Here is a 72,089-nt window from a genome sequence, read left to right as displayed (position 1 = left end):
TTGTGTTGCAGGTGCTGAAAGAAAAGAAGTTGTATGCAAAGTTGTCAAAGTGCGAGTTCTGGTTAAGTGAAGTAAGTTTCCTTGGCCATATTATTTCTGGTAGTGGTATTGCAGTTGACCCGTCGAAAGTAGAAGCGGTATCGCAATGGGAGACTCCTAAGTCAGTTACGGAGATCAGAAGTTTTCTTGGTTTGGCTGGTTATTACAGAAGATTTATCGAAGGATTTTCGAAGTTGGCACTTCCATTGACTCAGTTGACCTGTAAAGGTAAAGCTTTTGTGTGGGATGCTCAGTGTGAGAATAATTTCAATGAGTTGAAGCGAAGATTGACGACGGCTCCAATTTTGATTTTACCAGAGCCGGATAAACCTTTTGTTGTATATTGTGATGCGTCCAAGTTAGGCTTAGGTGGTGTGCTTATGCAAGATGGCAAGGTAGTGGCTTATGCTTCAAGACAATTGAGAATACATGAGAAGAATTATCCTACACATGATTTAGAGTTGGCTGTTGTGGTTTTTGTGTTGAAAATTTGGAGACACTATTTGTACGGTTCCAGATTTGAAGTGTTTAGTGATCATAAGAGTCTGAAATATTTATTTGATCAAAAAGAGTTGAATATGAGGCAGAGAAGGTGGCTTGAGTTGTTAAAAGATTATGATTTTGGCTTGAATTATCATCCGGGTAAAGCCAATGTGGTTGCAGATGCCTTGAGTAGGAAAACATTGCACATGTCGGCTATGATGGTGAAAGAATTTGAATTGCTGGAACAGTTTAGAGACTTAAGCCTTGTTTGTGAATTGGCACCTCAGAGTGTGCAGTTGGGTATGTTGAAAATTAATAATGATTTCTTGAAGAGTATCAAGGAAGCACAGGAAGTTGATGTGAAATTTGTAGACTTGATGGTTGCTAGTAATCAGACTGCAGATGGTGATTTCCAGGTTGATGATCAAGGAGTGTTGAGATTCCGAGGCAGGATTTGTATCCCTGATAACGATGAATTGAAAAAGTTGATTTTAGAAGAGAGTCACAGAAGTAGCTTGAGTATCCATCCGGGAGCTACAAAGATGTATCATGACTTGAAGAAACTGTTTTGGTGGTCTGGATTGAAGCGTGATGTCGCACAATTTGTTTATGCATGTTTGACTTGTCAGAAATCGAAAGTTGAACATCAGAAGCCTGCTGGTTTGTTGACACCATTAGATGTGCCGGAATGGAAATGGGATAGCATCTCCATGGACTTTGTGACGAGTTTACCAAACACGCAAAGAGGGCATGATGCCATTTGGGTTATTGTCGATAGATTGACGAAGTCGGCACACTTCATTCCGATTAATATCACCTATTCAGTAACTCAGTTGGCGGAGATCTATATTCATAATATTGTGAAGTTGCATGGTGTTCCATCGAGTATTGTGTCGGATAGGGATCCGAGGTTCACTTCGAGATTTTGGAAGAGCTTGCAAGAAGCTTTGGGCTCTCAGTTGAAGTTGAGTTCAGCGTATCATCCGCAAACAGATGGTCAGTCAGAAAGAACGATTCAATCATTAGAAGACTTGTTGAGGGTGTGTGTACTTGAGCAAGGTGGAGCTTGGGACAGTCACCTACCATTGATAGAGTTCACGTACAACAATAGTTACCACTCGAGTATTAGTATGGCACCTTTCGAAGCTTTATATGGTCGAAGGTGTAGGACTCCTTTATGTTGGTTTGAGTCAGGTGAAAGTATTGTGTTGGGGCCTGAAATAGTTCAGCAGACTACGGAAAAGTTCAAGATGATAAGAGAGCATATGAAAGCGTCGCAGAGTCGATAGAAGAGTTATCATGACAAGCGTAGAAAAGACCTTGAGTTTCAAGAGGGTGACCATGTGTTCTTGAGAGTCACTCCTATGACCGGTGTGGGTCGTGCATTGAAGTCCAAGAAGTTGACTCCAAAGTTTATTGGTCCTTATCAGATATCTGAGAGAATTGGCACAGTGGCTTATAGAGTTGGTTTGCCACCACATCTTTCGAACTTGCATGATGTGTTTCATGTGTCGCAACTTCGGAAGTATGTAGCGGATCCTTCACATGTCATTCCTAGAGATGATGTGCAAGTTAGAGACAACCTTACGGTAGAAACTTTACCTTTGAGGATTGATGATCGCAAGGTGAAGACGTTGAGAGGCAAGGAGATACCTCTAGTGAGAGTTGTTTGGGGGGGAGCAGCTGGTGAAAGTCTTACTTGGGAGTTGGAGAGTAAGATGCAGGATTCTTATCCTGAGTTGTTTACTTGAGGTAATATTTCGAGGACGAAATTCTATAAGTTGGGGAGAGTTGTAACGCCCCATTTTTATTCTAATATTTTAGTAGATGTGTGAATATTTTATATATGACTTTAATTGCTATATAAATGATTTTATGTGAAATATATGTTTTATATGATTTTTATATGAAATATGTTATGATGCAATTTTATTATATGAATATTGGGGTTGTGTATTATTTAAATGAATGTTGTTATTATTTGATAGAAATAATATGAGAAATAGAAATATTATAGAAATAGTATTTATTTTTGGTTAATGGGAATTAAGTGGAAATTAATAGAAATTAAGGGAGTTGGGTGAGAAAAGAAAAGAGAGATATTTTTGAAGTAAAAAGAAAGAAAAAGGGAGAGAAACATTTTCACGTGAAAACATTAGAAGAAAACCTGCTTTTGGAGAGAAAACCTAGAAGGGGCAAAGAGAGAGCTAGGAAGGAATCGATTGCGGTAGCTTGTCGTTTGGTGTTGCTGAATTAAGGTAAGGGTGGGATTCCTTTCAATAATCTTGATATATAATTTGAAAAATTGATGAAATTGTTGTTCTTGAGTTTAGGGTTTGAGAGGTTATGTTAGATGATAATTTATGATAAAACATGTTGTTTAATTGTATGAATATAGGTTGTTTTACCCCTATGATGTATACTAAATCTGTAAACATTGTTCTAATTCATTTTGGGTGATTGGGGGATCAAAAATTGGGTTTTTGGAGTGAAAACTGGTCTTTCCCGTAAGCTGTGAATGTCCAAAATCGGGCCCCGAACTGCCAAAATCGGGCCCCGAATTCTGAGCTGATTTTTCAGCTTTGGTTCGACAAAAATCGGGCCCCGAACTGCCGAAATCGGGCCCCGATTTCCTGTCAGTCAAAACTGGAAAACACTCACTTTTTTGCCCGTTTCTGTTTTGAATTAGCTTTCGGTGTAAACATAAAAGTTGTAGATAATTGAGTTAGCTTTCTAATGGCCTTGGTTTGGAGTGGAAAAGATTTGTAGATTTTGAGTTATGATAAAAATAGTCCAAGTGGGTCTTTAGCAAAATTTAAGAAAACTTAGCATAACTAATCCCAAGTTAGTCCAAAAACTTATGGTTGGTTTCCCAACTTCAAACTTAAGTGTTAGGGCTTTAGTTGAGGTGTTTTATGGATATTTGACTTATGTTCTATTGATCAAAACTTAATTGCTTTTGGGGGATGTTTTAGACTTGAGCTGAATGTAATTGATTTATAAATATATGTTATGTTGTTGATTCCGTTGTTGACGTTGTTGTATCATCTAATGTCAAAGCTGGGGAGTGTGTCATAATTGTTTTAGGCACATATGTTGTTGTTGTAGTCGCTGTTGAAGTTGTATGTTGATATACACAAGTTGAGTCCATTTGCATACTCACATCTGTTGGGGGCTTATGCCCTGGAATGTTCATCATTCAACCCGTTGGGGGCTTATGCCCTGGAATGTTTATCATTCACCTGTTGGGGGCTTATGCCCTGGGATGCTTTAACCATCCAAATTGTTGGGGGCTTATGCCCTGGAATGCTTAGCATTCAACGCGCGTAGATTGGTACCACCTGCATGATGCATAGTTGTTGTTGTCGTAGCATTGTTGAGCAGTTGTTGTTGTCGTAGCATTGTTGAGTCGTTGTTGTTGTCGTAGCATTGTTGAGTCGTTGTTGTCGTTGTAGCATTGTCGAGTTGTCGGTGTCGTTGTGGATAATGTTGTTGTTGTTGTTGTTGTACCTTGTTGCTAAAATTAATTATGTTGTTGCTTATGTATTTATTTATATACTTTATTAATGATGCATGTTGTGATATGTTGTTGTTTTCATTAATTCGATGAATTATATATTATTATTATTGGATAAGTTTCTCACCCCTTCTGCGTATATGTTGCCTCGACCGTGGGTAATGTGCAGGTAATGATGGCTTGTAGGTTGATTGGCTCAAGTGTCTAGGGCTCTGATACATATTAGGATGGGGATCGTCGCGAGTGTCTTCTCATTTCTTTTATGTATCACATATTTTGGAAAGGACTTGCTATTAGAATAAAGTTGAATTATGTTGTGGCCTTTGTGCCAAGATTTTTATTGATGTTGAATTTGGTTAAATTTATATTTTAAAGAATTATTCCGCTGCAGTTTGTAAGATAATTTAAATGTTGGTATTTAAATAAATAGATATTTCCTATTTATGAATTTTGATTAGCAGTGTGACACTCCGTTGTGTGGTTACTCTGATTAAATTAACTAATATTACGCTGTTGGGAGAACGGGGTGTTACAATTGGTATCAGAGCAGGTCGGTCCGTCCGGCCAATTAGTAGAGTTGTGTCGAGCCTAGTAGTGTTGTGTGACAATTTTGTATTGTCCTTGTTGTCCTGTTTGTTGTTTGTTGTGTAACCCTTTGTATGGACTGGTTGGAGTACAACCATGTCCGTATTAATTGTTTTAGTAAGTCGGTGTATTTTCTTCTGCTGAAGAAGAAAGTGGAGCGGAATTTTTATCTACCAAGTAGCTGAAGCGGTTAGAGCATGATGGAAACTTGATGTTTTCCTTGATGGCGTATTTTTCTGTAGAGAGTCAGTCGATAATTGATAGATTGCCCGTGGTGAATGAATTTCCTGAAGTTTTTCCTGATGAGATTCCAGATGTGCCACCAGAGAGGGAGGTTGAATTTTCGATTGATCTTGTGCCGGGTACGAAGCATGTGTCGATGGCTCCTTACCGTATGTCAGCCTCCGAGTTGGCAGAATTGAAGAAGCAGTTGGAAGAATTGCTTGATAAGAAGTTTATAAGGCCAAGTGTGTCACCTTGGGGAGCGCTTGTGTTGCTAGTTAAGAAGAAGGATGGTAGCATGAGATTGTGCATAGATTACCGTCAGCTGAATAAAGTGACGATAAAGAACAGGTATCCACTTCTGAGAATTGACGACTTGATGGATCAATTAGTTGGTGCACGTGTGTTTAGTAAAATTGATTTGAGGTCAGGTTACCATCAGATTAAGGTGAAGGATGAAGATATGCAGAAGACGGCCTTTAGGACACGGTATGGACACTATGAATATAAAGTGATGCCTTTCGGTGTTACTAATGCACCTGGTGTATTCATGGAGTATATGAACAGAATTTTTCATGCCTTTCTGGATAAATTTGTTGTTGTGTTTATTGATGATATCTTGATTTATTCTAAGACTGAAGAAGAGCATGCAGAACATCTGAAGATTGTGTTGCAGGTGCTGAAAGAAAAGAAGTTGTATGCAAAGTTGTCAAAGTGCGAGTTCTGGTTAAGTGAAGTAAGTTTCCTTGGCCATATTATTTCTGGTAGTGGTATTGCAGTTGACCCGTCGAAAGTAGAAGCGGTATCGCAATGGGAGACTCCTAAGTCAGTTACGGAGATCAGAAGTTTTCTTGGTTTGGCTGGTTATTACAGAAGATTTATCGAAGGATTTTCGAAGTTGGCACTTCCATTGACTCAGTTGACCTGTAAAGGTAAAGCTTTTGTGTGGGATGCTCAGTGTGAGAATAATTTCAATGAGTTGAAGCGAAGATTGACGACGGCTCCAATTTTGATTTTACCAGAGCCGGATAAACCTTTTGTTGTATATTGTGATGCGTCCAAGTTAGGCTTAGGTGGTGTGCTTATGCAAGATGGCAAGGTAGTGGCTTATGCTTCAAGACAATTGAGAATACATGAGAAGAATTATCCTACACATGATTTAGAGTTGGCTGTTGTGGTTTTTGTGTTGAAAATTTTGGAAACACTATTTGTACGGTTCCAGATTTGAAGTGTTTAGTGATCATAAGAGTCTGAAATATTTATTTGATCAAAAAGAGTTGAATATGAGGCAGAGAAGGTGGCTTGAGTTGTTAAAAGATTATGATTTTGGCTTGAATTATCATCCGGGTAAAGCCAATGTGGTTGCAGATGCCTTGAGTAGGAAAACATTGCACATGTCGGCTATGATGGTGAAAGAATTTGAATTGCTGGAACAGTTTAGAGACTTAAGCCTTGTTTGTGAATTGGCACCTCAGAGTGTGCAGTTGGGTATGTTGAAAATTAATAATGATTTCTTGAAGAGTATCAAGGAAGCACAGGAAGTTGATGTGAAATTTGTAGACTTGATGGTTGCTAGTAATCAGACTGCAGATGGTGATTTCCAGGTTGATGATCAAGGAGTGTTGAGATTCCGAGGCAGGATTTGTATCCCTGATAACGATGAATTGAAAAAGTTGATTTTAGAAGAGAGTCACAGAAGTAGCTTGAGTATCCATCCGGGAGCTACAAAGATGTATCATGACTTGAAGAAACTGTTTTGGTGGTCTGGATTGAAGCGTGATGTCGCACAATTTGTTTATGCATGTTTGACTTGTCAGAAATCGAAAGTTGAACATCAGAAGCCTGCTGGTTTGTTGACACCATTAGATGTGCCGGAATGGAAATGGGATAGCATCTCCATGGACTTTGTGACGAGTTTACCAAACACGCAAAGAGGGCATGATGCCATTTGGGTTATTGTCGATAGATTGACGAAGTCGGCACACTTCATTCCGATTAATATCACCTATTCAGTAACTCAGTTGGCGGAGATCTATATTCATAATATTGTGAAGTTGCATGGTGTTCCATCGAGTATTGTGTCGGATAGGGATCCGAGGTTCACTTCGAGATTTTGGAAGAGCTTGCAAGAAGCTTTGGGCTCTCAGTTGAAGTTGAGTTCAGCGTATCATCCGCAAACAGATGGTCAGTCAGAAAGAACGATTCAATCATTAGAAGACTTGTTGAGGGTGTGTGTACTTGAGCAAGGTGGAGCTTGGGACAGTCACCTACCATTGATAGAGTTCACGTACAACAATAGTTACCACTCGAGTATTAGTATGGCACCTTTCGAAGCTTTATATGGTCGAAGGTGTAGGACTCCTTTATGTTGGTTTGAGTCAGGTGAAAGTATTGTGTTGGGGCCTGAAATAGTTCAGCAGACTACGGAAAAGGTCAAGATGATAAGAGAGCATATGAAAGCGTCGCAGAGTCGATAGAAGAGTTATCATGACAAGCGTAGAAAAGACCTTGAGTTTCAAGAGGGTGACCATGTGTTCTTGAGAGTCACTCCTATGACCGGTGTGGGTCGTGCATTGAAGTCCAAGAAGTTGACTCCAAAGTTTATTGGTCCTTATCAGATATCTGAGAGAATTGGCACAGTGGCTTATAGAGTTGGTTTGCCACCACATCTTTCGAACTTGCATGATGTGTTTCATGTGTCGCAACTTCGGAAGTATGTAGCGGATCCTTCACATGTCATTCCTAGAGATGATGTGCAAGTTAGAGACAACCTTACGGTAGAAACTTTACCTTTGAGGATTGATGATCGCAAGGTGAAGACGTTGAGAGGCAAGGAGATACCTCTAGTGAGAGTTGTTTGGGGGGGAGCAGCTGGTGAAAGTCTTACTTGGGAGTTGGAGAGTAAGATGCAGGAGTCTTATCCTGAGTTGTTTACTTGAGGTAATATTTCGAGGACGAAATTCTATAAGTTGGGGAGAGTTGTAACGCCCCATTTTTATTCTAATATTTTAGTAGATGTGTGAATATTTTATATATGACTTTAATTGCTATATAAATGATTTTATGTGAAATATATGTTTTATATGATTTTTATATGAAATATGTTATGATGCAATTTTATTATATGAATATTGGGGTTGTGTATTATTTAAATGAATGTTGTTATTATTTGATAGAAATAATATGAGAAATAGAAATATTATAGAAATAGTATTTATTTTTGGTTAATGGGAATTAAGTGGAAATTAATAGAAATTAAGGGAGTTGGGTGAGAAAAGAAAAGAGAGATATTTTTGAAGTAAAAAGAAAGAAAAAGGGAGAGAAACATTTTCACGTGAAAACATTAGAAGAAAACCTGCTTTTGGAGAGAAAACCTAGAAGGGGCAAAGAGAGAGCTAGGAAGGAATCGATTGCGGTAGCTTGTCGTTTGGTGTTGCTGAATTAAGGTAAGGGTGGGATTCCTTTCAATAATCTTGATATATAATTTGAAAATTGATGAAATTGTTGTTCTTGAGTTTAGGGTTTGAGAGGTTATGTTAGATGATAATTTATGATAAAACATGTTGTTTAATTGTATGAATATAGGTTGTTTTACCCCTATGATGTATACTAAATCTGTAAACATTGTTCTAATTCATTTTGGGTGATTGGGGGATCAAAAATTGGGTTTTTGGAGTGAAAACTGGTCTTTCCCGTAAGCTGTGAATGTCCAAAATCGGGCCCCGAACTGCCAAAATCGGGCCCCGAATTCTGAGCTGATTTTTCAGCTTTGGTTCGACAAAAATCGGGCCCCGAACTGCCGAAATCGGGCCCCGATTTCCTGTCAGTCAAAACTGGAAAACACTCACTTTTTTGCCCGTTTCTGTTTTGAATTAGCTTTCGGTGTAAACATAAAAGTTGTAGATAATTGAGTTAGCTTTCTAATGGCCTTGGTTTGGAGTGGAAAAGATTTGTAGATTTTGAGTTATGATAAAAATAGTCCAAGTGGGTCTTTAGCAAAATTTAAGAAAACTTAGCATAACTAATCCCAAGTTAGTCCAAAAACTTATGGTTGGTTTCCCAACTTCAAACTTAAGTGTTAGGGCTTTAGTTGAGGTGTTTTATGGATATTTGACTTATGTTCTATTGATCAAAACTTAATTGCTTTTGGGGGATGTTTTAGACTTGAGCTGAATGTAATTGATTTATAAATATATGTTATGTTGTTGATTCCGTTGTTGACGTTGTTGTATCATCTAATGTCAAAGCTGGGGAGTGTGTCATAATTGTTTTAGGCACATATGTTGTTGTTGTAGTCGCTGTTGAAGTTGTATGTTGATATACACAAGTTGAGTCCATTTGCATACTCACATCTGTTGGGGGCTTATGCCCTGGAATGTTCATCATTCAACCCGTTGGGGGCTTATGCCCTGGAATGTTTATCATTCACCTGTTGGGGGCTTATGCCCTGGGATGCTTTAACCATCCAAATTGTTGGGGGCTTATGCCCTGGAATGCTTAGCATTCAACGCGCGTAGATTGGTACCACCTGCATGATGCATAGTTGTTGTTGTCGTAGCATTGTTGAGCAGTTGTTGTTGTCGTAGCATTGTTGAGTCGTTGTTGTTGTCGTAGCATTGTTGAGTCGTTGTTGTCGTTGTAGCATTGTCGAGTTGTCGGTGTCGTTGTGGATAATGTTGTTGTTGTTGTTGTTGTACCTTGTTGCTAAAATTAATTATGTTGTTGCTTATGTATTTATTTATATACTTTATTAATGATGCATGTTGTGATATGTTGTTGTTTTCATTAATTCGATGAATTATATATTATTATTATTGGATAAGTTTCTCACCCCTTCTGCGTATATGTTGCCTCGACCGTGGGTAATGTGCAGGTAATGATGTCTTGTAGGTTGATTGGCTCAAGTGTCTAGGGCTCTGATACATATTAGGATGGGGATCGTCGCGAGTGTCTTCTCATTTCTTTTATGTATCACATATTTTGGAAAGGACTTGCTATTAGAATAAAGTTGAATTATGTTGTGGCCTTTGTGCCAAGATTTTTATTGATGTTGAATTTGGTTAAATTTATATTTTAAAGAATTATTCCGCTGCAGTTTGTAAGATAATTTAAATGTTGGTATTTAAATAAATAGATATTTCCTATTTATGAATTTTGATTAGCAGTGTGACACTCCGTTGTGTGGTTACTCTGATTAAATTAACTAATATTACGCTGTTGGGAGAACGGGGTGTTACAATTGGTATCAGAGCAGGTCGGTCCGTCCGGCCAATTAGTAGAGTTGTGTCGAGCCTAGTAGTGTTGTGTGACAATTTTGTATTGTCCTTGTTGTCCTGTTTGTTGTTTGTTGTGTAACCCTTTGTATGGACTGGTTGGAGTACAACCATGTCCGTATTAATTGTTTTAGTAAGTCGGTGTATTTTCTTCTGCTGAAGAAGAAAGTGGAGCGGAATTTTTATCTACCAAGTAGCTGAAGCGGTTAGAGCATGATGGAAACTTGATGTTTTCCTTGATGGCGTATTTTTCTGTAGAGAGTCAGTCGATAATTGATAGATTGCCCGTGGTGAATGAATTTCCTGAAGTTTTTCCTGATGAGATTCCAGATGTGCCACCAGAGAGGGAGGTTGAATTTTCGATTGATCTTGTGCCGGGTACGAAGCATGTGTCGATGGCTCCTTACCGTATGTCAGCCTCCGAGTTGGCAGAATTGAAGAAGCAGTTGGAAGAATTGCTTGATAAGAAGTTTATAAGGCCAAGTGTGTCACCTTGGGGAGCGCTTGTGTTGCTAGTTAAGAAGAAGGATGGTAGCATGAGATTGTGCATAGATTACCGTCAGCTGAATAAAGTGACGATAAAGAACAGGTATCCACTTCTGAGAATTGACGACTTGATGGATCAATTAGTTGGTGCACGTGTGTTTAGTAAAATTGATTTGAGGTCAGGTTACCATCAGATTAAGGTGAAGGATGAAGATATGCAGAAGACGGCCTTTAGGACACGGTATGGACACTATGAATATAAAGTGATGCCTTTCGGTGTTACTAATGCACCTGGTGTATTCATGGAGTATATGAACAGAATTTTTCATGCCTTTCTGGATAAATTTGTTGTTGTGTTTATTGATGATATCTTGATTTATTCTAAGACTGAAGAAGAGCATGCAGAACATCTGAAGATTGTGTTGCAGGTGCTGAAAGAAAAGAAGTTGTATGCAAAGTTGTCAAAGTGCGAGTTCTGGTTAAGTGAAGTAAGTTTCCTTGGCCATATTATTTCTGGTAGTGGTATTGCAGTTGACCCGTCGAAAGTAGAAGCGGTATCGCAATGGGAGACTCCTAAGTCAGTTACGGAGATCAGAAGTTTTCTTGGTTTGGCTGGTTATTACAGAAGATTTATCGAAGGATTTTCGAAGTTGGCACTTCCATTGACTCAGTTGACCTGTAAAGGTAAAGCTTTTGTGTGGGATGCTCAGTGTGAGAATAATTTCAATGAGTTGAAGCGAAGATTGACGACGGCTCCAATTTTGATTTTACCAGAGCCGGATAAACCTTTTGTTGTATATTGTGATGCGTCCAAGTTAGGCTTAGGTGGTGTGCTTATGCAAGATGGCAAGGTAGTGGCTTATGCTTCAAGACAATTGAGAATACATGAGAAGAATTATCCTACACATGATTTAGAGTTGGCTGCTGTGGTTTTTGTGTTGAAAATTTGGAGACACTATTTGTACGGTTCCAGATTTGAAGTGTTTAGTGATCATAAGAGTCTGAAATATTTATTTGATCAAAAAGAGTTGAATATGAGGCAGAGAAGGTGGCTTGAGTTGTTAAAAGATTATGATTTTGGCTTGAATTATCATCCGGGTAAAGCCAATGTGGTTGCAGATGCCTTGAGTAGGAAAACATTGCACATGTCGGCTATGATGGTGAAAGAATTTGAATTGCTGGAACAGTTTAGAGACTTAAGCCTTGTTTGTGAATTGGCACCTCAGAGTGTGCAGTTGGGTATGTTGAAAATTAATAATGATTTCTTGAAGAGTATCAAGGAAGCACAGGAAGTTGATGTGAAATTTGTAGACTTGATGGTTGCTAGTAATCAGACTGCAGATGGTGATTTCCAGGTTGATGATCAAGGAGTGTTGAGATTCCGAGGCAGGATTTGTATCCCTGATAACGATGAATTGAAAAAGTTGATTTTAGAAGAGAGTCACAGAAGTAGCTTGAGTATCCATCCGGGAGCTACAAAGATGTATCATGACTTGAAGAAACTGTTTTGGTGGTCTGGATTGAAGCGTGATGTCGCACAATTTGTTTATGCATGTTTGACTTGTCAGAAATCGAAAGTTGAACATCAGAAGCCTGCTGGTTTGTTGACACCATTAGATGTGCCGGAATGGAAATGGGATAGCATCTCCATGGACTTTGTGACGAGTTTACCAAACACGCAAAGAGGGCATGATGCCATTTGGGTTATTGTCGATAGATTGACGAAGTCGGCACACTTCATTCCGATTAATATCACCTATTCAGTAACTCAGTTGGCGGAGATCTATATTCATAATATTGTGAAGTTGCATGGTGTTCCATCGAGTATTGTGTCGGATAGGGATCCGAGGTTCACTTCGAGATTTTGGAAGAGCTTGCAAGAAGCTTTGGGCTCTCAGTTGAAGTTGAGTTCAGCGTATCATCCGCAAACAGATGGTCAGTCAGAAAGAACGATTCAATCATTAGAAGACTTGTTGAGGGTGTGTGTACTTGAGCAAGGTGGAGCTTGGGACAGTCACCTACCATTGATAGAGTTCACGTACAACAATAGTTACCACTCGAGTATTAGTATGGCACCTTTCGAAGCTTTATATGGTCGAAGGTGTAGGACTCCTTTATGTTGGTTTGAGTCAGGTGAAAGTATTGTGTTGGGGCCTGAAATAGTTCAGCAGACTACGGAAAAGTTCAAGATGATAAGAGAGCATATGAAAGCGTCGCAGAGTCGATAGAAGAGTTATCATGACAAGCGTAGAAAAGACCTTGAGTTTCAAGAGGGTGACCATGTGTTCTTGAGAGTCACTCCTATGACCGGTGTGGGTCGTGCATTGAAGTCCAAGAAGTTGACTCCAAAGTTTATTGGTCCTTATCAGATATCTGAGAGAATTGGCACAGTGGCTTATAGAGTTGGTTTGCCACCACATCTTTCGAACTTGCATGATGTGTTTCATGTGTCGCAACTTCGGAAGTATGTAGCGGATCCTTCACATGTCATTCCTAGAGATGATGTGCAAGTTAGAGACAACCTTACGGTAGAAACTTTACCTTTGAGGATTGATGATCGCAAGGTGAAGACGTTGAGAGGCAAGGAGATACCTCTAGTGAGAGTTGTTTGGGGGGGAGCAGCTGGTGAAAGTCTTACTTGGGAGTTGGAGAGTAAGATGCAGGAGTCTTATCCTGAGTTGTTTACTTGAGGTAATATTTCGAGGACGAAATTCTATAAGTTGGGGAGAGTTGTAACGCCCCATTTTTATTCTAATATTTTAGTAGATGTGTGAATATTTTATATATGACTTTAATTGCTATATAAATGATTTTATGTGAAATATATGTTTTATATGATTTTTATATGAAATATGTTATGATGCAATTTTATTATATGAATATTGGGGTTGTGTATTATTTAAATGAATGTTGTTATTATTTGATAGAAATAATATGAGAAATAGAAATATTATAGAAATAGTATTTATTTTTGGTTAATGGGAATTAAGTGGAAATTAATAGAAATTAAGGGAGTTGGGTGAGAAAAGAAAAGAGAGATATTTTTGAAGTAAAAAGAAAGAAAAAGGGAGAGAAACATTTTCACGTGAAAACATTAGAAGAAAACCTGCTTTTGGAGAGAAAACCTAGAAGGGGCAAAGAGAGAGCTAGGAAGGAATCGATTGCGGTAGCTTGTCGTTTGGTGTTGCTGAATTAAGGTAAGGGTGGGATTCCTTTCAATAATCTTGATATATAATTTGAAAAATTGATGAAATTGTTGTTCTTGAGTTTAGGGTTTGAGAGGTTATGTTAGATGATAATTTATGATAAAACATGTTGTTTAATTGTATGAATATAGGTTGTTTTACCCCTATGATGTATACTAAACCTGTAAACATTGTTCTAATTCATTTTGGGTGATTGGGGGATCAAAAATTGGGTTTTTGGAGTGAAAACTGGTCTTTCCCGTAAGCTGTGAATGTCCAAAATCGGGCCCCGAACTGCCAAAATCGGGCCCCGAATTCTGAGCTGATTTTTCAGCTTTGGTTCGACAAAAATCGGGCCCCGAACTGCCGAAATCGGGCCCCGATTTCCTGTCAGTCAAAACTGGAAAACACTCACTTTTTCGCCCGTTTCTGTTTTGAATTAGCTTTCGGTGTAAACATAAAAGTTGTAGATAATTGAGTTAGCTTTCTAATGGCCTTGGTTTGGAGTGGAAAAGATTTGTAGATTTTGAGTTATGATAAAAATAGTCCAAGTGGGTCTTTAGCAAAATTTAAGAAAACTTAGCATAACTAATCCCAAGTTAGTCCAAAAACTTATGGTTGGTTTCCCAACTTCAAACTTAAGTGTTAGGGCTTTAGTTGAGGTGTTTTATGGATATTTGACTTATGTTCTATTGATCAAAACTTAATTGCTTTTGGGGGATGTTTTAGACTTGAGCTGAATGTAATTGATTTATAAATATATGTTATGTTGTTGATTCCGTTGTTGACGTTGTTGTATCATCTAATGTCAAAGGTGGGGAGTGTGTCATAATTGTTTTAGGCACATATGTTGTTGTTGTAGTCGCTGTTGAAGTTGTATGTTGATATACACAAGTTGAGTCCATTTGCATACTCACATCTGTTGGGGGCTTATGCCCTGGAATGTTCATCATTCAACCCGTTGGGGGCTTATGCCCTGGAATGTTTATCATTCACCTGTTGGGGGCTTATGCCCTGGGATGCTTTAACCATCCAAATTGTTGGGGGCTTATGCCCTGGAATGCTTAGCATTCAACGCGCGTAGATTGGTACCACCTGCATAAGGATGGCAATGGGTACCCATTGGGCAGGGTACCATAGTGCCCATTCCCATACCCGCGTTTTAAAAAAATCCCCATACCCGGGCCCATACCCTCATGGGCAACAAGTTTGGTGCCCGTCCCCATACCCTATGAGTATCTAAGTGCCCGTACACGCACCCATTACCCGCACTTTCACAACAAAAAGATAATAAATAGCAAAAAATATCACAACATAATTAAAATATGATATGAAATCTTCTAAATCAACATATAAAATATTACGCATCATATTATTTGGCCAAATAAAAAGCATCTAAAATATAAAAAACAAGTGCATATTTCAATAAATATCAAAGACTTAGGATTAATTAACTAACTTTAATATAAATAAAATTATTCGCATGGTCTATATAATACGTGGGCATGGGGCAGGGTGGGTACTAGAGTGCCCGTACCCGCACCCATACCCGTTCAAATTTGTGGGTAATTACCCGTGCCCAGACCCATACCCAATAATGTGGGTATTTACCTGCCCATCGTGGGTATTTTTTGCGGGTACCCAGTGGGCTTGGGTCCAATTGCCATCCCTACACCTGCATGATGCATAGTTGTTGTTGTCGTAGCATTGTTGAGTAGTTGTTGTTGTCGTAGCATTGTTGAGTCGTCGTTGTTGTCGTAGCATTGTTGAGTCGTTGTTGTCGCTGTAGCATTGTCGAGTTGTCGGTGTCGTTGTGGATAATGTTGTTGTTGTTGTTGTACCTTGTTGCTGAAATTAATTATGTTGTTGCTTATGTATTTATTTATATACTTTATTAATGATGCATGTTGTGATATGTTGTTGTTTTCATTAATTCGATGAATTATATATTATTATTATTGGATAAGTTTCTCACCCCTTCTGCGTATATGTTGCCTCGACCGTGGGTAATGTGCAGGTAATGATGGCTTGTAGGTTGATTGGCTCAAGTGTCTAGGGCTCTGATACATATTAGGATGGGGATCGTCGCGAGTGTCTTCTCATTTCTTTTATGTATCACATATTTTGGAAAGGACTTGCTATTAGAATAAAGTTGAATTATGTTGTGGCCTTTGTGCCAAGATTTTTATTGATGTTGAATTTGGTTAAATTTATATTTTAAAGAATTATTCCGCTGCAGTTTGTAAGATAATTTAAATGTTGGTATTTAAATAAATAGATATTTCCTATTTATGAATTTTGATTAGCAGTGTGACACTCCGTTGTGTGGTTACTCTGATTAAATTAACTAATATTACGCTGTTGGGAGAACGGGGTGTTACACACTCAAACTTCAATCTACCACTAGACAAAAGAAATAAATAGAGTGAAGTGATAAATATGATAAGTTGGTGATGTGATCGGAAAGAGAAAAATGATGTATAGAATGAGTATAGAAAATCAAGGGTGTCACGACCCAAAAACACTTATCGTGACCGGCGCACAAACTAGAACAACCTAGTCCGGCAAGCCTATTGACAACACTTGACAAACTATAGTTTAAACAATTCTCAAATTGACTTTCACTTCAAAATAATAGCCACTGAAATTTCGACAGAGTATCCTCTGTAATTTTAACATTTCCAAGATTTTAATCCTGTTTAAGAACATGTATTCTCATTCAGAGTTTCAAATGACATATTTACATCTTTATACATCTCAGAATAAAACATTCCTAAACTCCATATAGCTGCAGATACTCTGATTCAACATATACATAAACAAAAGAGACATTCATCAAGGAAACCTACCACCAAGAGTGACACAGATGAACTTCAAGTCTACTAGCATCTTTCTACTTAGCTGCTTGGAAATCTGAAAAAGAATAAAAAAAATGAAAGAGTAAGCCACAAGGACTTAGTGAGAGACAACAACCACCACCAACTAGAAGGGAAACACACAAGACCACGATTATTTACTTTATCAAATCTATTGTCAATTACAAAAATAGTAACCGTCTAAAATTCTAATAATCCGCAAACCTTTATACGCATGAAAATCCACACATTGTATATACTTCCAATCAAATAGGTATACTTCAACGAAAAGTCCGACATCGTAAAGACATGAAGATAACATTACAAGCCTTTAAAATAAATTGCCGAAAATTAAAATAAAAGCCATTAAAAATATATTGCCGAAAATCATAATAAAAACCTTTAAAAATATATTGTCGAAAATCTTGATAAAAGTATTTAAAGAAAATATAGAAAACTCCATTTAGTAAAAATAATCAAAATAGGTGAATCGAGAACTAGCTCCATCTCGTTGATAGCCCTCTCCTCCTAATGGTGGCCTTTCCATAGGGGCGGCTCCATCTAACGGATAGCTCTTTTCTCTCGACTCAAAACAAAGTGTAAAACATTTAGGGAGTTTACCTCTCATTGATAGCCCTCTCCTCCTAATGGTGGCCTTTCCATAGGGGCGGCTCCATCTAATGGAGTAACTCTCCCTAACCGAAATCAATACTAGGTGCACCTAGATCGTCATTATAACCGCAATTTTCAAAAACATACATCGAAAACCATCTTTCACAACAAATCGAAACTTACGCCAAAATATTTACCGTCAAAACTCAATTGAAAATTTAATACTTTATAAATCATAAGCAAATTCAAATTCAAACAGAGTAGATAAATTCAAAAACAATTACTTCAAAACCATGTTCCACAACATAGCAAAATTTTGTACCAAAAACTTCACACAATCAAATTCTCCATTTCAATTCCCCTACTTTATAAATCACAAGTAGACACAAGCCGAGTATAATTAAATTAGGTGACCTTGAACTTATATAACGATGATGAGGAAGATATTAAAAGGTTGTGTTCCCCCATTTTAGTAAATACTGACATAGAAAATAATCAAAATACCAATAATAATAATTAAAATAAGCGGGAATGATCATTATCAACTCAAAGTTAATCAACAAAGTTTGCTCTCTAACCACTCCTGAAGAAGCATGTGAAGCATCCGGCGTCATATCTCTAATGATCATTTTTGGAATCTTTAATCCTCATTGATGCTTCAGCTTAATCCCCGTAATCACTTCTGCATTCGTCTTCGCAAAACAACTCATTCTTCAAAAACTTGCCAAAACCCGTAACCTGTTTTTCAGCAGGATTATCCAACTTCAAACGCACTTTCCGAGTTCATTACTAATCGGAATCACATGAAATCTATATCCGATTTGAAGGGAATTGAATGAGGGATCCAATTTCAATTCCAAACTACACAGCAAAAGATACGAATCAAAATAGCAGAACCTGTGCCTACCACCATTTCATGGAATTCAACCATGATTCCCACAATTCCAAACATACACTTCAGTTATAGCCCCATTCATGAACAGCTTATTAACACACATAGAGTCCATTATTATGTACCCATAGATCAGTTTGTGCTTAACCTCTCTACTTCTTGCTTCTAGCATCCATAACTTCACACAAACTTCTTAATTTCTACACACAACCCTCTTGAAACTTGCTTGACTCAACATCCAAGGGTGATGGTGTGGGTTCGGTTAAAGAGAAGAGGAAGGGAGGAATGGTTATTTCAAGCTGTAGTAAGATACTTGAGGTTACATGGAACCTAGTTCTTGAATTGCATGTTGATTTGGCAAGGTTTAGGGATGATTGATGAGAATGGAGGGAGGCCGTGAGAGAAGAAGAAAGAATGGAGGCGAAAATTCTGGATAGATCAGGAATGAAAAGAATATGAGAGAAAAAGGAGAATTTAACTTTTAAAAAAAATCTCAAAGTCCTAAATGACCAAAATGCCCTTCAAGAGAAAAGACGTGATTATCCTCCGTTAATTCGTAACCTTTTAATTCCTCAAGTTCGTACGATTTTCTCAAAAAATAATTAACCCTTTAGAAATAATTCCGTTTTGACATGTCCAACTGATACGACAATTTATTTAAAATTCAGAGGAATATTACAAAGGGTGTACAAAAATAAGTCCTGTAAAAAATATTACTTCAGTGACATCCTTCTTGATTGCAATCTGTGGCACCATATTATCCGAAGAAGAAGGCCTGCAAAAGCTTGAGTATGTAGTTTCTTTTAGAAAGTACAAACAAAAGAAGCATCATATATATATATATATATATATATATATATATATAGATACACACACACATAGGCAAATTCATCTAGACTCTTCTTCCATTTTTTAGAGCGGAATATTTCTTCCTTGCTTTTTAATTTGTCTGCAACTAATAATTTATCCATCCAAATTATATTACTCCCTTCCTTGGTTTGTATTTACAAAGTTTCCTACCTATATGGGCGATAGTGTTCTATCTTCACCATTAATCTTAACTTCAATAGTTTCTAATTCAGAGACAATACTTAGATAATCATGTATATATTTTAGATCTATGTGGCTTAGGAATTTCTGTTAGTAATTTTGGGAGTAATAAGGGTAGTTAGAATTGGTCAAATTATGTTATGGCTAATAAAATAATTAGTTGTTGCTTAGATGAATGTAACACTTGTATATAAGGATTTACATTGTATATTCTATTCATTTAAATTTGAATAATACACAAATCACATTCCCAATAAACTGTTTCATTGAGACTTCATCTTCAGGAATCAAATTTCTTGCAACACACTTACATATTTTTATCAATGCATAACTTATGAAATTGCTCCTTCAACAATATTGATTTTAGATACCCTTTGTCTAATACACCCCTTCAAGTTTATCCCATACTGAAAACGTGTCAAGCACATTCGCAAGAATATTATTAGCCAAACACATGCAAATTGTACTTGAAACTCTTAAATCTAGTTTCTCACATTTCTTGTTGTCCACTCACTTGTGTGGATACTCTTGGATCAATGTGATGATCTTCAAATCCCACCCAACGGTAGTATAAGAACTGATGGCTTGTACTAACTCCTTGCATCAAAAGTTTTCCTGACAATGGTGGCTAAACGACGTGTCCCGTTGATGGAGCAACAACATGCAAGTTTGTGGATAAAAAAGCTCTTTCTTGATGGGGAACATATCTAGATGAATGGAAGAACACACACTTGAAGAGGATATTTTTTGTGTGTCAAGTGAGTTAGAAGTCCCAAGATAAATAGAAAAATGAATGTTGAACAACATATAAATGAAATGACTCGTAAACCTAATGTTTTCAGGTTTAGGGTTAAGATGTAGTGTTCAACTCACTTGTGTGTTACTTTTAACTCAGTGTGATGACCTCTCAGACCACCTCATGTCCGAACAACGCAAAATATATAAAATAGAATTTTTAAAAAATCGGATATTCTTTTTTCACTAAAACGACAAAATTGAGCTATAGATTGAAGCTTAAGAAAGTAAGTTATTTCAAAGGCTAAATCAACTAATGCAAGGGTTGATTTCATTACAATTTATTGCAAAATTCAAAGTAATGGTTCATTTGATTCCAGAACGTTATTATTCAACAAAGTGTTGATCAAAACACAGTTCAATTTATTTTAGACGACAACTTGTGACATGTAGAGCTTGAATGAGAATGACTAGTCATACATTTCAATCGAATGTCATTTGTTCAGCTTCATGCCTGATGGGCTCAAAAAGTATTGAAGATAAGTAACGCTCTCCAAAACTAGGAAAAACCACCTGCACAACAATTTGGAAATATTCACAGCAAACATTAAGTAGCAGCATTATTTATACAAGTCATAGACTATAATCATTTTATAATTCTGCGTCGAATAAACATACTAAGGCTTGTAAACTTACAACAATGAGCTTTCCTGCATTTTCTTGTCTCTTCCCTAGTTTTATTGCTGCTGCTGCTGCAGCTCCTGATGAAATTCCCATCTGCAAAAGACATTCACATAATCAGCATGAAAATTAATATGCACTGATAATGTAAAATATTTTAGAAAGTAACATAAAGTGACGTTATGGTGAGATATGATTGGATGACAGCGTAAAATTTTTATAGTGCCAATGGCCCCGATGCATATCCATTAAACTCAAATAATATTAAAAAGATGCATATTTGCAGAGTTTTTTAGATAACAAATAACTGAAAGGAAGTTAATGCAAAGCCAATAACAAGAATCACAAGTTATCATATGTCATACCAGTAAACCTTCTTTCAAAGCAAGCAGCTTAGCAGTTTCTATAGCTTCTTCACTCGAAACCTATAGTTCGCAAAACCTTGTTGGTCAAAACAGAATCCCTTGTATTTGTAGCTAGTATTAGAAACACTGTTTATACATTCCATAACTTTTTAAGAATGAAAGATTCAGAATTAATATTCCTCATGTCACTATTGAACTCAACTATTCATATAATATATGTGCGTGACCTGGTGAGACAAAGCTTTGTCAAGATTTGGATATGATTGCGAAAACAACTTTCATGTGTCAAATAGTATGAGAAAGCGATAATAGTGAAGAGCTACATTTAAGCTTGATTTAATTAGATTATGCGCAACCAACTTTCATGCTCAATGTGTCAATGATAAGATAAATATCTTCGGACTATTTTTAGAAAAAAATTGGGGAAGAGAAAATTATTATTAATCAAAATAACAGTAATGACCGTTTTACCATCTTCTTTTAGGAAATTGGAACTTCGTCTCAAGATTACAAGATCAGACTCTTACATTACAATGCCATCTTCTTTTAACAAATTATGAAGGCTTCACTTAGGCCAGAAAAGAAACAAAAACGAGTCTCATTTCAAATGAAGGAAAAGACAAGTTTTAGGATCAAAATTAATGATAATTGAATACAAGTGTATTAGTGTTGCAAACTACCTGAATAACTTCATCTAGGAGATCAAGATCCAGGACAGGGGGAACGACACCAGTACCGATCCCTTGGATTAGGTGCTTGCCTTTGAAATTTGTGCAAATGAAAAATTCAATCAATAAAGGCCTCAAGTTGTTGTCTAAAAACTTGCTTATCAACAGAATAACATGTGACATTTTTTATATGAGATCTAAACAAAAAAAATAATAATTATAACAATTCAGAATAGTAAAATCACCTGGCTTTCCTCCATTCAGAATTGCACTTTCAGTTGGTTCTACACCATACACCTATTCACTCCCAACATAGATAGTATGAACTAAGCATAAATAGATAGTATGAACTAAGAAAACTTGGCATAAATAGATAGTATGAACTAAGAAAACTTGTTCACATATTCACTCCCAACACAAAAAGTATACAAGGTAAACAAATCAACCTTGATATCTAAGTTTCTCTCCTTGAGGAACTTCCCAGCACCTGTTATTGTTCCCCCAGTTCCTATCCCTGCAACCAAAGCATCAATTCTCCCTCCAGTGTCTCTCCAAATTTCAGGGCCAGTGGTCTCATAATGAGTCTAAAAAATTGACAAATTAATCGACTAAACTTTTTTCAACCTATCAACCAAATTAGGCAATATGAACTATGAAAGTACCTTTGGATTGACAGGATTTTCAAATTGATTGAGCATATAGCTATTAGGTGTCTTTGCTAATAGCTCGTCTGCCTTTTCAAAAACTCCATCAACTCCTTTGGCAGGGTCTGTCAGATATACCTCGGCTCCAAAAGCGTGCAGTATAATTTTTCTCTCAAGACTCACAAAAGATGGCATGGTTACTAAAAGTTTATAGCCTCTCAGTGCTGCGATCGATGCCAATCCTATGCCGGTGTTGCCACTAGTAGCCTCAACAAGAACAGACTTTATACAACCATTGTTTAAAAAGATTAAACTTACTTAGATTGTACATTCCACAACATGAACAATACTATATGTCAATATCATATGCCTACCCATTGAGGCTTGAGAAAGAAGGATGGAAAATTCTATCCGATGATTAATTAAGAGAGACATTCAAGAGCATCAAATCAACAATAAGATGTTTTCAAGAGAAGTTCTCTTTTTTTCTCATTATCATTATATACGGTGTCATAAATTTATGCAACTATATACTGTTGGAACATATATAAAGTATGCATGAATTGAAACATGATATATTGTTCCAACGTATACTATGATTACCGTTTTTATCATGATATGCTATAGACATTATATTATAATATGTGACATTAAAATTGCATGACTTTACTATTAGATTAGAGGTCGGAGTAGTGGGAAAAATCCAAGTCTCACATTGAAAACAAATAAAACTTTAAAAGAGTCAATAAAAAGCGGCACCCATCCTCTACTTTATCGGCCGATTTTGTAAGGAAGAATTAAATCAAATATAAAAACTTATATCATAGGCTAAAACTCATCAACTTACAAGTTTTATGAGTCTAGGAAGAAAACCTAGTTATCAAACTTGACTAATCAGTAATTACCTTTCCAGGAGTAATGAAGCCATTATTTTCGGCATCTTCAATCATGCTCAATGCTATCCTGAGTGAGAAAAACAAGATTATCATTACAAATTCTTAATTAGGAATCTTAAAACCTTACAATTCAAAAACAGCTCTAGTTTGTGAAATAGACGAATTCGAATTCCATACCTATCTTTGACACTGCAGCAAGATTGCAAGTATTCAAGCTTAGCAGCAATACGAGCTACACACCCTTCTGTAATGTTGTTTAGATATACCAATGGTGTGTTCCCTGTTAACTTCACAATGAAAAACAACAAAATTATTCTTGTATATAACAACAAAAAATCTCATATTTTTTGTTTTAAGTATATGCAAATATAAACTGCTTTTGATTCTTTTGTTTTCATAAAACAAGTTTCTACAAAGAGCATTTTAGAGAATGCACTATTTTTTTATGAGAGATCAAGAAGATTGATTGTATTCAACTCCTCCATCCGTTGTGGTTTTAACCAATTGCACACAGATTATAAGGAATGAAATAATGTTGTCCAAAGATACGATACTTTTACTAAAATAGTCTCGCTGGTTATTGGTGCATTTGTCATCATTATAAATTAAAGTACAAAATGATACTTTGGAGGTTGTGTGGATAATAATAATTAAGGTACTATTGAAAAAAAGTAATTAATAGTACATTGAAAAGTGAGAATGACATTCATTTTAAAACAAATTATTTTTGCTAAAGTGACACTTATTTTGAAACGGAGGGAGTAGTATTTTTATGAAACTAATTATTTTTATTTTTTTGAAAGGATGAAACTAATTTCTTAATAAGTGTGAAATTTAATTATTTATATTTATAATCAACACCGATAGTATTATTTTACTAAACTAAAACAAAACAAAAAAAAAATACAGGATAAAAACGTGACGATAAAAGGATCCATCACAAAGATAGAAATGAATAAAACATATGATATAGTACATAGATGTAGCTTATTTATAGTGATTTGGATTAACTAACTTCCTAACTAACTTTCTGCTAGAGTTACCACTAAGTAACTCTAGTTTATTCTCACTATACTCTTATAGTCCCCCCTCAAACTCAAAATGGGGAAATTCACCAATTTGAGTTGAAATACAATGAAATTACAAAGATTATTCATACTGAAGCAACTAAGTAAAATTGGGGTAAAACTAGTAAATGGCAAAAAATTCAGCAAAGCTAATGAAGCCCAGTAATTTGGAGGATGCCCAATTGAGAACATGTGAGAAAGCTTGAAACTCTATGCTCAAATCTCTTACATGTTTCTGACTTCTTCTTCCTCTTAACAACCTTACCCATGCTTATTCCAGAAGTGCTTTTGCAAAAAACAGCTTATTTGAAACGAAATTACGAAACACACTTTTGTATTTTGTTGATTTATTCTGAACGGAACCAGAACAGATTATACCAAAATCGTTCTTCCCAAAAGCGCTTTTTCAGAATCTGATTCAAAATAACTTCTTCAAAACGTGCTTATGTAGTATGATTTTGCTAACACATATCGAAACAAAATTGGTGAATCTGTAAGCTCTGAACAGAAAATAAGAAACGCGATTCTGAGTTGCAAACGCGCTTCTGAACCAAAACAACTTATGCAAAATGCGGTTTTGAAAATCAGCTTTTCTAATATGTGGTATTGCAAGGACTTCGAGACTGACTTGTAACAAACACGATTCTGGTAACAAAATTCTGCAAACACGATCCTCCTTTGAAAATTGGAACAAGAATATTTTTCCCAAATGTGCTTCTCCAAAACGAACTTCTACTCAAGTTCTTCTTCTTTTGCTTACACTGATTGCGATTGATTCGAAAAGAAAGAGAAGAAGAATAATCTGAACTGAAAATGTCTCACATGAAAATCGACGAAGAACACAACAAAGAGTTCCATTGAATAACAGATTCTTTCCTCTGCCCATGGTATCCACCACAACCGATCGATATCAAAGCCTGTGCAAACGAAAAACGCAATTGAAAAGAAACTTGACAGCATCGAACCACAGAGATTTCCGTCGGGATCGAAGTCGACGATGTGTTCGTCATGTAGATCGAAGCACCGAAACTGACTGATTCCTGACTGCGATTACAGCTTGTTCCTGTTTTCCGACGAAGACAGAAGCGTCGTAAATAGGTCCAGAGCATGAGAAAACGGTATCGATAATGAGATGCTTTGAATTCTTGATTGCGGCTTCAGAAACTGTGAACTCGGATTCGCGATTGTTCAAATTCGTTGATTTGGCAAAAACGATCAACTCCGAATCAAGAATCGGTGTTTTCTGGTTTTCTTTCGAAGCGCCAATAGAAAAGTTCTGAGTGCTGCAACTTGAATCAACGAGAAAACAAGGAATTTCACCGATCTTGATGGTGAATCCATCAATGACTGGTGTGATCCATGGTGAAGGAGGAGGATTAGAAACTGAATCGCCAAAACTACCGAAAACAACTGAAACTTGCGAAGCGGAAGAACACAAGGTTGCTGATGCGGAAGCTTCAAGATCTTCTTCTTCATCACCATCAGAATCTTCTTCTTCATCAGAAACTGGATCAAAATCGTTATCTCCATAGCGCTCTGATACCATGTTATGAATCAAAGGATTCCATGTTTCTAGATCAAATGCAATGGAAAGGTAGATTGTGTAATTCTCTCTAGGAGTCATCACAAAGATAGAAATGAATAAAAGATATGAAATAGTGCATAGGTGTAGCTTATTTATAGTGATTTGGAGTAATTAACCCCCTAACTAACTTTCTACTATAGTTACCACTAAGTAACTCTAGTTTATTCTCACTATACTCTAATAATAATCAACACTGATAGTATTATTTTACTAAACTAAAACAAAACAAAAAAAAATATATACATGATTTCCTTAAAAAAAAAAATACAGGATAAAAACGTGACGATAAAAGGTAGAAAACAACTAATATTAAAAAGTCATATTTTGTGGCCTTGAATGATTTTTTCTAACGGTAATTTTTTTTATTGAAAGTTGATGTATAAGTGATACTCCTTAAAAAAAAAAATACAAGTGGTACTTCATCTACATGTTAGGATTTAGTATAAGTACTAAGTAGTACCATATTTATGTCCAAAAATTTAGATACTTCTTCAAATTATCTAGAAAACTGCTGTTTTGACATTCAAACCTTCATAATAACACATGGAAAAACCCAAAATACCTCCGGCGGTAGTTAACTACCATTGGGGGCTTTTTTTGAAATTTCCATGTGTTGTTAGGAACTTTTAAGAGTAGTGTTATATTGACATCTAAAAGCCAACAACCATCCCCACACCGTATGGCTCCCACACTGAGCAACCAAGGCTTGCACGGATCCCAAGAAAATAAAAATGATTAAAAAAAATCAATTTGTACACTTTACCATATAAAAATACGGTGTGGACAACTATTGGGTTGTTCATCTATCATTTCCCAACTTTTAATAGTTAGAACAGCAATTTTCAATTATCTATCTGGTTATACAATCTAGCGGATTGACAAAGCACTCATAGAAAAGAGACGATACACCTAATTGTTTTCCCAAGAGACATTGTCAAGAGATTCTCTTGATTGTATCAACAACCTTTGTGACCTTGAATAATCATAACTAATACTCTTAGGATACCAAGTTGCATATTTTTTTTTTTGCTTATATAAAAAATTGGAGTAGTTATTTAAAAAAAATAGCAAAATGATTCCTATACACTCAAACTTCAATCTACCACTAGACATAAATAAATAGAGTGAAGTGATAAATATGATAAGTTTATGATGTGATAGGAAGAGATAAATAGAAAGAAAATAATGTGCAGAACAAGTGCATGAAATAAAGAAAATCAAGTGTGTACAAAAATAAGTGCTCTAAAAAATATTACTTCAGTGACATCCTTCTTGATTGCAAACTGTGGCACCATATTATCCGATGAAGAAAGCCTGCAAAAGCTTGATTATGTAGTTTCTTTTAGAAAGCACAAGCAAAAGAAGCATCATATATATATAGTAACATCTCAATAATAAGAAGATTATGAATTAATGTTGTACTAACAAGACAAACTTCACTTATCACTTGTACGTGTTCAATGACAGTTTCGGATTGTTGCAAAACCAGAACAGTTTCAGCTTAACCGTGTGTGTGTGTGTGTGTGACTGTGTGTATTTGAAGAGTTATTATACTATTCGGCTTCACCTAACATCCGAAAGCTGTCTTTTTTTGACGGAAGATCCAATTACAACTATCATGTTTTTTTTTTTTTTGACGGAAGATCCAATTACCTATCATGTTAGAGTTGTTATTTTTATTAGTAAGAATATATAAACATCCAAAATTTTTAAACATTCATTCAACAACTTTCTTTCTATTTTTTTTTATCACATCATATCAAATCAATTTTTCTATCTCTTTATGTGCATAATAATGAGTGGGTCATCACTTAAGATACCTTGCGAGGGCGGACATATGTATTGGAATGTTGGGGCATATGCTTACACCGTGTTTTGAGAAAGAAAAAAAATTAGTAGCAATTTCTTAGTTTAAGTGTTTTTTTTTCTTGTCAAGTAGGATGATAGTTACAATTTTACCAAGGTAAATAAGTGGAAAATTCATATTCGAACTCCTACTTTTACATATATAATACAATGTCACTTATAAATGTTTTGTTGTAATACTTTTTTATCTTAGTGTTTTGTTGTAATCCAAACCAAATGCAGTTTTTGTAGTTTTCAGTTTGGGTTGGTTCAATTTTAATAAAGTAGCAATTTCTTCCTTACTTTTTACTTTGTCTGCGACTAATAATTTATCCATCCAAATTATATTTTACTCCCTTCCTTGGTTTGTATTGACAAAGTTTCCTACCCGTATATCAAAACATGTTTGGTAAGATGATGGAATGGACCATATGGGTGATAATTTCTATCATCACCATCAATCTTAACTTCAATAGTATCTAATTTAGAAACAATACTGATGAGAATACTTAGATAATCATGTATGGTCCCATTTAGAATGGACAAATGCAATACTTGTGCACACAACACAACTTGTGCATTTACCTACAGCAACAGGTTTTGGTGGGGTCAGGTGACCTGCTAAAAATAAATAATTAATTAAAAAAAACATATTATATTAGGAAATATTGGTTTTATTGTTTTTGCTGAAGACACCCCCCAAATCTGAAAATGCAGAGTAGCAATTCAAACTTACTAACCATTTCATTAAGAATTTACTGGAACCATTTCAATCAATATTTACTACAACTTCACAGTAATCATCAAAACAAGAAAGTTCTACAATTTCTTCAATGGAAAAAAATTCATGAACCCATATTCTGCAATTTCTTCACAGTAATAGTAAAAAAAAATAATAATAATCTTGTCATTTGTTTCTTCATGAATCTTGTATCTGCTTTCACAGTTTCTGAGAATTTTTGGAACTGAAAATTGATTTTTTATTTAGATCTAAGATTGAGGAAAAAAGCTATTGTGAATTGATTTTTTTTTTAACAGCAATGTATTAATACCCAATGTCCTCACAAGATGGAAATACATGGAAATGGAAAGGAAAGATACGAGATGGTTGTCAAACCCATAGCAGAAACACGGCACAACCACCAAAATAATGCAGAAAATAACAAACAAACACCAGCACCTAAGCCAACACATCAAAGGCGATGACAGAACCAAAAACCAAGCACAGCTGATTTTAACATCTCTTGGTTGATTTCTGACCGCCGTCCAAGATTCCTCCACCATTCCGAGATTCAGTTTTTCGCATAATCCATTTTTTGTTTTACAATTTGATGAGACTTCTCTTGTGTGAATAATTATTTCTCGAAATTACTGTGAAACGATAAATCAAAGATTTTAACATTTGTTTTTGCAAGAACCTTAAAAAAATTAACTGCAATTGGCTTGTGGATTTGCAAAATATGTTTGTGCTTTCTCCTTGCCATTCAAATCCGATCAAAACTACATAAAAATCGTTGATTTTTACTGTGTATCGAGCGAGATCCGTTCGGGTCAGGTCATGGGTCGAAACAACCCGTTTTAAAATCACGGGCGAAGAAGATGAGTAATGATAAAAATTGGCAAAAAAAAAAAACAAAATTGTACCAAACCAAGAAAAAAAATTGTACCAACCAAGAAGACTTCGAACCAGCGACCCGTACGTATTACACAATAATATCACCACCTGTACAAAAAATCATGTACTTATGAATTTTAAGGATTTTAATTTTATTTAATTGTTGTTACCAGTTTTGGATAGAACACAATTAATCAATAATTTAATTCATTTTATTATGGGTTGACAAAAGCCTACCATTTTATTTATTTAATTGACACAAGCCTAAATAAAATTTATATTGACACAAAATTAATTTTTGTGTGTGTCCAATTTTTTTTTACCTAAGCGGACTAAAGAGGAAATACGAACTCGATTTTCGACGACCCGAAGTTTTGTTATAAATCAATCGCACATATTATCCCTTAGTTGAAATTCAAAGTTTATGGTTCATTCTAAGTTCAATTAAGTCATATCCAACAATCAAAATGATTTTGTTTGATATCCTTTATCATTTGGGTAAGTTTCAATCAGAAGATAACCAAATGGATGGTTTGTTAAATCAATTTATCTCTATGATTCTGATCAACGAAGTTCGTGTTCCTAGTTAACTCTTAGTTCAATTAGGTCATATTCTACGATCGAAATGATTTTGTTTGAAATCGTTTGTCGTTTGGGTAAATTTCAATCGACTGACGATGGCAATTTTCTTCTTATAAGAACGGTTGGAAAAAAAGTTGATGCTCATTCTACGCACTCAACATATATACTTTTAATTAATTAAAAAGAACAATTAAGTATAACAAGCCTTATCACATCCCCTGAAAAAAAAAAAAAGGAGCCTTATCGGTTATCACATGGAGCAAAGCCAGAGCCAAAAGAATGGAACTGGAATGTTGTAGGAGCCTTATCAATTATCACATGCACTTTTTTTTCCCATTATTTTTCTAAATACAGAATATCAATTCAAATTAAAATAACATAGCATATTCAAAATTATCATAGAATTGCATAATATTCAATCTACATATTTTTATTTAGTGCACACAAAAAAAAAAGTAGTTTCTAAATATTCAATCTCATTCTTTCTTGTTCGTATCCTTTTCATCCCTTTTCACCCATCTTGTTCATATCCTTCATTTTACACCATTACAACAATATCAACTTCACATTAGAAGAAAAAAAGTTCTGAAAGTATGAATTAATCAAACTCATACTTCTTGTGAACCAAATGGAACCTCCTTAGCATACCTAAAATTTGAAAGACATTATCACCATAACAAATGTGAAACATTGTTCATTAAAAAGCATAACAACAAGCAAAAGAGAACTCCGTACAAACCATAATCAACTAGCAATACTATTTTGGAGGTACAGGAATAGTGTCATAAAAGGTTAACCTAGTCTCTAATAATAAAGTCTTGTAACCAAATCCAAACCATATATGCATCACAGACTCAAAAATTAAACAAGTCGTATGCATCATTTTCATATCCATTCTCCACATGAGAAGTAGATTCCAAAATTAGTACTAAATCCATGAAAATTCATTTTCACAAAAAATAACTTATATAAAACTAAGGATCAAGCATCGTTCATTAACATACAACAACCAATGAGTCATCATGCCTTTGTATGCATATTCATACATCCATCATGCTAGCTACTCAAGATAAGGGTGGCTATAACAAAATAAACATTCAACCATTAATCTCAAATCTAACAAACTGAAGGATATCAAAAAGCAAAGCCAGACAAATTTATCAAAACTGTTAAATCCATACCTTTTTCAAAACCATAGACTTATACAGTCTCTAGTCAAACACGACTTCTTGAAGGGGGGTGTTGGTCCTGAACAAAGAAATAATCAAATCTCTCAGCCTTTGATCGAAACAAATGATAAATTCAGATAGCATCACAAAAATTCAGTTCAAATTCATTTGGTTTGTATACACATAACAAACGAGCCACATTTCAGCAAAGTCTTCATCAACAACTACAAATACTAACAGATCCAAAAGATTCAAACTCGTAACCAATATCAAACTGTTATTAACAACATCACTTCCCAATCCCTAATTTTGATACCGTAAAAAATTCCCAATTCTCAATTCTGAAGCCCTAAAACAAGCAATTGGAGAAGGAAGGACAAATTAAAGAATCAGTTGGCTTACCTTGGCTTGGAATGACAGAAACGTGATTCTTTTGTTGCCGCTTTGGGTGACAGAACGTGATTTATGTGAGAAGAGGATAGAAGGAGCTTGCGACAGAGAGAAGAGGAGAAACGTGATTTTTGAGAAGGGAAGAGAGAAAATTTCAGTTTTTGATTTGGGGGAAGAGAGAGAGAGAGAGAGAGGTAGTAGGAAGGGTTTTTAGGTTTTGATTTGGAGAAGAAAAATAGAACAGATGGAAATCAAGTTTTATTCAATTTGGGACTTTTCCTAGAAATTAAATGGGGGAAAATGTTGGAGCCAAGTAAAAATAGTGAAATTGAGGGGCAAGAGGGAGATGAAATTTGATTATTTTGATATGAGAGGGAAAGTGAAATGGGAGGGAGATGAAATTTGGTTATTTTGGCATTGAAGGGAAAGTGAAATGGAAGGGATATGAAATTTGGTTATCTTAATCACACCCTTTTATTGGTAAATATTTTTGTTTCACGTAATGAATAATAAATAATAGTAAGTCTAACGTATTTTACTTAAAAAAAAAAAAAGTAAGTTTGACGTATTTGCATTTACGTTTCAATAATATATTTTTTTCGAAACAAAAGTTGATTATTGAAATGAGGCTAGAATTTGAACGGCAACGAATACATTCAATTAGACCGTTGAAAACGACCTTAATAGACCAATAAGGATATAGAAGGAATGAAATTGTGAAAAATAGAAAAATGATGAATTTAAAAAGGAAGATCTAATAAAGCCCAACTCTAATAGAAAGACATTAGATGAATAGTTAACATGTAAGTTGATCTGAAAAACTGTCACATTAGAAGCACAGTTAACATGGAATCCACTGAAAGAATCTTGCAGTGAATGTACTTAGATGAATGTTTAATGACTACATTCTTCGACCTAAACTAATACAAATATCTCAACACGACTGATCAAACTCACAACTCTTGCCCTAACTGAAAGAATCTTGGAGTCAAAGTACTTGAATGGACGTTCACTGACTAATCAAACCCTTTTATCGACTAAACAAGCTTAAAACAACAACCCTAATGACGACTATAAACCTAATGACAACATTCTTCGACCTAAAATAATACAAATATCTCATCACGAATGTATAATGACTAATTAAATTCTTTATCGACTAATCAAGCTTAAAACTCTAACCCTAATGGGAAGATTCTTCAACCTAAACTACTTCCAAGATTTCAGAACGAATTAGCAAACTCACAACTCTTACCCTGACTGAATGAATCTTTGAGTCAAAGTACTTAGATGACCTAAACTACTACATAGACTTCAGCACGACTGATCAAAATCACAACTCTTACGCTAACTGAAAGAATATTAGATCCAGAGTACTTGGATGAATGTTCCACGACTAATCAAAATCTTTATCGACTAATCAAGTTTAAAACTACAACCGTAATGAATGTTCCACAACTAATCCTTAAAGTGTTTAAGTGTGTGTTCTTGTTGATTTGTGATGAATGGTTTAATCAAGATCCGTTTTCAATGGGATTTCTTCCGCAAAGAGGATTAATATTTTGAAAAACCCCTCTTAAAATCCCTTCACTTACAACTCTAACCCCGATGACAACTATAACTGTAATGACAAGAATCTTTGAGCTAAACTAATTCAAAGATTTCAAAACAACTGATCAAACTCACAACTCTTACCTTAACTGAAAGAATCTTGGAGTCAGAGTACTTAGATGAACGTTCAATGACTAATCACACTATCTATCGACTAACCAAGTTCATAACTCCAACCCTAATGAAAACTATAACCCTAATGACAATATTCTTGGACCTAAACTATTTCCAACATGTCAGAACGACTGATCAAAATCACAACTCTTACCCTATATGAAAGAATGTTGTAGTCAAAGTACTTGGATGAATGTTCAATGACTAATCAATTTTTTCACCGACTAATCAGGCTTACATCTCTCACCCTAATGACAAGATTATTGGAACTAAACTACTTCAAAGATGTCAGAACGACCGATCAAACTCAAAACTCTTACCCTTACTGTAAGAATCTTGGAGTCAAAGTACTTGGATGAACGTTCAAAGTACTTCAAAGATATGCTTTTTATCGTCAAAGATGTCAGAACGACTGATCAAACTCACAACCCTTACCCTACTTTAATAATTATTATAATTAATGTGTATTACGTCATAAATCTACTTTAATAATATTATATTCTAATAACAAAACTAATTTATAAATTCAATACACACAACAAATTACAACTATTTTTTGAACACATTCAAACTCACAACTCTTACTCTAACTGAAAGAATCTTGTAGTTAAAGTACTTGGATGAAAGTTCAGTGACTAATAAAAAATTTAACCGACTAATCAAGCTTAAAACTCTCACCTTAATGACAAGATTCTTTGACCTAAACTAATTCAAAGATGTCAGCACGACTGATCAAACTCACAACTCTTACCCTAACTGAAAGAATCTTGGAGTCAAAGTATTTGGATGAACGTTCAATGACTAATCAAACTATTGTTATAGACTAACCAAGCTTACAACTCCTAATGAAAACTATAACCCTAATGACAAGATTCTTCGACCTAAACTACTTCCAAGATTTCAGAATGACTAATCAAACTCACAACTCCTACCCTAATTGAAAGAATCTTGGAGTCAAAGTACTTACATGAACTTTCAATGACTAATCATACTCTTTAACACCTAATCAAGCTTGTAACTCTAACCCTCACGACAATAGTCTTCGACCTAAATTGTTTGGAAGACTGCTTGTAGTTAGATCAAGAGGTCACAACGACTAATCAAACCCACAACTCTTACTCTAACAAGAAGAATCTTATAGGGAAAGTACTTGGGTAAATTTTAATTGATTAATCAAGGTATTCACTGCGTTCATTGTAATTAATTATTTTTATCGTTATTATTTTTTAAACAAATTTTTACTAAAACATTTTTATTTCAATAAGTACAAAATTGCTAAATTAATGAGTACAAGATAGTTCAATTTTGACTTGGATTACAACATATAACTTTGCTTTTATTGGAGTCAAAGTACTTAGATGAATGTTAATTGATTAATCAAGATATTCACTACGTGGTTTGTATTTAATTAATTTTATCGTTATTATTATAAAACTAATTTATAAATTCAATATACATAACAAATTACAACTATTTTTTAAACACATTGAAATGAAAATAACACAATAATACATTAGTTAAATAAACTCAAGAATAAAAAATGCAAAAACAAATTCTTAAAAATACAAAAACTCAAACTTGCTAATGAATAAATGTTTTGCGTATTTTAATGTCCATTTACCTTTACCCATTCAACAATAATGTACGCACTTTGGTCAAACTACTTGAATGAACGTTCACTGAGTAATCAAACTCTTTATTGACTAATTAAGCTCACAACTCTCACCCTAATGACAAGATTCTTTGACCTACCCTACTTCAAAGATTTCAACACTACTGATCAAACTCACAGCTCTTACCCTAACTGAAAGAGTGTTGGAGTCAAAGCACTTGAATGGACGTTCACTGAGTAATCAAACCCTTTTACCGACTAAACAAGCTCACAACTACAACCCTAATGACAACAATAAACCTAATGACAACATTCTTCGAACTAAACTAATACAAAAAATTTCATCACGATTGATCAAACTCATAACTCTTGCCCTAACTGAAAGAATCTTGGAGTCAAAGCACTTGAATGGACGTTCATTGAGTAATCAAACCCTTTTATCGACTAAACAAGCTTACAACTACAACCCTAATGGCAACTATAAACCTAATGACAACATTCTTTGAACTAAACTAATACAAATATCTTATCACGACTGATCAAACTCACAACTCTTGCCCTAACTAGAATAATCTTGGAGTTAAACTACTTGAATGAACGTTCACTGAGTAATCAAACTCTTTATTGACTAATTAAGCTCACAACCCTCACCCTAATGACAAGATTCTTTGACCTACCCTACTTCAAAGATTTCAACACTACTGATCAAAGCACTTGAATGGACGTTCATTGAGTAATCAAACACTTTTATCGACTAAACAAGCTTACAACTACAACCCTAATGGCAACTATAAACCTAATGACAACATTCTTTGAACTAAACTAATACAAATATCTTATCACGACTCAATGAGACAATATATAATATATGCAACCATAAAAAATATTCAACCAATCATATGAAGTAAATTACTGATTTTAGTGTGTGCCAATAAAATCCTACCAACTATATTTTCGTTGGAAGGAAGGCATGATTATTAAACCTAAACACCTTGAAGGATAAACTTTGTGCTTTAAAAATTGCTCCTAATCCAAACAACAAAAAAATACGTGTTATTGGTATGAGGAAGTTGTCAAGGAGAGAATATGGCAATAAAAATAAGGAAATTATCTTGTTTAGAAAATAAAATTATATAACGCTACTGGAAGGAATACCGTTGAATATGGAATTTTTTTTATATGAATAACTAGAATAAAAGGGAGAGTATATTAGTAGAATTTTTCCTAGAATAATACTTATCGTTGGAAAAAAGGGATAATACTTATGGCAATCAAACTCACGGTTTTATATAATTGTTGTTGAATAACTAGGATAAGCACTTATTTTTACGGGATATAATTGATTATTAGTTGGAAAAAAGGGATATAATTGATTATTAGTATTATTTTTTACGGGATACCGTTGATTTAATTTTTATAGAAAAAGGGATATAATTGATTATTAGTTATTCATATAATATACTCTCTCCATATTCTATTATACGTCGGTTGTAAAAATCCTAAAAAACATTTCCAATTGTAATACAAATGTATTTTATCATATGTTATTTTGACAATATTACTACATTATTAAGGTTTTTTATTTAGTGTGTGCCAATATTAATTTTTTGTATAGGACCAAAATTGGCCCAATATGCATCACGTGTGGGTCCCAGCACAAAATCGGCCCACCCCAATACAACCCAATATGCATCACGTGTTGTTCTTGCCAAAAAACCATTAAAATACTAAAATTTATTCCACGTGTGGGTCCCACCTGCACAAAAGCAACTTGATGGCAGCAGGTTGCCTCTCTCAAAATTCCAACGGCTAGGATCTGTTTCAATATAATACTAATATATCAATGACTCACAATGGCTGTCAGGCACCCATGCACAAGTTGTGTTTTGTGCACAAAAAGATGAATTTGTGCATTCTAAACTGGGCCATCATGTATATATTGTTAGATCTATGTGGCTTAGGACTTTCTGTAAGTAATTTTGGGAGTAATAAGGTTAGTTAGAATTGGTCAAATTATGTTATGTAACACTTGTATATAGAGGTGGGCATATGGTTCGGTTCGGGATGAAAATTGAACCGAACCAAAATGAATTGTTTGCAAAATTCAAAATAACAACCAAACTAAACTATTTGTATTTCGTACCGAACCAAAATGTTTTGAACCGAACCGAACTGTTTCGAACTGAACCGAATTGTTATTATTGGTGCCATTGAAATATATATATATATATAAATAAAACAAAAGCAAAATCGATTTTTAGAACTTTTAAAACCAAACCAAACTGTTCCGAACCAAACTGAACTGAACGGAATTGAACTGTTTCTGTTCAGTTTCAGAACTATTAGTAATGGTTTAGTTTTTTGGTTCGGTTCGGTTCAGTTTTTTGGCTTTTTTGCATGCATCTACTTGTATATTCTGTTCATTTGAATAATACACAAATCACATTCCCAAAAATAGCATTCTCTATTTTTGTTTCTTTCTCTTCACTTATCAATAAACTGTTTCATTTCATTGAGACTTCATCTTCAAGAATCAAACTTCTTACAACACACACTTTCATATTTTTATCCATGCATAACTTATGAAATTGCCCCTTCAACAATAATTGATTTTAGATACCCTTTGTCTAATACACCCCTTCAAGCTTATCCCATAACACTTTGACTGAAAACGTGTCAAGCACATTCGCAAGAATACTTTTGGCCAAACACATGCATATTGTACTTGAAACTCTTAAATCTAGTTTCCCACACTTCTTGTTGTCCATGTTGTCCAACTCACTTGTATGGATGCTCTTGGATCAATGTGATGATCTTCCATGCCCCCTTCTTGACCCAACAGTAGTATAAGAATCGATGGCTTGTACTTACTCCTTACATCAAAAGACTTCCTAACAATGGTGGCTAAACGACGTGTCCCGTTGATGGAGCAATAACATGCAAGTGTGTGGATAAAAAACTCTTTCTTGATGGGGAACATATCTAGATGAATGGAAGAACACACACTTGAAGGGGAGATTTTTTGTGTCAAGTGAGTTAGAAGTCCCACGATAAATAGAAAAGTGAATGTTCAACAACATATAAATGAAATGACTCATAAACCTAATGTTTTCAAGTTTAGGGTTAAGATGTAGTGTCCAACTCACTTGTGTGGTTACTTTTGACTCAGTGTGATGACCTCTCAGACCCCCTCAGGTCCGAACAACTCAAAATATATAAAAAAAAAAAAAATTAAAAAAAATCGTATATTCTTTTTTCACTAATGTGGTAAAATTGAGCTAGAAATTGAAGCTTAAGAGGCTAAAATCAACTAATGCAAGGGTTGATTTCATAATAATTTATTACAAAATTCAAAGTAATTGTTCATTTGATTCCAAAACGTTATTATTCAACAAAGTGTTGATCAAAACGCAGTTCAATATATTTTAGACCACAAGTTATGACATGTAGAGCTTGAATAAGAATGACTATTTATCCATTTCAATCAAATGTCATTTGTTCAGCTTCATGCCTGATGGACTCAAAAAGTATTGAAGATAAGTAACGCTCTCCAGAACTAGGAAAAAGCACCTGCACAACATTAAGTAATAATACTTGTATAAGTCATAAACCATAATCACCTTACAATTCTGCACTTATAAGAAAAACCTTATAAGTCTGCGCCTAATAAACTTATTAAGGACTGTAAACTGTGAATAAGGAGTTGATTTGTTCTCCTTATTATATTTATTAGTTTATTCCTAGAAATAAGGACATAAATTAGAAATTGATTTGTTTCCATTATATGTAATTATTTAGTTTAATTATATGTATAGCCTTGTAACCTCTATATATACACAAGGAATAACAATGAGAAAGGCATCAAGCCATTATTTGTGACATAAACTTACAACAATGAGCTTTCCTACATTTTCTGGTCTCTTCCCTAGTTTAATTGCAGCAGCTGCTGCAGCTCCTGATGAAATTCCCATCTGCAAAAGACATTCATATATAATTGGCCTGACAAATATTAATAGTTTAACAGATATTAATTTTTTTACGCGATCAAATCATATCGCACTGTATATAGATCAGTTGAAATACTTTTGTATGTTAGGCACCGGTGAAGCTAACATGATTGCTGATGGCGGGACAGTTAGTTAGGGGAGGAACATGATTATAAGGGGAAGGAAGGATGGTGGAAAAATAAAATCATAGTAATTAGTATATTTGCGTAGTTTTTATATAACACAAAACTGAAGTTAAATTACTGCAAAGTGTAACACCCCGTTTTCCCAACATAAAAATTTCATTTAAAATCAGAGTATTTTGATCACAACGGAATGTCACATACTTCATTTAAATCATAAAATGGATAATAATAATTATCCTTCAAATTCAACATCATGAAAAATCTTAAACTATTGCAGCGGAAAATAGTTCAACATTTAAAAGTCTTGGCACGCCGGCCTTATTGAAAAATCTCATAAATTAGTTCATAAAAGAGACACGTAAGGAATAGAAGTAAAAGCAAGCCCCCATCCCGTTACGTATCAGAGCACATAGACACCTGTCGCGTCATTTTTCGGAGGTCAAGGCTATTTGATTAGCTTTTTGACTCACTAATTATTTCACGACTAAACATTTAATTTTTAATGAAAAGGGGAAAAAAGTTCAAACACCCCATTTTGAAAAGATTTTAGGTTCGGGGGTTAGTTACATGAAGGGAAGGTGTTAGCACCCTTTATGTCCGTAGTACTCTACGAGAACCTCTTGATTTCATTTAATTAATGTGCTATAAACTTGCTTGCTTTTGAAAAAAAGAATTAAAGTGATAAAGGAAAAAAAGACCTAATTATCTACATTTTATTGATTTGGAAGGACGAGTGTCCTCTGCCTACGTACCCGTGAGGGATCAAAACCTCGTAGTTCGGGGGTAAGAAAATGACGTTTGATTTGTTTTGGTGTTTTTTATTAATTTTGAAAAAAAAGTTTTAAAATAAAAGAAGAGCCAAATGGCAAAAGAGTATTTGTTTGTGTTTTTTAATATTAAAGAAAATAGACTCAAAATAAGTTAAATTGATTGATATTTGATTAAGAAAAGAAAATAAAAAAGACGGTCACTTGATTTAGGATCAAGGTTTATTTAGAAAATATTTTTGTGTTTTTTGAACTATTTGCATGTTTTTGTTGTTTTGAATGATAATGATTAAACTAAAATTAAAACTAACGGAGCAAGAAAATAAAAGCGTAGGTACCTTATGGTGGCGTTGGACCACCACAAGGACCTTCTACCTAAACTAGCAAGTATAAAAAGAAAGGCATACACACACGCACGCACACATGCACCTAAGCTATTACAAAAACCTATTAATACATTCTATAGTCTGCGGAAAATAAATATGCATGAATAAATAATAAAAATGCAGAATAATAAATCTAACTAATAAAAATGCATGAGAAAAGAAAAAATAAAATGCTACACAAAATAAAAATGCATGAAGAAGAAATTAAAAAAGAAATACAAAGCGGCCACCGGTTCTCTTTAGGATGGAATCTTTTAACTTTGGAGAGCAGCCACAGCCCTTGACAATTTGAATTGAATATAATGGCCTAAAACACGACAGCAGCGATGCACCACAATTATCAACGGTAGCCGAACAACATCAATGTGTAAAAGGGCAGCACCTGAAATAGTAAATCAACGTGCAGCAATATATATGAATGAAAGTGCAGCGGCAACAATGAAATTGAACATGCAGCAAAGTGAAGTAGAGGAATTCAGTCCAATAAGGAATTAATCACACACATGACACATGAATTAAATTAGGAAGCACTACAGTAACGTGAATTCAATTGAAGCTTGCAATTAAAAATAAAATATTCTTCAGAACTCTTGTCAAAATATGGTAGTTAAGAGTTTCAAAAGAAATAACAAAATAATTGGAAGAAAAAAACTAGAAATTCTGAAATTGTACGGCAGGATTGGATATGGAATAAACATGGTAGCACCAAATAAAAACGATGAGGCAATTCATTTGGGTTAAAAAGTACGTACGAGCAATGAAATCAAATAGGAACTAATCAATTGAAAATAAAGCAGCACTAAAGAAACACAATTGAAATAAGGTGAATAGTAATAGTGTGGAAGTAGCAATTGAAATCCATGAGTATCGACGGCTGAATGAAAATTGCAGGCTAAAATATTATACGGTGGCTAGGTTTTTTGGAATATTTGTGCGTTGCAGCTTTATGCGTCCTTTTTCTTTCTTGGCTGTGCTGCTTTGGTTTTATAGTGTCAAGGTTTTGATTTAGGGTTTGTTAAAGAGTAGCAAAAAGTGTGGCTTGGAGAGGAGGAAAGCAGCTGTGTTCCTGCAGATGAGGCAAACCTGTTTTTTTGGATTGGAACGAATGAAACGTACAGACTGTGTTTGGACTGAATTTGATTGAACCTGGACTATTTTTTGACTTAAACACTTTATAATAAAAATAAGTAAATAAAATGAAAGGTAAAAAATACCAAGAGATAAATATGCATATTTTTGGGTTTTTTTATGGACATAATAACAAAATAAATAAAAACAAAATAAAATAAGAAATAAAAATGAGATAAATCAATATATATATACATATATTTAAAAAGAAAACGAAATTAGAGTCAATTAATTAAAGAAATTAAATAGAAGATGGAAATTAAAGTTAATTAAAAAAGTGAGAAGAGGGCCCGACTTGGAACCAAAATGAGGTATTTTAAAATACCTCTCTGCCGAAATTTTCACTGAAAAGTCAGAGACTGATCAGGGTTAAACGACGTATGAATGTAGGGTCCATCGACACGTGTCAGTGATATCTTAGGTCAAAAATTGGGGTATGACAGATGCCCCTATTTAAGTTTCTTCGTCCGGAGATTTGAAGATGGAATCTTTGATTCGATCGGACCGAAGAGACTTAAATACAAAGTACACCAATTTTGGACCTAAGATGCTATGAATGCTCGTGAAATGCTAGTATGAATGCAGGACGACAAATATGACTTGACTGAGACGAGAAACAAAAACGGGATACCCAAATTCGTTGAAGAATGGGATCCGACTCCGCTAGCGGGAATGTAGTTTCACTGGGGAAAATAATTGTCTACTATCGTGTTGATGATATGAAGACAAATGAAAGGAAACAAAATCTTGAACAGACACTGGGAATTTTGAAATGTATTTGTAAACTGATGGTTTGTAGAAACTGACACTTGAAGTTAAATTTGATTGGTGACATCTCTGAACCAGACACACTAAGGATGATACTTTTGTCATTCCGTCATCCGACAAAACGGGGAACGACACTTGAGAGAACAGAAATTGAGTGGCGTCTCGTCATCCGACATACCAGGAGATGACACTGTTGAGATTCCGTAATCCGGTAAATCGGAGAATTGAAACACTTGACATTCCGTAATCCGACAATGCGGGGAATTGAAGCACTTGGTATTCCGTCATCCGACAACGCGGGGAATTGAACCACTTGACATTCCGTAATCCGACAATGCGGGGGAATTAAAACACTTGACATTTCGTAATCCGACAAAGCGGGGAATGACACATTTTGATCTTCCGTAATCCGACAAACCGGGGAAAACGCTTTTGATATTCCGTAATCCGTTAAAACGGGGAATGATTATTTGATATTCCGTAATCCGTTAAACCGGGGAAAGACACTTGATATTCCGTAATCCGACAAAACGGGGAATGAAACTTTTGATATTCCGTAATCCGTTAAACCGGGGAATGAAACTTTTGATATTCCGTAATCCGTTAAACCGGGGAATGAAGATTTTTGACCTCCCGTAATCCGTCAAACCGGGGAAAGACACATTTGATATTCCGTAATCCGACAATGCGGGGAATTGAAACACTTAACATTCCGTAATCCGACAAAGCGGGGAATGAGATACTTGAGAAGGGAAAGGTTGAGTGACATCTCGTTTTCTGACAAAGCAGGGGACGACACTTTCGAGAAAATAAAATGTGATTTCAAACTGTTCATTGGTTGGAACTGACCGTTTAAACCATAATGAAAGGTAAACTCAAGCGGTCCGTTGTTTAGGACTATCAGCTTAAAACAAGATAAAAATGTGAACTCAAGCGGTCCGTTGTTTGGGACTGGCGGCTTGAAACAAATAAGGACTGAGATGAAAGGACACGACCAAACAAGACTTTGGGCGACTGATGCAACTATGTATGAATTGATATTATGCATATGTTGTGTATGAATATGTGAAAGTATGAATGTATGAATGTATGAATGTAGCTTGTTTGACTGTATAAACTGTACGTGACAGGTGAACTCGATGAGACAAGACACGACATGTAAGATGGGAGGCGAACTGACATCGCAGTACAAACACTCGGCAAACTTCCTTGGAGATGATATTATTGTGAACAAGTTGAGCCATTGATGGGGTGAAGCCCGACACAAGGTAGCCACTGATGCCTCCTGGGGATAGAGCCCATTGTTGACCAAAAGTCTTGGAGAAGTCGCCATTTGTAAACCGGCGCAGAGTGCTCCTCCCTTGGCATGCTTCAACAGTCATTTTTTATATATATATATTTTTGTTTTGAAAATCCCTAACTTTTGCCTGGACCGCCCTTTCAGGTTTTCAGTCCACCGGGAGTATATTCTCTTTTTTTTTGTGCCCCTAATTTTTGCCTGGACCGCCCTTTCGAGTTTTCAGTCCACCGGGACGCTCCCTGTTGCCTAAGCCGCCCTTTCGGGTTTTCAACTTAGCGAGCTTTTATTTTTTTGTATATTTTTGTTTTTTTTTTTTTGACTGTGAAAGCATCTTGCTCGAAGCAGAGGTCCTCTTCATTGTGCTTAGCCAGAATGTGACCGTTTTCGAGGCTGATGTTGATGTACGATTCAACTACTCACGAGTTCAAAGAGAGTGTGTTTGTTGTTCACACTTTTCAAAAGATGTAAAAAAAAAGTTTTGTATTTTGAAAATTTTTGCTTCAAGTATTGCCAAAAAAAAAAAAAAGAAGAATTTTTGTGAATAGAATAAATGAGAGTTCCAAGTAAATGGGCACAGGCTCAAATTTGATGAATAGAGCGGTGACCTGCCAACGGCGTGGCCCCACGGATCTTTGAAAAAATTGGAAAATGGTAAATATATAGGAAGGGTACATTGAACACAATAACCGTTATACTCCCTGACAACTTTGAATGCCCCAGTTCCGAGTCTTTGATCTGCATATGCTTCGAATCAGAGGTTCTTTTGACGACTGGATGCCCCAAGTGGGCTGTGTTGATTGATGCAGTTACTTGTCATGATCCTTAACTTTTGCATAGATCGCCCTTTTCGGGTTTTCAATCTATCGGGATAATTATCATTTTTTTTTGTCTCTAACTTTTGCCTGGACCGCCCTTTCGGGTTTTCAGTCCACCGAGACGCTCATTTTTGCCTAAGCCGCTTTTTATGATTTGCGACTTATCGAGCTTTTATTTTTTTGACAGAGTATTTCTTGACTGCACCGGCATTCATGGGACGCGTGAGTTTGTCACCATCCGTAGTTGCAAAAGTCATTGTATATGGGCCTTCATAGTTAAGCATCAACTTGCCCCTGGAGTCTGATTGAAAAGTATTACCTTTTTAGGCATGAAGTCTCCTTCTTGAAATTCATGGGGACGAACCTTTTTGTTAGAAGCTTGTTTCAAACCTCTTTTGATATGTTTGCACAAGGTCGTCATGTGTTTAAATTCGATCAAGCTTGGACTTTAGCAGAACTCCTATTGACGGGACTTCGACCTTCACGGAAAGCACGACCTCCATGTTGCATATTGGGGAAGGAGGGGGGGTTGCCCCTGTTGAAATGTGTACTGAAGTATGATATCTGAGCAAAGCGAATGGTAGCACCCCGAGCCAGTCTTTGTAATCGAATGTCATCTTCTGGACAATCTCCTCGATATTTTGTTTGTAGCTTCAATGGCTAAGATGCCCCAATATGTGAGAGATCTCGTCGGGAATCTCTTCACTTTCCTTCATCAGCTTCGGACACAGGGAACTCACGGTTGGAAGAGAGTACATGATTAATGTGTTCAAAGGGTTTATTAATGCATGATTTGATTATTGATTTTGACAAGTGTAAGTTATGATTATGCAGATATTTGAGAATGATTATATTTTTTTGGTTTTTTGTATTACCATTTTTCCAGAACAAAGCACAAAATAAAAACAAAGTCGGGATCAAAACGACCTTTTTATTAATGATGAAAATACTTAAAGCAAAAGCCCTACACAAGTTCACAGTCGTCTCGGGCAGAACGAAAGGATATTTTTTGAAAAACGAAAATCAATAAACACCACATTATTTGAACAAAGGAAATAGCTGAAGGAACAAACACAACGACACTGAAAGTGGCAAATCACTCCATACGTCACTAAAACTATGCACCACCACTTCAGAATGAGGTCCCGTGGTTCGGTATCATATTAGCTTTGCACATTTTGATTCAAGTCTGTGAAGGATAGGACCTTGGCTTCGACTAAATCTTGAACTGCATTCCTCAAGGCATAACAACGCTCAACATCGTGACCCGGTGCCCCTTGATGGAAGTCACATGAGAGATCGGCTCTAAAACCTGCTGGCAATTTTCTAGGCATCGGAGGAGGCGGCCTGGTCTGGACATAATTCCCTTCGAGCAAAGATGGGAGCAACTCAGCATACTTCATGGGAATCGGATCAAATCGTGTCCTTGGAGCCTGTTGTCGAGGTTGTTGATGTTGATACGGTTGTTGATCGGCATTGGGAACGGGTGTAATAGCGGCCACATGTTGATAGGCCGAATATTTTTGCGGAGGCCGCCCTTTCACCATACTAACCTCCTGCTCTTTCTTTTTCGAACTACTAGCGGGGACACTTTCATTGATCAATCGTCCTTCTCGGACTCCTTCTTCTAGTCGTACACCCGTAGCAACCATCTCAGCAAAGTCCCTGGGGGTACTTCCGACCATATTCACGTAATAGAACTGACTGAGAGTTTTAAAAAAGAGCTTGGTCATCTCCTTCTCTTCTATGCGCGGGCTGACTTGGGCAGCAGTATCCCTCCACCGCTGGGCATACTCTTTGAACGTTTCTTTGTCTCCCTGAGTCATAGCTTGTAGATCACTTCGATCTGGGGCCATATCCACATTGTAACTGTATTGCTCCACAAAAGCATCACACAGATCTTGAAAAGTTTGGATATTTGTTTTATCTAGATTCATGTACCATTTTGAGGCAGGACTAGCCAAACTTTCATGGAAGAAATAGATAAGGACTGAATCATCCTTGGAATAGGCAGACATTCTTCTCACATACATTGTTAGATGTTCCTCAGGACAGGATTTTCCCTTATACTTCTCGAAGTCCGGTACCTTGAACTTGTGGGGTATTTGAACATTTGGCACCAAACAAAGATCATAAGCAGTCTTCCCAAATACTTTCTTCCTGTGGAGGGCTCTCACATCTCGCTGAATTTCATCATATTTTTGCTGCAAGTCATTCACTCTATCATAGGCTTCCATATCCCCTGAATGTTAGATGGGCTCTTCTTCTTGTGGAATGGTATGCATCACAGGTGATGAATAGGTCATAGTGACTGGAGGAGCTCTCATAGGAGGTGGAGGAACATGAGCTACATATTGATGGGTAGGCATCTGAGCTTCACAAGCAATGGGACGGAGTATTTCGCCAGCAGTAAGAGGCGGGAACCAGGGCACGGAACGTTGTGGAGCAGAGTACTCTGGAGTATCGGCACAAAACATCCATTCAGGGCCAATAGAAACAGTTTCGGCTTGAGTCCTGATAGGAGGAGCAGGAGGACGTGCTTGAGCAACCGTCAGTGTCTTCATCAATTCAGTCATTTCGTCCATCTTGGTCTGCATGGCTGCAATTTCCTCCCGGAGCAATTGATTTTCTTGCTCGAGAAAATCCATCTTCTCTTTATGATTGCTCGAGTGTTGTACATGCAAGTTGATTTCAGACGAGGACGCCATGACACTTTCGAGGTGGGTTGACCTTTTATGGAAGAGAAAAATTTGTGAGACTCAGAATTGAGACTATGAAATGCAGAATGATGCATGATGCTTTATGCAAAAATAGACACAATTTTTTTTTGAAGGACTTGTCAAAGTAATTGTAAACATCATAAGGAACATTGTTTCATTTGATAATTGAAGATATCACGAACAGTTTCCTTTTTAAAAGTAAAAGCAAAGTTAAGGAAAAAGTCCCTCACAAAGCTAAAGTCTAGTTAAGACTTTTGAAAATGTATTTCTTGGTGTCCCTCTTTATAAGGTTCATACATATGATGTTTACAAGACGACTTATTTAAGTCCTTCGATGTTTTGATGAGAAAAAAGTTTTTATGAATGAATGCATGTATGCATGGTGAGGTTAAGTCCATAATGTTGGAGTCAAGGGTAACAGCGCCATTTGGTAAGTACTATGGTTTTATTTGCACTTGTAACAAGGGTTCTACCAAGTTCCCAGAGTTATCAACCACTTCCGAACACTATCAGGTTACGGAAATACTTCCGTTCCAATAATGTTCGTAAGAAAGGCTCGTCTGAGTGTGGTATCGCGTGTCCACTAAACCAAGATTACTCATGATTAGCCACCGCACCACGTCCTAAAAGGCCAAGAGGGGTTAAAGGTAACTAAAGGTCCTCAACTTTCGACAGTCACTTGAAAATAACATGCCAAACACGAATACTCATGCCAACATAGTATACTTCCAAGATTCCTAAGTTGAGTGGGGTTATCACATGTGTCACAAACCAAAATTCACTCTTGGCAAGGCACTATGATTATACCACCGTCCTATCTTAAATTTCTCTCAAGTCCGGGTGTGGGACTTATCTCACCACTCACGTTAGAAAGGAGAAAGAAGAAGGATGAACAGATATACACGTATTTCCATCTTTTATTTTTGTTTTTTAAGCAAGTTATAGCACAATAGTTAAATAAGACCAAGTTAGGCTCAACCCTCTTAGGGGATTCCCCAGTGAAGTCGCCATTTCTGTCGCGTCATTTTTCGGAGGTCAAGGCTATTTGATTAGCTTTTTGACTCACTAATTATTTCACGACTAAACATTTAATTTTTAATGAAAAGGGGAAAAAAGTTCAAACACCCCATTTTGAAAAGATTTTAGGTTCGGGGGTTAGTTACATGAAGGGAAGGTGTTAGCACCCTTTATGTCCGTAGTACTCTACGAGAACCTCTTGATTTCATTTAATTAATGTGCTATAAACTTGCTTGCTTTTGAAAAAAAGAATTAAAGTGATAAAGGAAAAAAAGACCTAATTATCTACATTTTATTGATTTGGAAGGACGAGTGTCCTCTGCCTACGTACCCGTGAGGGATCAAAACCTCGTAGTTCGGGGGTAAGAAAATGACGTTTGATTTGTTTTGGTGTTTTTTATTAATTTTGAAAAAAAAGTTTTAAAATAAAAGAAGAGCCAAATGGCAAAAGAGTATTTGTTTGTGTTTTTTAATATTAAAGAAAATAGACTCAAAATAAGTTAAATTGATTGATATTTGATTAAGAAAAGAAAATAAAAAAGACGGTCACTTGATTTAGGATCAAGGTTTATTTAGAAAATATTTTTGTGTTTTTTGAACTATTTGCATGTTTTTGTTGTTTTGAATGATAATGATTAAACTAAAATTAAAACTAACGGAGCAAGAAAATAAAAGCGTAGGTACCTTATGGTGGCGTTGGACCACCACAAGGACCTTCTACCTAAACTAGCAAGTATAAAAAGAAAGGCATACACACACGCACGCACACATGCACCTAAGCTATTACAAAAACCTATTAATACATTCTATAGTCTGCGGAAAATAAATATGCATGAATAAATAATAAAAATGCAGAATAATAAATCTAACTAATAAAAATGCATGAGAAAAGAAAAAATAAAATGCTACACAAAATAAAAATGCATGAAGAAGAAATTAAAAAAGAAATACAAAGCGGCCACCGGTTCTCTTTAGGATGGAATCTTTTAACTTTGGAGAGCAGCCACAGCCCTTGACAATTTGAATTGAATATAATGGCCTAAAACACGACAGCAGCGATGCACCACAATTATCAACGGTAGCCGAACAACATCAATGTGTAAAAGGGCAGCACCTGAAATAGTAAATCAACGTGCAGCAATATATATGAATGAAAGTGCAGCGGCAACAATGAAATTGAACATGCAGCAAAGTGAAGTAGAGGAATTCAGTCCAATAAGGAATTAATCACACACATGACACATGAATTAAATTAGGAAGCACTACAGTAACGTGAATTCAATTGAAGCTTGCAATTAAAAATAAAATATTCTTCAGAACTCTTGTCAAAATATGGTAGTTAAGAGTTTCAAAAGAAATAACAAAATAATTGGAAGAAAAAAACTAGAAATTCTGAAATTGTACGGCAGGATTGGATATGGAATAAACATGGTAGCACCAAATAAAAACGATGAGGCAATTCATTTGGGTTAAAAAGTACGTACGAGCAATGAAATCAAATAGGAACTAATCAATTGAAAATAAAGCAGCACTAAAGAAACACAATTGAAATAAGGTGAATAGTAATAGTGTGGAAGTAGCAATTGAAATCCATGAGTATCGACGGCTGAATGAAAATTGCAGGCTAAAATATTATACGGTGGCTAGGTTTTTTGGAATATTTGTGCGTTGCAGCTTTATGCGTCCTTTTTCTTTCTTGGCTGTGCTGCTTTGGTTTTATAGTGTCAAGGTTTTGATTTAGGGTTTGTTAAAGAGTAGCAAAAAGTGTGGCTTGGAGAGGAGGAAAGCAGCTGTGTTCCTGCAGATGAGGCAAACCTGTTTTTTTGGATTGGAACGAATGAAACGTACAGACTGTGTTTGGACTGAATTTGATTGAACCTGGACTATTTTTTGACTTAAACACTTTATAATAAAAATAAGTAAATAAAATGAAAGGTAAAAAATACCAAGAGATAAATATGCATATTTTTGGGTTTTTTTATGGACATAATAACAAAATAAATAAAAACAAAATAAAATAAGAAATAAAAATGAGATAAATCAATATATATATACATATATTTAAAAAGAAAACGAAATTAGAGTCAATTAATTAAAGAAATTAAATAGAAGATGGAAATTAAAGTTAATTAAAAAAGTGAGAAGAGGGCCCGACTTGGAACCAAAATGAGGTATTTTAAAATACCTCTCTGCCGAAATTTTCACTGAAAAGTCAGAGACTGATCAGGGTTAAACGACGTATGAATGTAGGGTCCATCGACACGTGTCAGTGATATCTTAGGTCAAAAATTGGGGTATGACAACACCAACTGAGAGTCCACTCATGAACGCCTCTAATCTTTATTACCTGCACATTACCCACGGTCGAGGCAACATATACGCAGAAGGGGTGAGATTTCATAATCAATACATTAAGCATATAATCCGATAAAATGCATTTAACAACTTAACCATTAATAACATGTCAACAATTAACAATCAGTATATTTTTCATTTCATAACAAATACAATCATCAAATATCATTACTAATTTTCATCACAAATCATAATCAACTTAACACTCAACTTGACGACACAACTCATCTTTGACCATGCAACTCTATCAACTCAACAACAACTTGACGACACAACTCATCTAGACCATGCAACTCTATCAACTCTACAACAACTTGACAACTCAAACATCATGAAACTTCTTGATATGCAAATGCATGTGGTACCAATCAACAACAAATGAGCATAATAGGCTCTTCAACGTGTGAGCACAAAGGCTGCCGGGCCTAAAGCCCCCAACTTTAATGAGCACAAAGGCTGCCGGGCCTAAAGCCCCCAACTTTAATGAGCACAAAGGCTGCCGGGCCTAAAGCCCCCAACTTTAATGAGTATGCAATGAACTCAACTTCCAACAACTTAGACAACGACGTGTACAACTCATACGACTCATAAATCATGGACGACTTCTTAAATTCCAACAACATAGACCGACTCATGCAACCTCAAGACACTAACAGTCGACAACAGAAAACAGCAGCAACATACAACAATTAACAACGCTTGAATGTGTTAACATTCACATAAAGAATTAATTACATCAATATAAATATCATAAAACATCATTATAGCATTCATGCAGCAACACTTCTAGTGTCAGTCACCATAACAGACTTCTGGAGCTTATGAAAACATCCTAAACAGCTCTCTAACTTACTTCTAAGGTCATCTCAAGACTACACGTGCAAAAGGATCGCATCGGGACAATTTTGGGCAACTAACAGCCTAACTCGCAGTGGCGAGTAACTTCACTCGCAATGGCGAGCAAAGTGTGCATTCTGGGTTCCTACGTATTTACTCGCAGTGGCGAGTTATTCTGCTCGCGGTTGCGAGCACACAGGTCACTCGCAGTTGCGAGTTGCATTGCTCGCAGTTGCGAGTTCTGGGTTCTAGCTCGCAGATGCGAGTGTTCTTGCTCGCAGGTGCGAGCGATGAATGTCAGTACGGCCAGAAACCTAAAAATCACAACTTTTCACCTATATTCATGATTCCTTCATCCAAATAGCATCTAATTATCATCTTAAGTCATATCTAAGTTCTGTACACTAATTTTGCATCAATCTAACATCTGTTCTTGATTCATTCATCAAAATTGATCCTAAACCTAATTCTCAATTCTCACCAAAACTTAACCTAATCATGCTAAATTCATCCTATAGAATTATACCCTTAATAATATTGAAAATTAGTCTCACCCTTACCTTGTAATTGCAGAATCGATAGCCTCTCCCTCTGGTTCTCCTCTTCTGACTTTTCTCCCTTTTCTCCAAAAGCGTTTCACGTAAAAACGTTTCCCACTTATGTCTGTATTATTTATTTACTCTTATTACTCATCTCACCTATAAACTTACTCTTTCCACCTCACAGCCCAACTTCTAATATTTTTATTTTATTTCTAATATCTTATTTTATTTAATAATAAAATAAGTCACACCAACATAACAACTTCACAACATCATATACTCCACATAATTTCTTCATAAATCGTATAACTTACTCAAATCATAAATCACATAAATTACTCAAATTATAAATCATATAAGCATATATTTATAAATATATTCTAAACTTCATTGAATTAATTAAATAGTTAAGACGGGCGTTACAACTCTCCCCAACTTATAGAATTTTCGTCCTCGAAAATTTACCTCAAGAAAACAACTCTGGATAAGACTCCATCATCTTACTCTCTAGCTCCCATGTCAGGCTTTCACCAGTCGTTCCACTCCAAACAACTCTCACTAGAGGAATCTCCTTGCCTCTCAACGTCTTCATCTTGCGATCATCAATCCTCAAGGGTAAGGTCTCTACCGTAAGGTTGTCTCTAACTTGCACATCATCACTCTGAATCACATGGGACGGGTCTGGAACATACTTCCTCAATTGCGACACATGGAACACATCATGCAAATTCGATAAATGAGGTGGTAAGCCAACTCTATAAGCCACCGTGCCAATTCTCTCGGATATCTGATAAGGACCAATAAACTTTGGAGTCAACTTCTTTGACTTCAATGCACGACCGACACCGGTCGTTGGAGTAACTCTCAAGAACACATGGTCTCCCTCTTGAAACTCAAGGTCTTTCTTACGCTTATCATGGTAGCTCTTCTGTCGACTCTGCGACGCTTTCATCTTCTCTTGAATCATCTTCACCTTCTCAGTAGTCTGTTGAACAATTTCTGGTCCTAGAACCACACTTTCACCGGTCTCAAACCAACACAACGGAGTCCTACACCTCCGACCATACAAAGCCTCGAAAGGTGCCATCCCAATACTTGAATGATAGCTGTTATTATAAGTGAACTCTATCAACGGAAGATGACTATCCCAAGTTCCACCTTGCTCAAGTACACAAACTCTCAACAAGTCCTCGAGTGACTGAATCGTTCTTTCCGACTGACCATCTGTTTGAGGATGATAAGCCGAACTCAATCTCAACTTAGAGCCTAAAGCCTCTTGCAAACTCTTCCAAAATCTAGAAGTAAATCTTGGATCTCTATCTGACACGATGCTTGAAGGAACACTATGCAATTTCACTATGTCTCGAATATAAATCTCTGCCAACTGAGCCACAGGAAAACTAATATTAATCGGAAGGAAACGTGCCGACTTCGTCAATCTGTCAACAATCACCCAAATAGCGTCATTTCCCTTAGGAGTATTCGGTAAACTTGTCACAAAATCCATGGATATATTATCCCATTTCCATTCTGGTACATCTAACGGTGTCATCAACCCAGCAGGTTTCTGATGCTCTACCTTCGACTTCTGACAAATCAAACAAGAGTACACAAATTGTGCCACATCACGTTTCAATCCTGACCACCAAAACAGCTTCTTTAAATCATGATACATCTTTGTAGCTCCCGGATGAATGCTCAAGCTACTCCTATGACTCTCTTCCAGAATCATCCTTTTTATCTCATCATTGTCTGGAATACAAATCCTACCTCGGAACCTCAACACACCTTGATCATCGACTTTAAAGTCACCATCTTCAGTTTGATTACTAGCAACCAACAAGTCCACAAACTTAACATCAACCTTCTGTGCATCTCTAATACTTTTCAAGAAATCGTTATCAATTTTCAGCATTCCTAACTTAACGCTCCGAGACGACACTTCACAAACTAAGCTCATATCTCTAAACTGTTCAAGTAGTTCAAATTCCTTCACCATCATAGTAGACATATGTAAACTCTTCCTACTTAAGGCATCCGCAACAACATTAGCTTTACCCGGATGGTAATTCAAACTAAAGTCATAATCCTTCAACAATTCGAGCCACCGCCGCTGTCGCATATTCAGTTCTTTCTGATCAAACAAATACTTCAAGCTCTTGTGATCACTAAACACCTCAAATCTCGAACCATACGAGTAATGTCTCCAAATCTTAAGGACAAATACGACTGCAGCTAACTCAAGGTCATGAGTAGGATAGTTTCGTTCATGAGTTCTCAACTGTCTTGATGCATAAGCAACAACTTTACCATCTTGCATAAGTACACCGCCTAAGCCCAATTTGGACGCATCACAATACACTGCAAAAGGTTCATCAGGTTTTGGCAAAATCAAAACTGGAGCCGTCGTCAAACGCTTCTTCAATTCATTAAAACTGTTCTCACAATGAACATCCCACACAAAGGCTTTACCTTTACACGTCAACTGTGTTAACGGAAGTGCCAACTTAGAAAATCCTTCTATAAATCTTCGATAGTATCCTGCCAAACCCAAAAAGCTTCTAATCTCTGTAACTGACCTAGGAGTCTCCCATTGTGATACTGCTTCAACTTTAGATGGATCAACTGCAATACCACTACTAGAAATAACATGGCCCAGAAAACTTACCTCGTTCAACCAGAATTCACACTTAGACAATTTAGCATACAACTTCTTGTCTTTCAGCTCTTGCAAGACAATCTTCAAATGTTCCGCATGTTCTTCTTCTGTCTTAGAGTAAATCAGTATATCATCGATGAACACAACCACAAAACAATCCAAAAACGCATGAAAAATGCGATTCATATACTCCATAAACACGCCAGGCGCATTACTAACACCAAAAGGCATCACCTTATATTCATAATGTCCATATCGCGTCCTAAAAGCCATCTTCTGCATATCTTCATCTTTTACTTTAATCTGGTGATAACCCGACCTCAAGTCAATCTTGCTGAACACACGTGCACCCACTAACTGGTCCATCAAATCATCGATTCTAGGAAGTGGATACATATTCTTTATAGTTACTTTATTCAGCTGTCGATAATCAATGCACAACCTCATACTACCATCTTTCTTCTTAACCAATAATATCAGCACTCCCCAAGGTGAAACACTTGGTCTTATAAACTTCTAATCAAGCAAATCCTCCAACTGTTTCTTCAACTTAGCCAACTCGGAAGATGACATTCGATAAGGTGTCATCGACACAGGCTTCGTTCCCGGAACAAGATCAATAGAAAATTCAACCTCTCTCTCCGGCGGCAGACACTTCCTGATGTGCCGGTAAGATCAAACAACAATCTCTTCAGGAAAACTTTGGGAAATCCTCACACAATTTGCAACTTATCACTCACTGCTTAATTCTCAATCGATAGGGACGCCATCAACGAAAACATCAAAATTCCATCACGTGCTAACTGCTTCAGCTGCTTAGTAGACAAAACTCTGCTCCACTTTCTTCTTCGGTAGAAGAGAAATACACCGACTTACTAAAACAATTAATACGAACATGGTTGTACTCCAACCAATTCATATCAGGTATTGGTTCTCTACATAACAATCAACAATAAGTACAACTTAAATACAGTACAAAACTGTAATACGACACAACGCGACTCAACTACTTGGCCGGATGGACCGACCTGCTCTGATACCAATTGTAACACCCTGTTTTCCCAACATAAAAATTTCATTTAAAATCAGAGTATTTTGATCACAACGGAATGTCACATACTTCATTTAAATCATAAAATGGATAATAATAATTATCCTTCAAATTCAACATCATGAAAAATCTTAAACTATTGCAGCGGAAAATAGTTCAACATTTAAAAGTCTTGGCACGCCGGCCTTATTGAAAAATCTCATAAATTAGTTCATAAAAGAGACACGTAAGGAATAGAAGTAAAAGCAAGCCCCCATCCCGTTACGTATCAGAGCACCTAGACACCAACTGAGAGTCCACTCATGAACGCCTCTAATCTTTATTACCTGCACATTACCCACGGTCGAGGCAACATATACGCAGAAGGGGTGAGATTTCATAATCAATACATTAAGCATATAATCCGATAAAATGCATTTAACAACTTAACCATTAATAACATGTCAACAATTAACAATCAGTATATTTTTCATTTCATAACAAATACAATCATCAAATATCATTACTAATTTTCATCACAAATCATAATCAACTTAACACTCAACTTGACGACACAACTCATCTTTGACCATGCAACTCTATCAACTCAACAACAACTTGACGACACAACTCATCTAGACCATGCAACTCTATCAACTCTACAACAACTTGACAACTCAAACATCATGAAACTTCTTGATATGCAAATGCATGTGGTACCAATCAACAACAAATGAGCATAATAGGCTCTTCAACGTGTGAGCACAAAGGCTGCCGGGCCTAAAGCCCCCAACTTTAATGAGCACAAAGGCTGTCGGGCCTAAAGCCCCCAACTTTAATGAGCAAAGGCTGCCGGGCCTAAAGCCCCCAACTTTAATGAGCACAAAGGCTGCCGGGCCTAAAGCCCCCAACTTTAATGAGTATGCAATGAACTCAACTTCCAACAACTTAGACAACGACGTGTACAACTCATACGACTCATAAATCATGGACGACTTCTTAAATTCCAACAACATAGACCGACTCATGCAACCTCAAGACACTAACAGTCGACAACAGAAAACAGCAGCAACATACAACAATTAACAACGCTTGAATGTGTTAACATTCACATAAAGAATTAATTACATCAATATAAATATCATAAAACATCATTATAGCATTCATGCAGCAACACTTCTAGTGTCAGTCACCATAACAGACTTCTGGAGCTTATGAAAACATCCTAAACAGCTCTCTAACTTACTTCTAAGGTCATCTCAAGACTACACGTGCGAAAGGATCGCATCGGGACAATTTTGGGCAACTAACAGCCTAACTCGCAGTGGCGAGTAACTTCACTCGCAATGGCGAGCAAAGTGTGCATTCTAGGTTCCTACGTATTTACTCGCAGTGGCGAGTTATTCTGCTCGCGGTTGCGAGCTCACAGGTCACTCGCAGTTGCGAGTTGCATTGCTCGCAGTTGCGAGTTCTGGGTTCTAGCTCGCAGATGCGAGTGTTCTTGCTCGCAGGTGCGAGCGATGAATGTCAGTACGGCCAGAAACCTAAAAATCACAACTTTTCACCTATATTCATGATTCCTTCATCCAAATAGCATCTAATTATCATCTTAAGTCATATCTAAGTTCTGTACACTAATTTTGCATCAATCTAACATCTGTTCTTGATTCATTCATCAAAATTGATCCTAAACCTAATTCTCAATTCTCACCAAAACTTAACCTAATCATGCTAAATTCATCCTATAGAATTATACCCTTAATAATATTGAAAATTAGTCTCACCCTTACCTTGTAATTGCAGAATCGATAGCCTCTCCCTCTGGTTCTCCTCTTCTGACTTTTCTCCCTTTTCTCCAAAAGCGTTTCACGTAAAAACGTTTCCCACTTATGTCTGTATTATTTATTTACTCTTATTACTCATCTCACCTATAAACTTACTCTTTCCACCTCACAGCCCAACTTCTAATATTTTTATTTTATTTCTAATATCTTATTTTATTTAATAATAAAATAAGTCACACCAACATAACAACTTCACAACATCATATACTCCACATAATTTCTTCATAAATCGTATAACTTACTCAAATCATAAATCACATAAATTACTCAAATTATAAATCATATAAGCATATATTTATAAATATATTCTAAACTTCATTGAATTAATTAAATAGTTAAGACGGGCGTTACACGAAGTCAATAACAAGAATCACAAGTTATCATTCATGCCATACCAGTAAACCTTCTTTCAAGGCAAGCAACTTAGCAGTTTTTATAGTTTCTTCACTTGAAACCTGTAATTCACAGAACCTTGTTGGTCAAAACAAAATCCCTTGTATTAGCAGCTAGTATTGGAAACACTGTTTATAAATTCCATTCCTTCAAAAAAAAAAAAATTTCCATAACTTTTCAAGAATCAAAGATTCAGAATTAATATTCCTCACTGTCATCTTCTAATTCTATTTTGTCTATATGTTTAATTCATAAATCTTTTGCAACATATTAGTAAATTTTGAAGGTTTCACTTAGGCGAGAAAAAGAAACAAAAGAGAGTCTCATTTGAAATGAAGGAAAATATCAGATTCTATATCGAAATCGATAATTGAATACTAATGTATTAGTGTTGCAATCTACCTGAATAACTTCATCTAGAAGATCAACTTCCAGAACAGGAGGAATGATACCAGCACCGATCCCTTGGATTCGATGATTGCCTTTGAAATGTTTACAAATGGTAAAAGCAATTAGTAAACAGCCTCAAGTGGTTGATCAAGGACTTGCTTAAATATTAAAGAATGAAATTCGGCCAATTACATATGACGTCGAAACAAAAATTGGCCAATTCAAGTGAATAACAATAATCTATAGTCTCTAGATTACAAGAAAATTTAGACATTTTATATTGTGATACAACAACATTCACATACACTGCAATTAGCATTAGAAGAGTGAAGACCAAAAAGAAACACTCAGAATCATATAATCACCTGACTTTCCTCCATTCAGAACTGGACTTTCAGTTGGTTCTACACCATACACCTATAGGGGGAAAGCAACATAAATCATAAAGTTAGCATAAATGTAGTAAATAAAGAGTAAGAAAACTTGTTCAATATTCATACCTTAATCTCTGGGTTTTTCTCCTTAAGAAACTTCCCAACACCTGTTACTGTTCCTCCAGTTCCTATCCCTGCAACCAAAGCATCAATTTTCCCTCCAGAGTCTCTCCAAATCTCAGGGCCAGTGGTCTCATAATGAATCTAAAGTAACGACCAATTAATCAGCTCAGTTTTTTTTTTCCAAGACATCAACCATATTAGGAAATATGAATTGTGACAATACCTTTGGATTGGCAGGATTTTCAAATTGATTGAACATATAACTATTAGGCGTCTTCGCTAATAGCTCTTCCGCTTTCTCAAAAACACCTTTTATTCCTTTGGCAGGATCTGTTAGATATACCTCAGCTCCAAAAGCTCTGAGTAGAATTCTTCTCTCAAGACTCACATAAAATGGCAAAGACACTAAAAGTTTATAGCCCCTCATTGCTGCTATCGACGCCAATCCTATGCCGGTGTTACCACTTGTTGGCTCAACAAGAACACTCTTTATACAACCATTGTTTAAAAAGATTAGACTCACTTAGATCATACATTCAGCGATATGAACAATACTATATGTGGCTGAACAGACACACTTCAATATTATAAGCAATAACATTGAAAAATGAAAATCTCAATTAAACGCGGTAATGAAATTTAAATAACCCAATTGTCCATGTAAAATCTGTATGCAGAAGTGCATTGCTTTACTATTACTATTACAGATTTAGGTATCGGGGAAAATCCAAGTCGTAAGTTGAAAACAAATAAGACTTTAAAAGAGTCTATAAAGCATTATTAGAGGATGACACCTCACAATATTCCACTCAACCAGACGAAGCTTATGATCCTTCTCTTATAACTACTTAACTGAAGTTAATTAGCTTGTTCTAGTTAGTTATCAGACGGTTGGGATTTAGTTACTGTAGGAATTGTATTTCTGTGTACATGGTATCAGAGAAGGTTATGATTTTGTGATATGTGTCCGTGCTTCACTACGGTTGCTGGAGGTGGCATTTGAGCCGACATCACCACCTTTCAGTTTTTCAATTTTCGGCCAAATACTGTCTGTCGCTGTCAACTCCAGCGGACTTTCTAACAACAAAACCATTCACATAGATCTACAATCTTTACAGTTACAACCAGTAACTTGCTGAACAAGTCACCTAGTGCATTCTCATTTTGTACATATAAATAGATAGATAGATAGATATGATGTACTTCGAAATCATCCAGATCAATCAGTAATAGAATGAGTTTTTCATACAATTCTCTCTTCTTTTGATCTCATAATAAGAGTGGCATCCCCCACTTTACCAACAAATTTTATAAGGAATAGTTAAACCAAGTATAAGAGCCTAATATGATATAAGAACCTAGTTATCAAACTTGACAAATTAGTAACTACCTTTCCCGGAGTAATGAGACCTTTATTCTCAGCATCTTCAATCATGCTCAATGCTATCCTGCGTGAGAAAAACAAGATTCTCATTACAAATTCTTAATTAGGAATCTTAAAACTTACAATTCAAAAACAGCTCTAGTTTGTGAAATAGACGAATTCGAATTCCATGCCTATCTTTCACACTGCAGCAAGATTGCAAGTATTCTAGCTTGGCAGCAATACGAGCTACACACCCTTCTGTTATGTTGTTTAGATATACCAATGGTGTGTTCCCTATTAACTTCACAATCAACCAAACAACAAAATTATTATTATTTTAAAAAACTAAACATAGAGATAAAGAAAAAACACTGCAACCATGATAGGATAAGACAGTGTAGATCAAAGGTAGGAAACAAAAATATTTATTGAGAAAATATTACTTCAGTGACATCTTTCTTGATTGCACATTGTGGCTCCATGTTATCTGATGAAGAAGGCTTACAAAATAAAGCATCATATATAGTAACATGTCAATATATAATTATTGGACACAAGTTAAAACAAGGAGATTGGAAACGCTGTAGTACTAAGCCAAACTTCACTTAATGACAGTTTTAGATTGTTGAAAAACTAGACATTGTTTCAGCTTGACCGTGTGTGATTGTGTGTATTTGAAGAATTATTATTCTTTTCGGCTTTAGCTAAAATCCAAAACTATCATGTATTATGGAAAAATACTTTAGAAAAAAGTGTTGGTATCATTTATGGGACTTTTGTTAACATCCCTATTTTTTTTTTTTCCTTCTCAATTAGCATCCCTATTAAAAGATCAATATTCCCCATTCTTATAATTAAACAAAATATCTCATTTTTAACCCACTTAAATTTAAAATCACACTTTAAAGTTACACTTCCTAATTATTTTAAAAAAAAAAAAAAACTTAAGGAGGTTACACATGGGATAGTGTCTTTAATTTGTTCATTTGTTGTTCCTAAAATACTATTTTATGTATATAGTGCTATAAAATTAACCAAACCATATTGAGATGTAGAGATAAGAAAGAATAAAATCATCTCTCTATTGTATTCTTCAAGGTCCCGTTTACAATAAAATATGAGTCATATTTATAGGACACAAAACTTGTAGGTCACAAGTAAGTCAATAATCAGATTAAAGATCAGCGCCCACTAACAATTAACAAGGCCATCCACTATGAAAAATCTGACCATACCAAGGAACGTGAAAGGTTATGAAGGAAGTGGACATCCACAAATATAAATTTACAATATTCGTAACAACCCCACTTGAATGTCCCTAAAAAGACCTTTCTTAAAACCTTACATCATAATGATAAGAATCCAATTGTCACTTCAAATCAAATAACCATAACTCGTCTCAATGCTTTCCAAGGAAACCCTTTAGTTGTCTAAATCAAATCCATCACCAAAAACAAATGTCGAAGATATTTTGGAACTAACCATAAAGTCAACAACGAATCCCTTGACATCTGCTCTATCAAGAAATATTGTACCGGACTCCAACCCCGCAGTAACTTAACACCAGATTCAAGGTGGTGCTCGAACTAGGACCACAGAGAAGTGTTCCAAACTCAAGTTGATCCCTGACTTCTTCAGTTAACGCCTTGAGGTCAACTGTTCCAGACTGGGCATGAGCCCAACATGCTAAGGAAACATTTCATTACGGACTATGCTATGGAAGACGCAATCAGTATTCTACGATGCTCATCACACATTGATCCATCAATAGCTGCCTCCTAAGACAGCTGGCGAATTGGTGGATTTCCCTAAGGAAAGCCTAGTCGCCATCCTATAAATGCTAACACATGACTCAGGTTAAGATACACATTCTCTTAACCCTAAAAACCCCATACCCTCAATCACATCTCCGGAGTGTTTGCAGGTACATCACTCCCTCTATGGAGCTGCCACAATCCATAATCACAATGTTGTCTCTCCAGCTGTCAATCTAGGTCCAATCCTGATCAAATGGTAATGGTTCATTTGATCCTTACTCGTGTGAATGGAGAAATTTTAGTTGAAATACTACCTTTTGTGTCTAACAAATTCTGTCTCAGATTTTACAGCAATAATGTAGTTATAAGAAATATATGACTATATTTAAAGTAACTGGTTTATTTAAAGTTTATGTCTGCATGGACACTTATTGAACTGTCTCTCCAAACGCTATTATTCAACAAAGTGTTGATCAAATCGTTGTTCAACTTATATTATAGACCACAATTGTGACAGTAGAGCCGGAATGAGAATGACTACTAATTTCATCTATTTATCCACTTCAGTCAAATGTCATTTGTTCAGCTTCATGCCTGATGGATTCAAAAAGCGGTGAAGACAAGTATCGCTCTCCAAAACTGGGAAAAATCACCTGCACAACAACGATTCAGAAGTATTCAACATTGACATCAACTAATACTCGCAAGGAAACATTAGGAAGTAATATTTTTAGAAGCATAGATCATAATCATCTTATAAATGTATGTTGAATAAACTTATTAAGGATTGTAAACTTACAACAATGAGCTTTCCTGCATTTTCTGGTCTCTTCCCTAATTTTATTGCAGCTGCTGTTGCAGCACCTGATGAAATTCCCATCTGCAAAAGACATTCATATAATCAGTATGAAAAATAATAAGAGTTTAGAAAGTTTGTTAGGACACAGGTTTGGGTTAGGGCCTAAGCCCAACAAATGGGCTTGACAGCGAAGTTAGGAAATTATTGATGATGTGGCAGTTAATTGTGAGAGGAACGTGATTATAGGGGGAAGGATGATGCAAAAGATAAGGTCACTTGTTATTTTCCAGATAGAACCCTTATTATGGTTTGGACTGAGTGATAAATGTTTCTTTTCTGAGGAGCTTTTGCTACGGGGTTACAGTGGGGTTTCCTTCTGTAACATATCGATTTTGAATCAATATAATACAGTTTATTTTTTCTTTCTAAATTCAGATTCCTATCAAAGCAGCATAACAAAATGACATTACGGTGAGATATGATTGGATGACTCTGTAAAAAAATTGTATACTGTCAATGTATATTCAATAAAAAATAATAATAATAAGCATATTTTCCTTCAAAAAAAAAAATAATAAGCATATTTGCTGAGTTATATAACACAAAACTGAAGGAAAATTACTGCAAAGTCAATAACAAGAATCACAAGTTATCATTCATGCCATACCAGTAAACCTTCTTTCAAGGCAAGCAGCTTAGCAGTTTTTATAGCTTCTTCACTTGAAACCTGTAATTCACAGAACCTTGTTGGTTAAAACAAAATCCCTTGTATTAACAGCTAGTATTGGAAACACTTTATATATTCCAGAAATTAGAAGAATCAAATATTCAGAGTGTCATCTTCTAATTCTTTTTTGTCTCTATGTTTAATTAATAAATCTTGTGTTATATATTAACAAATTATGCAGGTTTCACGTAGGCCCGAAAAAGAAACAAAAGAGAGTCTCATTTTATATGAAGGAGAAGACCAGATTCTAGAAAAAACTGATAATTGAATGCCAATGTATTAGTATTGAGAGCAACCTGAATAACTTCATCTAGTAGATCAACTTCCAGGATAGGGGGAACGACACCAGCACCGATCCCTTGGATTAGGTGTTTGCCTTTGAAATGTGTTCAAATGGAAAAATCAATCAGTTAACGGCCTCAAATGGTTATGCTTGAATATCAAAGAATAAATGCTGACATTAATATATGACAACTAAACAAATTATAGCAATTCAAATGAATAACTAGAATATTTAGTAGCTAGATTAAGAGCTAAGTCAATGACAACCCAAAGGGCTAAGTGCAGCTTTTAACTTCCAAAAAACAGACAAGTCAGCAATCTAACAGGATTTGTCCAGATGCCAAAACACGTGCAGATGTCTAATAGTGCTGCCTGCATTTCAAGTTTTCTCCAAGCCAATTTTGATAGAACAATTCTAATGTTTCTCATGATAGTGGCATATATACCTTAAACAGTCCTTAGAGGAAAAGGTATAAACCTTTTATGTTTGGATTTTGGAGGGGAGAGTTTTGGAGAACTGAGATATTGAAAAAATTGAACGAATTACATAGTAGATAATTTAACATTTCAATCACACTCAATTTAACATTTTATAACTTTCTTAATTTTGAAAATAAAAATAAGTCTGCCCCTCTCCTACATAGACATACAACAAATTGGGACTCGGTTCCAACTCTCTCGTTCATCACATTCGACAAACTTACATCTATATAATTGACACATTGATTAAAGTAAAATTACACATGAGTCTTGAATGTCTTTCTTGACTTTTAATCTTCCAAGAATACAATAACATTCACATACACTGAAATTAGCAATAGAAGACCAGAAAGAAATACTCAAAATCATAAAATCACCTGGCTTTCCTCCATTCAGAACTGCACTTTCAGATGGTTCTACACCATACACCTAGAGGGGAAAAGCAACATTAAAGTTGCATAAATATAAATACTAATAGTAAGAAAACTTGTTAACTATTCATACCTTGATCTCTGGGTTTTTCTCCTTGAGGAACTTCCCAACACCTGTTACTGTTCCCCCAGTTCCTATCCCTGCAACCAAAGCATCAACTCTCCCTCCAGAGTCTTTCCAAATCTCAGGGCCAGTGGTCTCGTAATGAATCTAAAACAACGACAAAATTAATTGGTTACAATTTTTTTCCCACCAAACAACCAAATTAGAAAATATGAACTGTAAATAACACCTTTGGATTGGCAGAGTTTTCAAACTGATTGAGCATATAACTATTAGGCGTCTTCGCTAATAGCTCGTCTGCTTTCTGAAAAACACCATCAATTCCTTTGGCAGGGTCTGTCAAATATACCTCGGCTCCGAAAGCTCGCAGTATAATTTTTCTTTCAAGACTCACATAAGCTGGCATAGTCACTAAAAGTTTATAGCCCCTCATTGCTGCTATCGACGCCAATCCTATGCCGGTGTTACCACTTGTTGGCTCAACAAGAACAGTCTTTATACATCCATTGTTTAAAAAGATTACACTTACTTAGATTTGTACATTCAACAATATGAACAATAGTATAGGTGGCTTAACATCATAACATGCTTACTTCAACATTATAAGTAATAACATTGGAAAATCCCAATCATAGGTGGTAATGAAATTTGAATAACTCGATTCTCCATAGTCCATACTATAACAAGTTTGAGTATCAGGAAAAACTCAAGTTACACATTGAAAATAAACAAGACCGACTTAAAAGAGTTCATAAAGAGTGATATCCTTTACCTTACCAACCAATTTTTGAATGATGAGTTAGGTTTAATATAAAAATTTAATATAGTATCGAAGTCTGACACCCCTAACCTTACAAGCCCAGTTTGAAAACTTAGATATCTAATTTGACTAATTACCTTTCCAGGTGTAATGAGGCCTTTACTCTCGGCATCTTCAATCATGCTCAACGATATCCTGAGTGAGAAAAACAATATTATCATTACAAATTCTTAATTTCTTACTAAGAATCTTAAAACTTAACAATTCCAAAACAGTTCAAGTTTGTGAAATTATAGAATTCCATGCCTATCTTTAACACTGCAGCAGGATTGCAAGTATTCTAGCTTAGCAGCAATACGAGCTACACACCCTTCTGTAATGTTGTTTAAATATACCAATGGTGTGTTTCCTATTAACTTCACAATGAATTGAACAAAACAACAAAATTATTATCATTATTATTTTAAAAGACTAAACATAAGATAAAAAATATTGCAACCATAGCTGAATAAGACAGTGAAATATGAAAAAAAAAAAAAAAAAAAAAAAAAAAAAAAAAAAACAGTTATTGAGAGAAAATATTACTTGAGTGACATCCTTCTTGATTGCAAAGTGTTGGTCCATGTTATCTGATGAAGAAAGCCTGCAAAATCTTTCAAAACAGAAAAGCTCAATTGTTCAGAAAAAGAAATAACAATATATATAACATCTCACATAAAAGACAAAACAAGGAGAATGAAAATGATGTACTACTTACTATACCAAGCTGAATAGGAGACTTCACTTAATCACAGTTTAGGATTGTTGAAAAATCATTACTACGAGGAGTGTGTATATATTTTAAGAGACTGGTTGACTTTCCCTAAGATCCAAAAGCTACCATAACCATGTTTTGTGGATAAATGTTATAGAAATAAGTGTTCCAATCCTATTAAGAAAATTACTAATATACTCCGTTTTTCACCGAAATTGGCACCCGATAAAATTGAACTTGATGAATCGAGAGGAAAACATTCCAGAATCTCAAGTCAATGTCAAACTAACTCAAGTAGAGTAAGAGTACCCGTTCTTCTATGGGTCATGTTAACTTGTCTCCTTATGGCACATGTTAAACAACTTAGATAGAGCAATTTTGCATTGGAAAACACAATATAACAACTTTTAAGAAGTTGAATGCATGTCTTTTGATATATGTATTTCTATAATGAATATCTTAACATGTGCCTTGAAGGCACAAGGTAACATTAGCCTTCTTCTATTAATTAACCAATTGAATATCTTACCTTTTGTTTTTGGTAAGGAATATCCTACTTTTAATACATTGTCTAAAACACTCCTACTCCTATATGTGTAGACGTGCCTATCTTGATTTTTCATTGGAAAATGTTAACGGGTGCCCCCGGGCATTGGTTAAGGAAGTTAAAAGAAGAAAGTGAAAGTCAAAAAAAACACTTTTTAATATTTTAATGCATTGATTACACAGCTTTCAAGGCAAATATTACTATATTTTCATTTTATGGGAAAGATAGTAATGTAATACTGTACCACCTATGTTTAGGCTGAATTTGCTACCGAGTCCAACTATATATCAAAAAAACAATTGTTCATTTTTTTATGTAATTAGTTGTTTTTAAATACTCTTACTTTTTGGTAAAAAAAAAAAAACTATTTATTATTTTGTTCCACCTATTTCACTCTATCAATAAAAATAGTTAAGATTATTGTTGATAACACAATAGTTAATGTTACAATAAACTGTAAACCCGACAAATAAATAAAAACATAGTTCCGTAAAAACAATTACAAGGGATAAGAAGGTCAGTGTTTTTTTTTTCCTTCGTAAAAACAATAAAAACAATTTGTCGAAGGTGAGTGAATGGGTTAGTATTAGATTGGATTGGATAGCTCAATTGATTTGTATTAAGGGATAATGAGTTAGCAGTTTTGGAATCAAACTTTTCAGGAATGTTATTTTTCATATGAAAAATGTTATTTCTCTAGAAAAATAGAATTAAGAATTTTTCAAAACACAGCTGACAAGTTTTAATTGCATGATTTATTTGTTCACTTCTTATTTTTCAGTCACACCTCCTTGAATTGTGGCAAATAGTGCATTGTGATTGGCTGCTCTTTATTCTTGATATTCTTGAAGAATTATAATTATTGATGTTATTTTTCTAGAGATATAGCATTGCTCTTTTCATATATATATATATATATATATATATATATATATATATATATATATATATATATATATATATATATATATATATATATATATATATATATATATATATATATACTCCCTCCGTCCCATATTACTTGACCTAGTTGACTCTGTCACGTATGTCAATGCACAATTTTAAACTTAAATTTCTTTAATAATCTAGTAGAAAAAATTACGAAAATTTGATATTTTGAAAATATTAATCGAGACGAATCTAACAACATCTTATATGTTATATTTTGTTTTTATATATTAGTAGAAAAATAGAGTCAAAACATGTTACATGAATAGTGCAAATATTCTAAATAGGTCAAGTAATATGGAACGGAGGGAGTATATATATATATATATATATATATATATATATATATATATATATATATATATATATAACTACTCCTTCAAAAAAAAAATACATGTGTAACTACGTTAAAAAATATGGTTAATTCAGTTGAGTAAATGATTAATTTAAATTAATCATTTAGTCAACTGAATTAACTACAATTTTGCATGTGATGATCAAGTGTTGCATGTACAAGATAAAGATAAATATAGTGTACATGAAACATTTCAAGAATCAAGATATTTTGATAAATCTTATGTATTTTTGAAATCCGTAATAGGTGTATAAGATAAAAAGTAAGTGAAAAATAGACATAGATGTATACGTTGTCCCAAATCTTATGTTTAAACATGGCTCCTGTTTTTTATTTATATATGACAATGTATACCGTATGTTAAAATTTCAGACTTCATTTCCCATTATTTCAAACTCAAACTTATGACAACATCAACGAATTTGAATTTACAAAGATAATAACAGAAAAGCATATTATTATTCAGATGCAGATGTAAATGGCATATCTGATATCTATGCCAAACACAAACTGTAACATGAGATGCTACCATTGGCTCCCATCCCACTTCAAATTTGAGAAGCAAAAAATTCATTTCAAATGGTTTTACAGTATGTGCTAGTTCAATGCTCAAAGATCATGTTTTCGGCTTCTCGCTTCACTGATTCAAAGAGCACAGATGATAGATAACGCTCTCCAAAGCTCGGGAAAACAACCTGTATATGTATCGAATAAGTGCAACAATATAATAATTTTAGTGATATTGAATGAGAGAAACTCTAATATGGCCAATTATGGACTCCAGCACATGATTCAGTTGATATTACATTTAAGCTATCTTTAGAAGAATATTTAATAGCAGATAATCAAATGATAAACTTACAACAATGAGTTTTCCAGCATTTTCCGGCTTCTTTGCAATCTTAATTGCAGCGGCTGCGGCAGCACCAGATGATATCCCCACCTGAAACACAAGTTCAGTGGTAAAAATAGCATATCATTCGAAAATGGAAAGATACTTCAAATGATGCAATTAACAAAAGATGATAACTTACCAGCAAACCTTCTTTTAATGCAAGAAGTTTAGCAGTTTCAATAGCTTCTTCGCTGGATATCTACAAAAACACAAAAGTAAGGGTTGCCAGTTATTTATGGACTATAGCGCATAGAACTAATAGAATATACAAACATTCGGCGAATATTAAACAAGTAAAACATGCGTCTTCGTAGTAAATGAATTAATGTACTTTCCATCTTTCCCCACGATGAATGAATAGTAAGTGCGTGAATTTGCATAATGTGGCGTCACCAAGAAGAGAGGGAAAAAAGACAATGCAATAGCTTGCATACTCATAAGTTAACCAAATGGACAGCTACATTTTTTTTACTTAAACTTTATTATTGAAGGGAGTACAATTGGTCCATCATATTTTTATATAAAAAATATATTTATTTAAGTGAATATATATCATCAAAAGATTCATGCCTTACTTGGATTACTTCATCAAGCAAATCAACATCCAGAACACCAGGAATGAAGCCAGCACCAATACCTTGGATCTTATGAGGGCCTTGTACATGGAAAATATCATGCGTTTGTCAGGGGAATGATACATAGAAGAGGGAAGTCATTTAATAAATCTCACTACAGCCATTCAAATAACAAAGCAATGTACAAAAATAAACAGTGAAAAGTTAATAAAACTTTTTTCTTGTTGGATATAACAAAGCAAAAGTGAGAAGGAAAATCATAATCAATACCGTTTTGATTTCCAAGAAAAATGGTATTGACTTGCTTACTACTTATTCAGTACTCAGTAGTAAGTACCACAGAGAAATCAGAATCCATGATTTTACAAGTACTCATGAAGTGGGCATATTATGTACTAGTGCATATAATCATCGAGGCAGTAACAATCAGTGACAGTATTTGCACATTTGATCCATCGAGGCAAATAAACTGTCAGCAATTGACATGAATGACTCCCCGAATGGTGAAGGTGATACTTTTCCTCAATGTGCATTAGGGAACTTAAGATCAATTATATGAATTTAACTTGCAATAGAAATAAAGGATAAGAAAGAAAACTCACCAGGTTTCCCTCCAGACAATACTGGACTTTCAAGTGGTTCCACACCATATAGCTAAGGAAAAAAAATATATTGTAAGCAAAACAAAGAAATATTAGAAAAAATAAAAACTTGCAAAAGAAACATGCCTAGAAATTTATAGAAGGTAATATTATACAGTTAGAGAATCATAATCCTAACCTTAATATCAGGGTTTTGCTCTTTCAAATATTTTCCAGCACCTGTTACCGTACCTCCGGTTCCTATACCAGAAACAAGGGCATCAACTCTCCCACCAGAGCTTTTCCAGATCTCTGGTCCAGTAGTTTCATAGTGAACCTAAAAGTAGGCGGAAGAGAATGAGTTGGTTAATTCGATCCAACCAAGTGATTCTCTAAAAATAACACATTGACACAACTAACACCTTTGGGTTTGCAGGATTTTCAAATTGCTGAAGAATGTAAGCATTGGGAGTCTTTGCTAATATCTCTTCAGCTTTCTGAACAGCTCCTTTCATACCTTTAGCTGGATCAGTGAGAACTAACTCGGCACCAAAAGCGCGAAGAATGGTTCTTCTCTCAAGACTCATTGAAGCAGGCATGGTTATAATAAGTTTATAGCCCTTAGCAGCTGCCATGAATGCCAAACCAATACCAGTGTTTCCACTAGTAGGCTCAATGAGGACACTCTGCAAAATGAAGAACGAAAATTATTAACCTTGTGAATTTCATCTCTTATTTGATAATCAATGGTCTAAGTACCACACAAAACCAACCTAAGTAAACGATTTAAAATTTGAGAGTGATAATGACTCTCAATTAAAACTGAATGACTTATTCTTAATGCGGCTACTAAAGTTGGTCAAAAGAGTAAGTAGAAGGAAGTTTTAATCCAATGTGAAGAGTATGTACATCATGAATTAAATATCAAGAAGGAAAACTAACTTCTTGCGGTCTAATGAGTCCTTTCTCCTCAGCATCTGCAATCATGCTATATCCTATCCTGCATCAAATGAAAGAATTATATAGCAACTAAAAAACATTAAGGTCCCACGTAGGTAGTTTGGTTGGTGAGCTAACAGACACTGGCGAAGTCCAAAGTGAAATCCCTGAAAACTAATGTAACCACTAACTTACTAACATTTGTCTACCCAAAAAAAAAAAAAAGAAACACGAACATTCAGAATAGATCTTTTGGCATATGAAACAGAATTAAGTCATGGACATTAATAATGCAACTTCAACACCAAAATTATATGTTCCATGATGCCTATTGTAATGATCTCATAATCAGATTCCAACTTAAACCAATTGAAATCAATCTCATTATCAACAAAACAAACAACAGTGTCAAAAACATTTCTATAGTCAAGCAGAAAATCTAGAGAATCGTAGGGAAACTTATCTAGCAAATTTAGAGCCCAACAAAAAAGATAAAATGATAGAAAGATTGATTTTGGAATTGATTTAATGAAGAAGTTGATTACATATAAGTGTATGTATGATCACTTTATATAATGATTCTAAGGTACTACAACTAATCACAACTAACTTACTACATTAAACAATACAAAACTAATTTTAAAAAATCTCAGAAATCTATATACCTGTCTTTGACACTAGAGCAAGGTTCCATCATTTCTAGCTTTGCCGCAATTTGTGCAACACAACCATCCACAACATGGTTGAGATATACTAGTGGAGTTTTACCAATCAACTGTACATTTCAAAAAATGAATAAATCAAACAAAATATATCAACATATGTAAAAAAAACAAAAAAGCAAAAATGTTTGATTACATAGATCCAAAAAAAAAAAAAAGTGATGTTGATTATATAAACATATATGGTAACTTACTTCCGTGACATCTTTAGCAATGGTTGACTTGTCTTCCGCCATAGTATTTAGCAATTTTCTACAAAAGCAGAAACATAAACAGATAAGAAATTAAATTGAAGAGGATGAAAAAGATTTCATGTAAGTGATCGTAAATATGGTAATAAATGGCGTACGAGTTCGGTGTGATAGGTAGTTTGGGAATTGGGACAGAGACAAAGGACAAAGGTGTTGTACTTTGTACGTGTAAAAAAGGAAGGAGACTGGTGACTACATGTAAAAAGAAAAACCAACAAATAATGTTGTGTTGTACTTGCGTGCGTGCTTCTGATTGGGTTTGACGTTGAATTTTCCCACATTTTAGCTCCTGGTTCATTCACTCATTATGGTATATCTACATGTAGTGCTAGCCTTTGACCTTTTGTCTTATCTTATTCGTAAAACTCTCATTATTTGCCTGTTTTGTTTGAGAGAAATACCAAGAAAGAGAACGTATCTCTCGTATGGCAGAATAGATACTCCCTGCTGTCACTATTATAAGCAAATTTTTACTTTTTAGATTCATTTAATAAA

General features: G+C 35.3%; 4 protein-coding genes and 2 long non-coding RNA genes across 8 annotated transcripts; all 6 read right to left on the bottom strand.

Moving 5' to 3' along the window:
• Positions 1 to 16,387: 16,387 nt before the first annotated feature.
• Positions 16,388 to 18,604, bottom strand: LOC146957150 (uncharacterized). Its single transcript, XR_015024976.1, has 2 exons — positions 17,836 to 18,604; positions 16,388 to 16,703 (listed from the first exon to the last, which is right to left on the bottom strand). It is a non-coding gene; the product is annotated as an uncharacterized LOC146957150 (long non-coding RNA).
• A 1,602-nt stretch (positions 18,605 to 20,206) lies between these two features.
• Positions 20,207 to 23,631, bottom strand: LOC146957149 (cysteine synthase-like). Of its 2 annotated transcripts, XM_085741129.1 has the most exons (9): positions 23,366 to 23,631; positions 23,198 to 23,255; positions 22,311 to 22,574; positions 22,095 to 22,232; positions 21,894 to 21,945; positions 21,661 to 21,740; positions 20,981 to 21,040; positions 20,631 to 20,711; positions 20,207 to 20,507 (listed from the first exon to the last, which is right to left on the bottom strand). In XM_085741129.1, the coding sequence occupies exons 2-9, from the start codon at positions 23,240 to 23,242 to the stop codon at positions 20,418 to 20,420; spliced, it is 810 nt and encodes a 269-aa protein (XP_085597255.1). In that variant the 5' UTR covers positions 23,243 to 23,255; positions 23,366 to 23,631; the 3' UTR covers positions 20,207 to 20,417. The 2 variants fall into 2 exon arrangements, with proteins under 2 accessions (XP_085597255.1, XP_085597256.1); XM_085741130.1 differs by lacking the exon at positions 23,366 to 23,631 and having other exon boundaries at positions 22,311 to 22,551; positions 23,198 to 23,252.
• A 6,609-nt stretch (positions 23,632 to 30,240) lies between these two features.
• On the bottom strand, positions 30,241 to 31,849 carry LOC146957148 (uncharacterized). Its single transcript, XR_015022301.1, has 3 exons — positions 31,454 to 31,849; positions 31,064 to 31,130; positions 30,241 to 30,530 (listed from the first exon to the last, which is right to left on the bottom strand). It is a non-coding gene; the product is annotated as an uncharacterized LOC146957148 (long non-coding RNA).
• Positions 31,850 to 38,084: 6,235 nt separating this feature from the next.
• On the bottom strand, positions 38,085 to 60,411 carry LOC146957147 (cysteine synthase-like). The gene is made up of 10 exons (XM_085741128.1): positions 60,168 to 60,411; positions 59,916 to 60,025; positions 59,749 to 59,806; positions 58,582 to 58,845; positions 58,362 to 58,499; positions 58,227 to 58,278; positions 57,874 to 57,953; positions 57,474 to 57,533; positions 38,669 to 38,749; positions 38,085 to 38,348 (listed from the first exon to the last, which is right to left on the bottom strand). The coding sequence occupies exons 1-10, from the start codon at positions 60,204 to 60,206 to the stop codon at positions 38,259 to 38,261; spliced, it is 972 nt and encodes a 323-aa protein (XP_085597254.1). The 5' UTR covers positions 60,207 to 60,411; the 3' UTR covers positions 38,085 to 38,258.
• A 1,366-nt stretch (positions 60,412 to 61,777) lies between these two features.
• LOC146957146 (cysteine synthase-like) lies at positions 61,778 to 65,943 on the bottom strand. 2 transcript variants are annotated; one of them, XM_085741123.1, is made up of 11 exons: positions 65,782 to 65,943; positions 65,610 to 65,676; positions 65,331 to 65,440; positions 65,162 to 65,219; positions 64,494 to 64,757; positions 64,274 to 64,411; positions 64,147 to 64,198; positions 63,304 to 63,383; positions 62,948 to 63,007; positions 62,281 to 62,361; positions 61,778 to 62,134 (listed from the first exon to the last, which is right to left on the bottom strand). In XM_085741123.1, exons 2-11 carry the CDS (start codon positions 65,646 to 65,648, stop codon positions 62,045 to 62,047), a joined length of 972 nt encoding a protein of 323 aa, XP_085597249.1. In that variant the 5' UTR covers positions 65,649 to 65,676; positions 65,782 to 65,943; the 3' UTR covers positions 61,778 to 62,044. The 2 variants fall into 2 exon arrangements, with proteins under 2 accessions (XP_085597249.1, XP_085597250.1); XM_085741124.1 differs by lacking the exon at positions 65,331 to 65,440.
• Positions 65,944 to 67,935: 1,992 nt separating this feature from the next.
• On the bottom strand, positions 67,936 to 71,784 carry LOC146957145 (cysteine synthase). The gene is made up of 11 exons (XM_085741122.1): positions 71,693 to 71,784; positions 71,538 to 71,595; positions 71,287 to 71,396; positions 70,625 to 70,682; positions 70,105 to 70,368; positions 69,882 to 70,019; positions 69,704 to 69,755; positions 69,102 to 69,181; positions 68,666 to 68,725; positions 68,494 to 68,574; positions 67,936 to 68,326 (listed from the first exon to the last, which is right to left on the bottom strand). The coding sequence occupies exons 2-11, from the start codon at positions 71,577 to 71,579 to the stop codon at positions 68,234 to 68,236; spliced, it is 978 nt and encodes a 325-aa protein (XP_085597248.1). The 5' UTR covers positions 71,580 to 71,595; positions 71,693 to 71,784; the 3' UTR covers positions 67,936 to 68,233.
• Positions 71,785 to 72,089: the final 305 nt, after the last annotated feature.

Source organism: Medicago sativa, chromosome 1, assembly GCF_051527215.1.
Source record: "Medicago sativa cultivar Bolivia chromosome 1, Bolivia_mono, whole genome shotgun sequence".
Taxonomy (NCBI): Eukaryota; Viridiplantae; Streptophyta; class Magnoliopsida; order Fabales; family Fabaceae; genus Medicago; species Medicago sativa.
The sequence above is the reverse complement of the archived record's forward strand: the minus strand, read 5'-3'. Positions and strand labels throughout refer to the sequence as shown.

What these genes read in the sequence shown, in the direction of transcription:
- LOC146957145 (XM_085741122.1), bottom strand. Translation starts at nt 71,579, where the DNA reads ATGGCGGAAGACAAGTCAACCATTGCTAAAGATGTCACGGAA. An exon ending in TGCTCTAGTGTCAAAGACAG is followed by an intron (nt 70,683 to 71,286) that starts GTATATAGATTT and finishes CATTTGATGCAG; the next exon opens with GATAGGATATAGCATGATTG. An exon ending in ATTGTCTGGAGGGAAACCTG is followed by an intron (nt 69,182 to 69,703) that starts GTGAGTTTTCTT and finishes TCCATGTACAAG; the next exon opens with GCCCTCATAAGATCCAAGGT.
- LOC146957146 (XM_085741123.1), bottom strand. Translation starts at nt 65,648, where the DNA reads ATGGACCAACACTTTGCAATCAAGAAGGATGTCACTCAA. An exon ending in AAAACTCTGCCAATCCAAAG is followed by an intron (nt 64,412 to 64,493) that starts GTGTTATTTACA and finishes TCGTTGTTTTAG; the next exon opens with ATTCATTACGAGACCACTGG. An exon ending in AGAAAAACCCAGAGATCAAG is followed by an intron (nt 64,199 to 64,273) that starts GTATGAATAGTT and finishes TTTCCCCTCTAG; the next exon opens with GTGTATGGTGTAGAACCATC.
- LOC146957147 (XM_085741128.1), bottom strand. Translation starts at nt 60,206, where the DNA reads ATGGAGCCACAATGTGCAATCAAGAAAGATGTCACTGAA. An exon ending in GTCTCATTACTCCGGGAAAG is followed by an intron (nt 58,846 to 59,748) that starts GTAGTTACTAAT and finishes GGTTGTATAAAG; the next exon opens with AGTGTTCTTGTTGAGCCAAC. An exon ending in TTCTAGATGAAGTTATTCAG is followed by an intron (nt 57,534 to 57,873) that starts GTAGATTGCAAC and finishes TGTGAATTACAG; the next exon opens with GTTTCAAGTGAAGAAACTAT.
- LOC146957149 (XM_085741129.1), bottom strand. Translation starts at nt 23,242, where the DNA reads ATGATTGAAGATGCCGAAAATAATGGCTTCATTACTCCTGGAAAG. An exon ending in GCTTCATTACTCCTGGAAAG is followed by an intron (nt 22,575 to 23,197) that starts GTAATTACTGAT and finishes GGTTGTATAAAG; the next exon opens with TCTGTTCTTGTTGAGGCTAC. An exon ending in ATGCAGGAAAGCTCATTGTT is followed by an intron (nt 20,508 to 20,630) that starts GTAAGTTTACAA and finishes ATTGTTGTGCAG; the next exon opens with GTGGTTTTTCCTAGTTTTGG.